Here is a 72,089-nt window from a genome sequence, read left to right as displayed (position 1 = left end):
CATGAATTTATTGTAGGTCTTGTTGCCACAGTGACATTAAACTAGGTACTCTTTCGTATCTCAGACTAAGGATTCTGAACAGAGTTGGTGGAAGTTTCCCACATTAAGGAATCTGGAAGGAAATTCTGTGATCAAGAAATAAGTAATGAAGAAATCTGAAAGTAACTGAAGGGATCCTTCATCAGGGTTTCAAATTTAGATTAACTGGAAGTCGTGTAAAGATGAAGGGTATAATATTCAATAGTCATATTTAGGTGGTGGCTTGTCACAAATCTAGTTTCTTTCTTACAATTTCTTTCAGAAAGCAGCCACCAGGGCTGAAAACTGAGCTATCGCCCAAAAACTGCAGTTCCTCGAATGGCCACTTGATGCTGGCTCAGAAAGCTAGTAAGAGACACCATGGCAGAATGCCCAGCTTTACAGCAGAAACAAACATGTTTACAGCTTGGTTTTAGTTTCAAAAGCTAATCAAATTCATGCGAGAAATGTGAGGTGAAATTCACTTCTCTTTATGAGTTAACATGGATAGCTTGTTAGCATTAGGTAGCTTGGCTTGTTTAACTTGCTGGGCTCACTGCAGCTCCACCCACGCCCTACCTCTTTTCCTGCTTTTGAATAGCCAGGAGTTGCCACCCACTTTGAGATTTGGTTCAGAAGTACAATACATGTGGGAAAGTCAGTAAAAGCTAGTGAATAGTAGCCAACTGACTGCCTGTCTCAATGACGCCTGTCCAGACTCTCCATTTGCTTCTGTTTTCTGTATCACATCGAGCACATGTATGCATCATTTCATTGAGTCTTGAATCCCTGCGAGGGCAAGCAATATGAATCCCACATGGTGCACAGAGACAATTGGAGAATGCACATTGAACATCTATAACCAAATAAATGACAGCCATACACACATGGTGTCGAAGATGATATAATGGAAATCTTAATCATATGACTGGGGTGTGGGGGGAAGAGCACGGAGGCCTGCCCAGTGGAAGCATCAACATCTGGACTCAAGGAATAATTAAATATGGAACCTGCAATAAATCTGAAACTTTATGTCGCATTCCCCTCATATCCTTGAATCCAGTTCAGAGCAAAAGCCATTTTCTATCACAGGAGTCAGTTCCTTTTATGACTGACTGCAGTTTGCTTTCAGGCCCGTTACTCTACTTAATCTGCAAAAGCTGTCTATTGATTTCTATGGCAACCTGCTCGCTCACGTCAACCATTGACAACACACAGGACAATGTCATTCATCATGAGGTCAAGGAGTTAATGTGTTTATGTGTGAGAAATAGAAAGCCACAGGGAGGAAGCGGGGATTAGGGAGCATCTTCCCCCCTATGTACTATATGTACACATACTATACGCCCAAGTGATTTCTATGCGTGAGCGTGTGTGTACGTCTGTTTCCAAGCAGCGGAAAAGCGTAGCAGAGGCTGACGTCAAGCAGCTGACCTTGGGTCTAGATGTGTTTACTGCTGTGTGAAGTGTCTCTTCTGGCGAATGCAGCCAATGAGTCTGGAAAACGCTGCCGCGTGTGTGCCAGGCCGCGCCGACATGCCGGGCGAGTGGGGAGCACACACACACACACACACACCGCCACCAGCCTTCTATGGGTGTTACAGTGACGCCTGAATACGAGCGGACGGAAATAGAAAGCGCACAAAGCTACCTACGCACACACACTTTCATATTTCACACTTTGAGCTGAAGTGCTAGACACACAGCCATAAACTTCCAATTACCAACAGGGCTTTGTTTATATGCTGATTGTCAGGGGAGAGAATTCGTACGCCGCTGCTGAAACTCTCCACAGCGTTGCATTATTGATGACCGACTGGGTGTTGGAGCAGGCCGGCGGGGGTTTTTCCAACTTTATTTTGTTGATATTCACTACTGTCACACTGTAGATCACATCTCCCACTCTCGTCGCCTGTTTAGCTCCTCCAGGTGACATCACCGGAGAGATTGCAAAATGCATCAGCTGTCAAGTTACAGAAGCAGACAGCTCTTTTTTTCTCTGCTGATCTTCGGGGGGGTAAACAAAACAACAGAAACACTTGAAATTGCAATACAGTATCCCTGCAGCAAATACCAAGCTGTCGACTTGGGTAAACTTGTGACATCGAAGACTTTCGCAGGCGCTAATTCAACTTGATGGCCATTTCTGAGTCCGCAGGTTGCACTGAGAGGTAGATAGAGGGTGCATCTGTGGCCACCGTTCCTCTCTGTCAGTAGTGTTTTTGTGGTGTTTGCCATGTGTTGTCATGATTTCCTCCCTCCTCCTTGTTATATAACCTTCACATCTAGTGAAAGGAGTACATCTGTCAATGCGAGCATCACAAGAAAAATAGCCTTGTTTTAAACTTGGAGACAAGGTCCGATTTGAGGGACTCGAAGTACATTTCGAACCAATGAAGGAGCATGAAACATGTTGACAAAAACACCAGCATAAAACATGGGGATGATTTTCACCAGGCCGTGATAATTTTCTGTTATAATTTCAGACAAATGGATGGAACAATTACCATCAAGGGTTTTTTACGGGTGGGCACTCCGTTTTACATGGTGAATAATCGTTTCTTTTTTTTGGCGGTGGTGTAGCATTACTGCATTTGAGTATGGCCATATTAGTAGGGGAGACCAGGGACAGTTGTAACAGGGGGCAACGTCACAAACTTCAGGAAGCAGAAACGACACAGAGCCAATGACATTTTTTTTCGTCTACAGTTATTTTCTTACACTGTGTAAAGCTTCACTGTCCATGAATTAGAATCCGTCTAGTTCTGATGACCATTCTGTTGTCTAACATTTGATATCTTTGTCAATTGCAGCATTGTGTTACAACTGACCCTTTGTTATGAAAATAAAATAGAGGATTTATGTAGATAATTGTGTTTTTTTTCTGTAATAATTCCAGAAAAGGGTTTTGTGTTTTGTTTAAATGCCTATGTATGTTTTTCTATCATGTATCTAGAGTCATAGTCCAGTGATGAATTATTTTGCCTCTCGATGTACAGCAGGGGGTTCAATTTCCACCAAGAGCAAATTTTTCCTGCCCCTGCATATGCAGGTAGATGTAATGTTTGACTCGTCGTGTTTCAATCAATATTTTGATTCTAACATTGACTGTATAAACATTAGATGACTGTAGAATTTGGACATTTCCTCCATAAAAAATTAAACTAGCCAGTTGAATTGGTTTCTGATTAATGACACCAAAATCCGAAATAGTTACAATTGTCCCCAGTCTCCCCTACATAATATATCACGCATATATTAGCGGTTCTTTATGCCTTTCATAGGCAGCTACCAGATCTTAAACAAGTGAAAGCCTTATTAAGGTTGACCAATCCTTTAATATGCATGTGTTAACTAGTACTTACAAGGACTTTCACAGAAAAGTCAGTCTTTTTACCACAAAATTACAAAAAAGGATGAATGAAATGGAGGTAATATAAGATATAAGTTATAGAAGTAACGTGGTAATTTTAACCTAAATTGCAATGTTTACCTGAGACTTATTAAATACGCTGAACAAAAATATAAAAAACGCAACACTTTTGTTTTTGCTCCCATTTTTCATGAGCTTTATTGGGGGGGTCTGAAAACCAGTCAGTATCTGGTGTGACCACAATTTGCCTCACATCTCCTTGGCATAGAGTTGATCAGGTTGTTGATTGTGGCCTGTGGAATGTTGGTCCACTCCTCTTCAATGGCTGTGTGAAGTTTCTGGATATTGGCAGGAACTGGAACACGCTGTCTTATACATATCGTATACGTGTCGTATCCAGAGCATCCCAAACATGCTCAATGGGTGACATGTCCGGTAAGTATGCTGGCAATGCAAGAACTGGGACAAGAACTTGCAACATGGGGCCGTGCATTATCATGCTGCAACATGAGGTGATGGTCGTAGATGAATGGCGCAACGATGGGCCTCAGGGTCTCGTCACGGTGTCTCATACGCCTGCCCATACCATAACCCCACCGCCACCATGTTGCGTTCAGCAAACCGCTCACCCACACGACTCCACACACGCTGTCTGCCATCTGCCCTGAATAGTGAAAACCAGGATTCATCCATGAAGAGAACACCTCTCCAACGTGCCAGACGCCAAATGTGCCAAATGTGAGCATTTGCCCACTCAAGTCGGTTACGACAACAAACTGCAGTCAGGTCGAGACCCCGATGGGGACGACGAGCACGCAGATGAGCTTCCCTGAGGGTTTCTGACAGTTTGTGCAGAAATTCTTTGGTTATGCAAACCGATTGCTGCAGAAGCTGTCCGGGTGGCTGGTCTCAGACGATCTTGGAGGTGAACACGCTGGATGTGGAGGTCCTGGGCTGGTGTGGTTAGACGTTGTGAGGCTGGTTGGACGTACTGCGAAATTGTCTGAAACGCCTTTGGTGACGGCTTATGGTAGAGAAATTATCATTCAATTCGCGGGCAACAGCTCTGGTGGACATTCCTGCAGTCAGCATGCCAATTGCACGCTCCCTCAAAACCTGTGACATCTGTGGCATTGTGCTGTGTGATAAAACTGCCCATTTCAAAGTGGCCTTTTATTTATTATCATGCCGTTTAATCAGCATCTAAAGGAGAACTGCTTACTAACGCAGATTTAGACAGATTGGTGAACAACATTTAAGAGAAATGGATCTTTTGTGTATATAGAAAAAGTTTTAGATCTTTGAGTTCAGCTCATGAAAAATGGGAGCAAAAACAAGTGTTGCGTTTATAGTTCTGTTCAGTGTAGATTTCTTTGTGAAATCTAACCAAATTGTAAACATACAATGAAGGTCCAGTACCTGTGTTGTTGACACTGTGGCATGATGCTTTGGAAGACGCTGACAATGGGCCTCTCGTCATGTAGGTATGAGGTTGTGTTGCTTGAAAAGCTGTCCATTATTGTCCAAGATTCTCGTCCTCTCTGTCTCTCTTACAAAAAAATGATGAGCTTTTTATTCACAGTCATGGAAAAGCGAGAGAGTGAGAAAGTTTGCTCAACTACTACAGCTCTCTGGAGTCTTTTAAAAGGAGGTTTGGGGTTTGCTGTGCCAGTTTTCTGGTCATATGAAAGCGGTTTTACTGAATCCATATAGAGCTGAAAGGATACTGAACTCTATGGCCTTTCTAATTTTATACATGTTTCAGCCGGCACGCAGTAAACGCATCACTTCCAAAAGCTCCTCCATGTGAGAAACACTGTAATTCGTACACAGCTTAGGTCTTGGCTTTTTGTCTTACTACAGCCTTTTTATGGTTGTTTGTTCAGTTTTGGGAGCCTTCGAGCCGTGTGTAATAGTTTGGCTTTTGACACTGAAAAATTCCACCCTTTGATAGATCTGTGATGTTCGATTCAAGTGCCATTACATAGTCTCTGCACGGATCTAGAAGTGCCTTTTAAAAATGATTTTAATTGCAGTATATCGTCAGATCCTTGAGTTCGCTCGTTTTCTGTATGTTTCCATCAACCTTCCACGTCGTTTTCTAGATAACAGTAACACTCTTAATAAAAGAGTAAACAAAGACAAAATAAGGGAAAAGTTTTAAGTCGGATTTCCTATGAAGGGAAATTCAGTGGTTGACAACCAATAGGATTAAAGTGATCATTCAGATTGATGTGGGGTTGTATGAGGTACCTACCCCTAGTCAGTTGTCGTAGCTACATTTGATGCACGTCAGCTCTTCCCCTGTGTGGAGAAGCAGCACAATCGAGCATTAATCAAGTCCAACATAAGGAAATATTAACCAGTTGAGTGTTCGCCAACTTTGAACATTTCTGGTGCTTGACGCTGCCTTCAAGTAGCCTCTTTCTTTGGCACTACAGTCCCTCAACCAACTTCCATATTCCTACGCGTAACCTCAGCTGTACCTACAGCCAACCACACACGTGAGGTGCTAATGAATGCGAAAGTCTGTCTTATTGTAGGTGGCTAAAATACGTCTCGCCGCAGGTCTGGTTTACAGCAGTACAGTGCCCTGCTTCCTGCCGGCACTACTCTTCTCCACACAGACGTTCTTCTGCTGCAGGTAATACACTGACGAGGGATGAGCACCTCATACAACCCAATAACGATATTAGTGTGTCCCTGATAGTGTTTGTGGCCACTTTTTGACATGAAATTAATTTTGTCGAACAATTTCACAGCGTTGTGTCTAAGGCAGCAGTCGTTGAGGTATTTACTGTCAGGAATGTTTAGACAGAAATATGTTCAGACTTTGCTTTATTTCTTTCCTTCCTTTTCATTCCCTTTCTCAGTCTGTCCAGGGTACGGCGTGTCTTTTTCTGTTCACCATCAGTCACCATTAAGAACCAACTTCTGCTGAGTCACATCCTCAGAGTGGGTAAATGGTTACAGGGCAAATGTAGCCAACTGCTAAAATTCACCAGTGAGTCATAAGCGATTCCTACTTCACGCTCCGCACATTGCTCAGACTAAACACACAGCCGGACAGTTTGGAGAGCATGAGGAATCCTGGGAAACTGTCTCCCTGTTGACTGGCCTTGTGCCCAGTGGGGTTTCCGTGTTTCTGTGAAGGCTGATGAACAAGCTCTGTAGACACATGAGGACTGTATGGTCCACACCTGGACATTTTTGGTAGGACTTCACCTAAACTCCGAACATTGAGCTTTCTAGATGCTGCTGTATTTCTGGGTAATATATCTGTGACAGCCGTGTGGTGTTCAATAGAACAGTTCCTGCTGAAGGGAGAGCAGGTCGCTCGCTGTTCAACACAATTCAGATGAGATTGTGATCCTCACTAGAACTCCTCAGAATTGATTTAGTCCAACTCAGATAAGTAAAACAAATTAGGGCATCATTTAGCCAAGGATTTCAGGATTCCGCTCATAAAAAAAAGTCCCTTTTTGCAGCTTGAGAAATAAATTATAAATGAGGTCGATTGAGCAATTGGCTTTGAATCACAAAGATTTATCTGGTAAGTGATGACTTCCAGGTTTGTTGCTAAGGGTTTGGCTATTTGGTCCAAACTTTGGACTGGCTACAGCACCGCCAAGTCGGATGAGTCTGCTCTGTGGAACAGTCATCAGTCCTGTAGCTGGATTCTTAATGATGAGGCCTTTAGAGCCCAGAGTTGCTAATGGGTCACACGCTTACCATCACCTCATCACTCAGCTTCTGGGAAAGCACGGTTAAAAGAAAAAAAAAAAAGTTTTAATTCTCCACTTTACATGAAGTGAGAGAAGTCAACATGTGCTTGTGATGAACTGTATGCCACAGTGAGGTTGCCCCCATCTGCTCGCCCCCCAGGGACTTCAAATCTTCATCTTCTTTTCGATCTGGAGCATCACAAACTGTTGTTTCCTTTTCCGCCCAAGGCTCAACTGTATTCCTACTGTAGTTTCTGATTACGCCATCAGCTCTGGTAAACCAATCATTGCCGGTTGACATAAAACACATCACTGTTTCTTTAGCGTGCCAGAGTGGGAATGACGCCACCGACACCAGATTTAAAAGCTCCGCTGCAGCTGCTGACCACTGCAGTTTTTCAAGTGATGCAGTCCACTTGAAGCTCCATTTGCTCTATTCCCATTAACACCCCTTCTGTTTTATTTCATCCTATTGATTCCCCTGCATAAATCATTCAGGTCTTACTCTATGCAATCTAAGTATGGAATATAGCTGTAAGACTTAAAACTCCACAGTCATTCCAGGGGCTCTGTGAGGCTGTACTCAGTGGAGCTTTGAGCTCATTGCTAACATGCCCAAAATTACAATGGAAACTGCTTTAGCAGATATCATTTTTATGATAATTAGTTTGCACAAACACCTATTAGTTCTGGTCAGAGGATTGTTGTAATAGTTGAAGGGAAACTCTCGCCAAAATGCAACCTAGGCTTATTTTGTGAATGAGTCAAACCTTTGTGTAAAAGCATAATTACGACGAAAAAGGCACTTTTAAGATTTACCGTAGTTTCGTTTTCGGGCAAGCTAAATTTCGATGGAGTGCGGCGGCACTCGTACGCTAGCATCAAAATGGCTTTTTTTAAAACACTAAGAAGGCTCGACACAACATTTGCTCGTAGTATCACCAGGGTCTCTACACGTGAACACAAGTATTGACAACATTGTTTGTGTACGCAGAGTTTACTAAAAAGAAGGTTTTTGAACAACTCACGTTAGCAGTAGCATCTCCGGCGCACTGCTGTCATGGTAGACGAAAAGTGTCGATCCCCGAGTGCGACCTAACAGGCAGGAGAGTAATGGTGGACCGCTCCTCAAGCCTATTAAAAATAGTGATTTTGATGCTAGCGTCAGAGTGCCTCCATACTCCACTGAAAATGAGCTTGTCCGAAAACGAAACTACGGTAAATCTTAAAAGTGCCTCTTTCGTTGTACTTGTGCTTTTACATTTGACTCATACGCGTTCACAAATAAAGCCTTGGTTGCTTTTTGGCAAGAGTTTCACTTTAATTATGTGGGTAACATGGAATACTGTACCAAATTTAATGACCAGTAAGACGTTAACACAAAACCAACATTTTCAGTAAACGTCAAGTGATCCCATTAATATTCAATAGGTTTCATCCTATGGTGACCACAACACCTGTCTGTATATCTATCATAATCATTGCTGCTGACTGTTGATATTTCAGTCTTAATCAATGTCAATAAATCCAAAATGTGCACTCATTGACATTGATCCACACGGTGCAGGTAGCTACAAGTCTGACTAGGTCATCTCTACTACTGAACGAGAGTGAGTACCTGCTCAAGCCAGCATAACTTTATCATAACAATAATACAAAAAAATGTATATTAACCAGTGCTAACACACTTGTTGGCTATAGTTTTGATAGCCATATGTCATCATGCTTTAATATTCAAATGTCTTGTACTTTTTCTATTTTCTACTGCTACTTCATACTTCAACTCCACTACATTTTTGCAGGCAAATATAGTACTTCTTACTCCACTACATTTAATTGATAACTTTAGCAACAAGTGACTTTGCAGATTACATGTTGCGTCAGAGCCAAAGCAGTGGACTATTAGATTAATTTATTTTATAGACAGTTGGATTTAAAAAACAATTCCGATAAAGAAAAATGCTGTATATTGGACCTGATAATCAGTCATAGTATACAGTAAATGCACACATTTAAATGTATGTATAACTTACAGTTCTATTCCTATAGGTGACTTTCATTTTTTCCAAAGTATGACAACTTGGTACTTTTTACAACACTGCATTCGGTGCACTGGATAGGCTGTAATTTTTAAATTCCCAGTAAAGCTCAACGATTCAGTGGTCCCACTTCATTTCATTTTGGACGGTAAAGTGTATTGTTGAACTGCCAGATATTCTGTCTCCAATAAATTTGTATCTTTTTTTCTAAGGGAACCCAAATTTGAGGAACAATTGCAAAATTATTGTTATATATTCTGTGTATATTCTGTGTATATAAGAAGATTGGCAAAAATATCAATATGAAATTCCCCAATATGGGTATTGGCCCCAAAAATCCAGATTTGGTCAGGCTCTAGATAGCATACACCCATTCTATTTTTCCTGGAAAGCCACTTGCTCCTCCATTGCCACATCTCTCCCAGAGCACGTCTGCTCTCTCTCACTGTTGCGTGCCAGCTATTTGTCTAATAGCAAATCATTTCTCTTCTTACGAAAAACATTTGATGCTGCTGCCTCTTTCTCTTCTTTGAAAAGAGAACTTATCGAACACATGTTTCACATGTTGCCAACCATGACTCTTTGCAGTTATGGGCTCAGTATATCCACTAAAACACATAAACTCTAAAGCTGAAAATGCTGAAAATGTCATATGTCAACCACAGTTTTCAGTTCTGGCAAATGTGGCTCTGTGTCTTCATTTATAATGTGTGAAACAAAACAGGCACGGAATAAAAAAAGAGGACTAATCAGCTAATTTCAATTTGGACTGAATTTGTTATTGCCTGCACGGCAAATTAATGGAGAGAACTTTCACATAACACCTTCTGACAGTAAACGCAGTGAACTTTCACAACAACAATGCATATGGCACAGGGAGCAGGTCGCTAAATAAGTGTAAAGACATCAAACCAGACGATGTGACCTCTGCACGATCAATGAGGCTCCGCACAGTTTGACTCTCTGCCTTGTCTCTACATGCCGCATAGCTAACCCCGTGTATTTACTGCGTGATGGAAAAGAGTCTCATTCCCCCAGTTTTCTTCCTTCTGCTTTTAAAATGCAGACAGACAGCTGCACTTCAGCACCTCGGGGTTTAAGCTTAAGTGGAAGTATGGCCCTTTTTAACCCCCTGAGTGCTCCCTTCCTTTAAAAATTGACACCACTATCCTTATCTCGCAAAGAAGTCTAATCCCTCGCCATGAAAACAGGTTTGAGTTAAAGGGTCACTGAGGGACTTCCATGCAAGCTGCAACTGACTCATTCTAAGGCAAACAGCGTCAGGTGCTGCTTTCACGAAGATTTATATTTTCTGCGCTGGAAATATGCAAGTTTTGTGCCTGAAGTTATGTTTTGGACGACCCCATGTTTCGTGATGTACCAAAACCGAGTGCATTAAAGCTTTTCCTTCAGCATCCCAGTCGAGCTGCGTCAGTCGAGGACCTCCGGCCAGAATAACCTTCCTCATCCATCTTGCTTTCTGGCAATAGCCACTTGGAAGTCTATGGACGCGGTTTGTTCTCCCCGATCTCAGGGAGGGACTCCTGTGAGCTCCCATTCATGTTGCTGTTTTCCTGGTGTACACAGGCACCTCGCTAATTCGATCATGTCAGCTAATCCATGCGATTACGCCGCGAAAGAAAGGACATTATTCATCCTGTAGCGTGTTTAGTCTTAGTGCTGCTACTGTGAGGAGTCATGTCATTATCAAAATAATGAAAGTTCACGCTAGGTCTACAAGGAGTTGTAGTGATCAGAGGAAACTAGCGGCGTAGGTCGGACGTCAAAATGGGAGAGGGAGTTTTTCACTAATCTGCTATGTTTACACAACTCAAATAAACTGTGTACATCTGTCTTCTTTCACTTCTACTTGCCGTCCTGTCCGTCCCATTCCCATATTTTCCTCAACCTTTAAAGACCCAGACAGCCAAAAACCTTTTGCTTCAGTGACCTCTGTTATGATTCAATAACATTTGTTTTTACTCACGGAACTTTTGGTCAGTAAATGAAATATAGGATTACATCGCTGAGAATGATATAATAATAATAAATGGCCTTAACTTGGTCAGATGTAGACAAAAGTATATAAATAAAAAAAAAAAATTAAAAAAAAAAAAAAACTTCCTGAAGTGCTGTCTGAGTAAAACAAGTAAATTCACCCATTGTTGCAGAAAGCACACGTAAAGCTGGGACTTTATGACGTATGGCATTTGGTGCTGACTGCTGGAATTTTACAGTATTTCTCCTGAAATCTCCACACATCATCCACCGCTGGAATACATTGTGCGTGCCTTTTTTCATACATACTTATCAGATTAATATGGGGAGGCAGTAGATCTGTTCAATATACCTGTCATTTCAGTCTAAAATATATATACAGTGTGTTTTGATTGCCAATTATGATATCAAATATTTGTTCCAGAGCCAAGACGGACAGGTATCCACTTGAACAGTGGTGTGGTGTATCGTCTGTGAGCTGGTTGCATATGTGTGTCTGAGTGCATTCATGTGCATACACATCGGCGATACCATACAGTATACAGCTGCATGTGTGTGTGGAGAGGAATCATCACAGTGATTCTTGTATGATAACAACCTTAAGAACACACGCACACACACGCACACAGAGGCATATCTAACCCATGGCCCTACACCACCTAGGTACAGTATATTAATCATTTGAAAATATGATATATAAGATATGTATATCAGTTTTTTTTATAAATATATAGGAAAAACAAAGTGCATTCGCTGATATTTATTCTTATCAGCTAGTTCATTCGTTCAAGCAGAAATAACCCTACAATCCTTTTACCTAATCCTTTTTATATTTACAACTAGAGACATGGCAGCTTGTTTTAAAAGCCCTTTATAATAATGAAAAGGTGCTACATGTAAGAACTGGCCACCTGTGGAATTGATACACCATTCAAATAGGGAACAATATCAGTCGGCATCCACTTCCAGAGGCCTGGGGCTAGCTGGTAAGCACGCTTCAGTTAATATCTCTGCAACACAATTTTGACAAGCAAAACTTATTTTACATTCTGTTGATGATTGAAGTTATTTTTTAAAATGTTTTAAACTAACAACTGTACGTATTGCACCTTTAAGGTATATAACCACAGACATGATGGCTCATCATAAAGTGAAAGCCCCTTGAGTTAATGGTTTACTAGCAAACACACTGCCATGTTATTACTTTATCATTTTATTTAAAATAGCTCACAGTTGCAGGTGAATCTTTTAAAGCAGTATTCTTAACCTAATTTAATTTCATTCATTTTTGGCAACTTCGGGTGTCAAGTCATAAACACAACATCGACGTGGACTGTGAAGCAATCTCGGCACAGTGGCCGGTAAGGGTATGGCGACTTGATACAAACTGGTCCAAAAGTCCTTTTCCCAGACACACTCACTGGAAGAATAATGGCTATAAAATGGTGAAGTCATTACTCTGAGCATCACAGCCCCCCCATGAAATAGATTTGATCCGTTTTGACCAGTAACATTTGGGAAGTCCGGAAGAGCAGAATAATTAATTTATTTTATCGTTTTCATGTGTGTGGGGAGCCAACAGGAAGTCAGCCGGAATTCTCAGGCACGCATGCTCTCAAGCAGCTGGACTGGGACTCCATGTTCTATGGGCCCAAAAGTGTGGAAGCATAAGGAAAGGCTTCCATTTCTGGCGGCAGTACAGTGCATAGTTCTCCAGAGATATGTTTGTTTCATTTTTTCATGTTGTTGTGTCACCATCAGGCTTTAGAGCATCTAAAAAAACCTCTCCAGAGTCAACGTACACTCTAATGTTCAGCCATGCAGCATGAATAGGACAGAGCATCATTTTCCTACAGACAGATGCCTCGGCAGACTAGAGCACAATTTAAGTGCTCACAGACTAAATAGCACCACTTCTCTAGGGCTCGTTTAAAGCATTCTGGGAAATATCACTGACTGAAGAGATGATACAAAGTGAGAAAAATGTGGAGGCAACAAACAAAGTAAATTGCGACCACGAATCCCAAAGAGAGGGTGAAGAAACAAAGAAGATGGATCACAGTGACTGAAGTCTGAATGCTTTCAGGATGCCGTCGGTGTGAATTTGTGTCATTTTCGAGGGCAAAGGAGTGGTTGGCTTTCCCATAAAGCCCAACTCCCTGCAGCTGGGAGCTGGAGCCCTCTGATATTTTCAGTTCCATTTCAAAGCTTCTGTTTTTGCGCCAGGAGTTTCGTTACACAATCTTACAGACTGGAAGTACCTGACGAGGAACCAAGAAGCTGTCTTGATAGGCTGAATGTGAGCAATAATGTTCTCCGAATTGGAAGTCCTGCTGGCTGGGTCTCAACGTCGGATCCGCCTGGCCCTTGGGGTCCAAAGTGTTGTATGCGTATAAACCCAGACCCTACATAGCATCAGCCAATACCCATGTTTTTTGTTACGTCTCCATGGGCCCATCTGCAAAGCCGCTGCCATGTTTAACAAAATTCGATCTATGAGGCTAAAGGTTTGTGATCGGAGCCAGAGAATCTGTATTGGTTGGCTAATTGTAGGTGATGGTGTTTCCTGTTGTGGGAAGGGACATGCTGACTCGATCACTGTGCGGGGTTGCTGCGGTCATGCCTAATAAGAAGCAGAATTAGATTCCTCACATGTCTGGGAGCCGAGCACACGAAGGAGTCATAGAGCGGAGGGAAGAGGAGGACGGAGCGAGGGAAGGGTAAAGTAAAACAGGTCAGTGCAAATATTGGCACGAGGCGAGAGGAGAAGAAAAGCGAGGCATTGATCCCTTTATTGTTTCAGCTGAGGAGCGTCCGCAGCCAGGAAGCCTTAGACAAAAGCAATGCGGTGGGGCTAAGTGTCTACAATTATAGCGCTACATCATAAAAGAGGCAAGAATTGCATGCGCGGTTACACATGTCAGGAGAGATGAATACAGTGTAGCACCCATCCTCTGTATGTTTTATGTGCCTGCGGTTATTGCAGGTATTATCACTGCACTTGGAGGCAGTCAGTCGACGCCTGTTCTCACCCCATAGTGGTTAGAGGAGAGGCACCGGTGTCCAGCAGCACTGTTTCAAAATACATATGAGGTGAGGAGGTAAACTCCAGGCATTGTACAGCCAAGATGAAGAAAGTCTATTCCAAAGAAAAGCCTACAGCCTAATATCTCCAGAGGCCAACATATTGTCTTTTGTCCTCACTTTTCTGCTCTGTGGCTCACATTCGGTTAACATCAGAGTTTACATTGAAACCATTCTCAGAGCCGTGGCTTTTTATTCTGTGTCTACTTAAATCTCTGGGCCTGTTAGCCAGTAGATGCTCCATATGCCGTAACCCTCTTCACAGGCAGAGTCATGCGCTGATTTATGAGGCAGAAACTCACAACACCAGACTAAAACCGAACCCCAGAAACTGATAAAACGCTTATTTAGCTCTTGGCATTGCAACCACCACCGGACAAGATTTAGACACTGATGGCTCTCTCTCTCTCTGCTCCCTCCATGTAGAGTCCTCTGTAATCTCTCCCTCCCTCCCACTCCCCATGTTTTGCTTTCCAGATTTTTGTCTGGAGTTGTCAACATTTGAGCAGTCGAGGACCAGCGCGGCTGGATCCCAGAACAACAGCAACAGTCACATGAGGGCCTCAGCGTGAACTGGACCGGCCCATGACCTGGAGTGGGACTGTAACTCAGATACAATGACCTCATGAAGCACAGGGGAGAAGGCCTGTACTGAGGCAAAACTAACCACTTACAGCACTTGGCAGAGTGCATCATCTGAAAGTAGTTTTAAATGTGTTAAACCTGGAGGTATAATTGACACATTGGTTTCTTGCTATGCTGTTGTTTTGTAGTATAAATAAAATTAAACTTCTGATTGTATTGAGGCTGTGGGATTTATGGGATCATGGGAAACATTTTCTGCCTGTTAGCAGGTCTTGAAGGAATAGTTTGACCTATTCAAGTCATACGAGAAGATTGAAACCACTCTAATGTACAAAACTGGAGCCAGCAGGCTAGATTAGCTTTTAGCATGCAGACTGGAATTTGCACGTTTGTAATAATGCAAATAAGACAAAAAATTGCAATGATGTTATGAGGGTTTTTTTGTATGCTTACTAATTAATTGTTGTTAAACTTTAAGTTCACGATGTTAATTAAGTGAATGCCAGTTGGTCTAGGAATGTGAAACATAACCCTGGGAATACCCACAGCTTAATTGTTCCATAAAGATATAAGAAAGAAATGCTAAATGATTGCAGTGAGTTATGGAAGCTAGTGCTAATGGAACAGAGGCTAGTTTGAATGCTCTCCATAGAGCTCTCGAATTAAAATGTGTTATCTCATCTGTTCATAATTTATGCTGACAGAACTGTTAAAAAAAAACAGAGTCGGGCTCGCTGGTCCTCCTGCGTTCAGTTTTTAAAGGTGAAAATATAAGAATTTTGGTTTAAATCATGAAGGAGTAAACTGAAACTGAAACAGAATGATGAGAAATAATTTGTGTTGCTGTTGATTGATGTTAAAGAAGTCTATGTATTCTGTTGCAGAAGTATCAACTGAAGTTAGTGTGCTAACCAGCTAGCCCTGGCACATCCTTTCTCAGAGCAACGCTCCAAGTCCACACCTCTAGCTGCATGGCTAAATTAGCGAGCTAGCTAACAGCAGCAACAGTCAGCAGCAGTTAGCGGTTACTCGGGTGATATGTTGACTTCCATTTGTCTGGAGTATAAATTCCAGTTCTTACATAGTCCTTTAGCACCTTTTAAGCTAAGCTAAGCTAAATAATGCCTAGATCTGGCTCCATACTTTGCTACTATGTACAACTATATCAATCTAACTCTTCATGAGAAAGTGAATATTTTCCAAAATTCCCAAATGCCTATTATTTATTACATGTTGATTCACTTTTAAAATTTTGCTCCACCTAAATTCTACAACTCCTGGAAGGTCTCCCAGTACTATGAATCTTGGTCTTGGAAGCATCTGTCATTTGAGTTGCACTGCAGGAGGGTTGTACTTACCTGTGCCGGGGCAGGTGTGCGCAGTGTGATAGGGATTCCGCTAGCACAGGTATGACGATGGAAAAACTGATAATTACTGTCATCTTTATCCCAGGTAAGTATAGCTGTGGGCCACCAGTTTTAGATCTGGTCTTGCTCCATAGCCCGAGCATGGAGGCTTGTCCAGGGGAAAAAGGAATGGCTTCCAGGAGCTGCGCTTTCACCATCAAGCTTCTGCGATACGGTGGTTTATAAGCCTTTAACTGGTGTAATTTTAGCTTTAATGAGCATTTGAGGAGAGAGGTATGTTGAAAATTGGTACTCTGCGCCAATAAAACATTAAAAACGAAGCTCCTGGCAGCCCTTATCTTTAAAAGTCTCCGTCATTGCTCCACTTGTAGGCTTCTCAAGTGTAATTCCTTCAATGTGGCGGCTGCAAATGTACAGAATGACACATTTGCTTCTACGCCCCAAAACATGCTTGTCGTTTAGCACCGAAAGAGCATTGTGTTAGACTGGAAAACCCCGAGTTCATTACTCTTCATAACAGTGTCAAGAGGAACAGAGGTTACGGTCTGGCTGTAAAAGATTTGAGATTGAGGTTAGAAACAGTACAAATAATATGTTCTCTTTTGTCTTTGCCTTGTACTGCCTGTCACTCATTTTTCAAGTTGCTTTTGTAATGTTTGCATTGTATACCCCTCACATAACACTGCTGAATTGACAAATACATTAAAAGTTAAGAAAGAACCATTTTCAATTGATCTGACAACGTAAAAGTAGAAGCTTTAACAGTTCAAAAACACAGAAGTACTTGCACTGTTGGCTCAAAATCTGGCGCCTCCAATAAATGAGCATTTCTGTTGCTAAGATAAACAGCAGCTTTTAATGCAACTTTGTGTTGATCCAGTGCATCAGATCAGTGTTTCACAAGGCTGAGAGGCCAGAGAATTTGCTCGACCCACTGAGAACAACTAATCCCTCAGCTGCATTGAAACCATGAAAATCACCTAAGTTGGTTTTATGAGCTTTTTTTATACACAATCGGTGATAAACACTGCGCTGTAATGTAGAGAGGTTTTCATCGCTTCAACTCCGGCTGATGTTGCCGCACCATCTGGGGAAAAACACCCCGGGGCTCCCCCTGATGACCTCTCCAGGCGGTCCAGTTAAACATCCCCTCTGCAAATCAAGGGCAGTGATGGCGTCCAAGCCGAGCCGGAGCTGTGTTACAGGCTACCCTCCGGAGAGGTTTGGGTCATCCAGACAGGAAATGAAAGGGAAAATGGTTGTAAAACGGGTTCTGCTCATGACTCATCGAGAGGCCTAACACTCGGAGCGGAGCAGCCTGGAGCTCGTCCCTCAGCTTGTTTAGACCAGAACTGTTTTGTCCTGTGGACGCTCTAATCCAGCCACATGTTAAAAGACATTTGTTGTGTGAAATGTCAGAGGGGTGTTTTTAATAAGGTTCAAATGAATGGTCTTGTCCTTTTGAGTATTAACATGAGGATATTTCATTTAATGCTTTAATAACAGTCAAGTTGCGTTATTAGAGTGCACTGCTGCCCATTCTTATTGACTTTCATGCACTAAGGGTGGAATTATGGTTGTCTGAAGGTACAGGTAAATGTCTTTTGCAGGTAGAGAGGAGGTTTAGGGGTAACCCCAGGTTGGAGAGTAAAGCAAACCCCTCCCGAATCTCACCGATCAGCTCTGAACGGCCACCGTGCAAGTTCGCTTCCATGCAGCAGAGAGGAGCATGCTCCAGCCTCAATGCAGATTCCTGCCTCTTTACTTGACCTATAGGAAATTGTTCATGACGGAGCCATCAGAGCATTTGGCAGTGTCGTAACTCTTTACTACCGTATATAAAGTCTGCCATGTTTATTACAGGCTGTGTTCCCCTAGTTTATGTCAGTGTGTCAAGTTGCCAGAGAATTCTAAACCAGTGTCAACTTTGCATTCAAAAGTAACATTTAAGGCACTTTTATGACCTGCGTCTCAAACACTGCTAACCTCAATTCATGTTTATATCTTTACCACACAGTCAATTTGGCAGTGAAGATGGCAAGCTGTGGCCACTACTTTTGTTTAAACTGAAATATCTCAACAACTACTGGATTGATCGCCGTTATATTTTGTGCAGACATTCGTGATCCCCAGAGGATGATTCCCATGACCTTGGTTAGTCCCTGACTAGGGATGGGCAGATCGATCCAAATATCGATAGTATCAATACCAAGGCAAGTATTGGTATTGGATCGATACTAGCGTGATGAGATCGATATTTTTGTTGTAGTTTCTTTTCTATAAATTCGGAAAATCACTTGTATTTTTTCACAGAGTTTGTGTGAGCGCTGTGTCTCTCTCAGTTCTTAAGCGCAGCGCTCCTCTCCACCTCTCTCACTCCGCTCACTCAGGTTTACTGTAACTGTAACACAAAAATATATACTTATATTTAGATTTATAGCCTACCTCAAGAATAAAATAACCCTTTTGTGTATCTGTTGAAGGAACATTAGTATTCCTATTTAGGCTACATGCAGATAGGTTATAGATTTAATTATGTTAAATATAATTTTTATTATTTGGCTAAAATCTTTGTCCTGTGTTTTATTGTAATTATAATCATGGTCAACTAATTAAAGGCAAAAGTACAAAACCATTCATTGATAAAGTAAAAAATATCAGTATCGGTATCGGCAATACTGGCCCTGTATTTACTTGGTATCGGATCGATACCAAAATTTGCAGTATCGCCCACCCCTACCCCTGACTATTCACCTAGCACCACCTGGAGGCTGTTCTTGTTTTGGATAGCAGTGTTAATATTGGCAGCTATTTTTGAATCAGTCACATTTTAGTCATTTATTAGTCTGGTTTTAGTCGACAAAAACTCACAACATATTTGGTCAATGAAAAGTCTTACATTGTTTTCACGATGTTTTCTCTCTTTAAACTCATTAAGTTAAGCTATTAAGCCTCTGCTTAATCAACAGCAGCTTAATGTTTGCAGATTTTTTCTCAAACATGTCAGACATTTTGATCAGGCTGTTGAGGTTGTACTTACCAATTCTTACAATGCCTACCTGGCCTTTCCAAATCACGCACAGATATCTTCCAAATAAGTTGCTGTGTCACTTTAGACACAACACGTTGACTATAGTAACTCCTACTTATGTTCAGAGCCACCATTAAGCTTTTTTTAATTACAAGCAACCAAACAATTAAGCTTACAGGCAACAAAACAAACTGTTTTTCAGGATAGTTTATGATAAAACATTTCTCTTGTCTTGTCTGTTTATTGTCAAGCCCTGCATATTTTTCACGCACAAGCTTTGCTAGCTAACTGACATTAGCTAACGCGTTAACCTGGCCAACATTAGCTTGGAAGCTAGGTTCATTCATCTATTATTTTGTTTCTGCAAAGTGAAAACTTTTTTTTTTGTACAGAACCCGTCTTCCAGTCAGCGTGGCTTGTTAGCAAATATTCCACAAGTTTACACAGCCTAACCTCCAATTTCCCCCGGGCCCTTCAAGGCTATAATACAAGCGAGCCGATCACGTACCTTCTAGATAATGCTCCTGCTTCCACCAACAGCATCACATCACGTTTCAGCAGCATCCAAGAAGCAGCTCTCCGCTATTCTCCACAGAGAATGACAGGGTAATTTTTGACGGAAGTGTATCATACGTCAGCAAACATATTTGCTTAGTCAACATTAGGACTTTAGGTTAACATTAGAACAGTTAAGTTAGCTAACTTACCGGGAAAACAACAGCAGGGTGTATGCCTCTAGCTATCTCTTGTCTTAAAAAAATTATAATTTGATCTTTACTTTGAGTTGCAATTTTGTTTCCTTTTTGCTAACATGGAGGGACAGGTGTCATGGTGTTTATTGATATTTATGTAATGATCTATACTGCAGCCAACCAATAGGGGTGTTTGAGACATTTTGGCTTCACTTTTGGGGAGCTTCCATTTTTAGCACAGGTAATGGCTAACATTATGTGCTTGCCGATGAGTGGGTCAGACCGAGATAACTTTTTTGCGTCTCAGTATCTTTCATCTTGAAAAAAGAAAACGTCTTCGCCTCTCAGCATCGAAAGCGTAGGTAGCATAAGCGACTGTTCTGGATATGATATTGTATCCAGCCTGCTGCAGTTTTCCTCCGTGAATCGTTCCATGTACTGAGAGAATGGAGCCGGTGTTTGTGAAGATGTCCAAAAAAGCTGTCTAAACAAACAAAATCCATGCACACATAATCAAATTATAAGGTTAATTTAATTATAAGCCCATTGGAGTTTGGTTTTATGTATTTTGGACATGGAACAGGTGGATACAAACTAACTCGAGGAGACGTGTGATGCTCTAGTGGTGCTATTTGCTGGCGGATGTGTCAGCACTGGGCTCATGGCCTTTTTTGTGTGTGTGTGTGTGTGTGTGTGTGTGTGTGTGTGTGTGTGTGTGTGTGCGCAGGAAAACCTCCAGCTGGCCCTGTGTGTGGAATTACACCCCAGGATCCAAGCAGGGCAGGCTCACAGAAAAGAAAACAGCTGTCAGACAATGAATTACTGTTCTGTGACCAGACAAGTGCCTTTCTGAGGAGTGGATGAGGAAGCTGGGAGCGTGTCAAGAATCACACACACACGCGCTTATACACACGCTGTATACACACATATTGTATGCATACTTGTGCATATTCAGAAGCTCTTCACACACACATAAAGAGGCAACCTTAACGACAACTTGAACCAATTATCCTATTTGAACTGAACCAGTAAAACCTGCGATAATTTACACATCACAGGGTCAAATACTTTACACTTACTGCACCGAGCCAACACAACATAAACACAACAGAGTTCCCCCACACTGCATATACACATCCATGTGTTCAGTGCCACCTTAAGGTCCTGAGGGGAAATAAAAAATCTCAGACTTTCCAAAAATGCTTTTCTTTTTCTAGTGAGGGCTCTAAAAGGTCTCTACGGCTCACTTTGGCAGCGGCGTGGCTTCGCAATGCAAACAGCGCACATCCTCAGACTGACCCTTGTGAACCGAGCCGGCAGCTTTCACACAACTACCCCTGAGCCTGCAGACCTCAATGCTGCCTCAGTCTCACACATGACTGTGAGCCGGGACCGAGGCTCAACGGTCTCACGGCACAGAGGAGGCTCTTAGAGGAGCTCGCTTGAAGGGCTCAGTGTGTAATGCATGTGTGCGTGTTGGAGTCGAACAGGTTGTCTAGAATGTGGGCCAGATCTGGTTGTCATGCACTTTGAGGGTTACATGTGTAGAAGAGGGGGGGAAGCTTTTTTTAGAGGCAAGAGGAGAAAAACACTGAATTCTTGGCAGGTATTTTTTATTTTTTTATACTTCCCTGTATTTGGATGTATCTTGGCTTTGATAGGAAGTGGATGGAAATCAGTAGGTCATTTTCACAGCAGACATTTTGACTTGTCAGGAAAAGCCCAAGTGTTACTGAAGCGAGTCAGGTCACGTTTAGCCCAGGCTTAAACAAAGCTAGGCTCAAGCAGGAGGAAACTAGCCAGCTTGTCTGCATCCGTAGTCTCTTTATGCCATCATTAGTTTTCATTACACCACATCCTAATAGTGGCGTGTTCTTTCCAATTCAGTCTCTTTAACATTATTTTGCCTTTCATCCTGGCGAACTGAACACTTTGGCAGCAGGCCAAACATGCTACGTGCTGTAGTCTACGTAGTGAGTAGATAGTGTGTGCTGCCTGTGAAACCACAATTTTTACATTTCAGTTTAGGTACAGGTGAATCAAACAAGATACCTTGTGTAAATACCAGAGTTTCACGCTGCCCTGACCATGTGTCCTGGAAGATTTCAGTGTCCCAGAACACATGGGAGAAATTGCGGTCACATATTATCTGTGTTTATTGCACTTGATAACATTTCACAGAGACTGCTGATGCCGTGCATCACCGATCCAAAGCCTCCGTGTTAGACACAGGGAATGAGACTCACCATTTGACCACCTTTCCCGGAATAACTTAATATTCAATAAGATAAGACTTTATTGATTCCTCACAAGGGGGGGAATTCATCTGTTACAGCTGCTCAAGGGTGGTAAGCAGACGGTAACACAGTGATTCATTGACCGATAGATTTACAACAATTAAACAAGTTTGACCAATGTTTCCCAGTAAGACGATATGATTAGCAAATAGAAACCGAAGAGTTGTTGGTTTGTTAAACTTACTGGAGCTAGACTAACTGTTCACAGGCTTTATTCCAAGGCAGACTAAACACATCCAGACTCATGTGGTGCACGTAGTGCACACACAAACTCGAATGTGAACACACATGAACATATGAGAAGGTCAATCGTCTTGTCTCAGTCTTGAAAAAGAAAGTGGTTTCATTCAGTATCTGGGCTTTACCAAAGCAATATTAACAGACAGCATAAGCCTCCCCTTTTTGTGTGTTCTTGCAAAATATGACAGTATGATTGAAAGTAAAATGACTTTTTCTCTCAATAAATAATAGGTTTAGTGGTATTTGTGTATTAGTGACACTGCCAAACACCTGGATATAAAGCATCTGTCTTGTGTGTTCTAGTAATTCTGTGTGCCTGCCTGTGAGAATTGCATTTAACAGTAATAATCAGATCAGCGCTCGATCTCGGCCAACCTCATCTAGTAGCATTGTGCGGGTTTCAAAAGAAAATCAATCTCTCCAGCCAGGGGGCTCTCTGCATTTTTTCCTCGCCTGCAAGACTCCTCTACCAATCAGATTTAATTGGAAAGTAATGAAATTTCTTTTTAAGGAAATTATACAAGTTTACGAGGATCGTCTCGTCGGGGAGACATAGGATAGCCTTATCTCGGTTCGGATTTACACGAGGGTAGAGTCTCAACCAATTCAAAACGAGAAGTGTCTGGCTCTTTCACAATGCCCCCGTATGAAATTACCTGGCTTTTATATCAGCTCCGCCATCTGGGTCCTATTACCCCAGCAACTGATGAGCCAACTAAAATGGTTTCATTTGTCTCTGAGAGGAATACTGCAGTTTACCCAGAAAATGTTTCTTATATGGGACTGGCTAAAAGGCCCTCTTGGATCCCACACACAAACACGCACACACAAATATATATAAATATATATATACAGTATGCTATGGTGCTAATCCGATAAGGTAATAGACTATGCTGCTTTGGTGCATTAAATGTCTTCCAAATCCCCAATGTGGTTTGCTCCAGAGAATATGGTGTATTTGTCAAAATTTGTGAATTAGCACTTGCGTATATAAAAAAGCAGTTTTAAGGCTACTATTAGTGGTCCGAAGAATGCATATTCATATAAAGCAGCTGGTATATTTTAAGCAGTGGCTTGCGTCAGGGCCAAGGATGTCATCTGTTTTGAGGGGAAAGACAGTTACAAAGAAGGGTCAAAGAGCCACAACTCGAAGCCGATACATGACAGCCAGTCAGACGGGCTTTTTCTAGGGCTGACGCAAAGTGCCCACAGGAACCACGGCAGTATGATGCCAATAAAATGGGATAAAATAACTGGAGAGATACACATCAAATATCTCAGCTCTGCCATCTTCGTCTGAATCATGGACAGCATTGAAGAGTTATTTCAGGTCAAGCTGAAGGCTTTGAATGACGTTTATAGCCACGTTAGTGTTATGGTTATACTGAAGGCAATGCAGATCTGTCAGCCCACTTTGGTACAGAGTGAAATATTTAAACACTTATTGGCTAGATTATCATGACCTTTTGTAGAGATATTCAAATATCCTGTGCTGTGGCTCAGGGGTAGAGCCAGTGTCTTGTTATCAGAAGGTCGATAGTACGACTCCCCTGGTCTGCATGTGTAAGTGTCCTTGGGAAAGATACTGAACTACAAAACTCAGCACCTTGCATGGATGCCACCACCATCAGTGTATGTATGTATGTATATATGAATTACTGTAAGTCGCTTACAGTGCTTTAAGTGAACCCCTTATCTCTCTGTGACAAGACAATACCAGCTGAACCACTGTACACACAACACTAAAGCGTCTGCTAAATGCCCTAAATGTAAATTTACTAATTAGCAATTGTTGGCTTGCGAGTTAAAGGTGGACTTGCATGTTAGCATTGTCACAGTGGCCATGTCAGCATACTGAGTTTAGCAACGAGCTCCAAGCACTGCTGTGGCTAAACACAGCCCGACAGAGCTGCTCTCTTTCTCACTATTGTTTTCACTACTATTAACAGGGAGTTGTCTGTGCCCACTGCGGGGGACTTCACACTATTTTTAATGAACCCGCCATTCAAGAATCTTCATGACATAAGCAGCTCTTATTCCTGCAAACAAAGACAGTCAGTCAGCTCCCTGCCAGCAGCACATCCTCTCAAACCACAAATCACAATGCAGGATCCCACCGCAACAGTTTTGTTTTAGCACGCCAGTGACTTACTCCAGCGACTGACGTCAAAGTAGCGATGTGAAACTCCGACAATCAGAGGGAGAAATTACAGTCATACTGGGTTGCACATTCATCAGATATCCGAGAAGGCTTCGTGTTTTTTAATGTCACACCAACACCTGATTCTGGTTTCCAGCACTCCACCCACCCCCTTTTCTCTCTCTCCCTTATTATCTTTCACACAAACACACAAACATCCCATGCGCAGATGCACACCCATCCATGCATAACCACTATGTATTGTGCTGATATGGGTGTAATGTTGTTTACTCTGGCCGTGTGACAGGGAGTCATTTATAGTCACAGTGGTTAACATAGGCGGCCCCACGCATGCAGGCGTCACATGACAGACCTGTGTGGTGGCAAACTTCCCGCTCTCAACACGCAGCACCACAACACACAAAACACGCTGGCAACATGTGGTCTGAACACACATTAACAACACACAACAAGCACCGCTAGGATAGAAAACAGAAGTCCCTGTTAAACCAGACGTTTTTTTCATCACAAGACTTTAATGTTTTTTGTTAAAAAACAGTTGAAAGAATGTCTTGTACGACTCAATTTGTTCCAGAAGTGTTTTTCCCGATATTAAATATTTCCAGAACTTCACAGAAAAGTGACATTTGAATGACTTTGCAGATTTGGCAGGATTGTGTATTTGCTCATGGTTTCTGTACAGTCCTAAAGTGTTTACAGCAATGACGCGTCATGTTATACAATTTTCATATTTAATCAGTAGTTTGATGGATCGCCAATTTCTCTTCTTTCTCCACAAGAAATCCTCACAATCATACCGTCGTGTTGAGTTGTTATTTGTCAGGCTATAACAATTGTCTCTACACAAGGCAAGCGATAGCAACACTCGTATTCTTTCTATTCTGTAACTGAAATGACTGAAACTAGCAAAATGAAAACAAAGTTATTACACACTGAATGTTTTGCTTAAAGCTTCAAATCTCTAGAGGCCACAGATCACAAATTCGAACTGACAATATTAACACTCTTGACATGTGGTCGGGCTCATGCAACCAACGATTTTAGCACAGCAGTCACTGTGTAGAGCTCTTCTTAAAAATGGGTGTCAATAGCATCTTTTTCAAATCACTTTAGGAACTAAAGCCATTGTGTCTACTTTCATTTTTGGGTTAACTATACCTTAATGATTCTTTTTTAGAATATGTTATACTATATCAACATAGCGTATATATCCATACAGTTGGTCACATATTACATTTCTCAAAGCGTGCTTCTCTTAATGATGAAATAAAAAAAATGAAAGTTCGCAACAACCAAAAAAACTGTGAAGAAAAAACACTTTTGACACCAACACTCCAACTTCCAGGTCAGGTTCTGCTCGTTGGACCTATTTATTTGGAGTATATTGGAGGTAATTTAAGGTAAAAAAATTAAAAAAAATAAAAATCTCTGTGTATTTACAATATTGACATGTCTAGTGTGCTAATGTTTGATACTGTTTAATGCAATATATGTATGTCATATTGTATGGTTTGGCTGCATGGAGTGCAAGTGGCACTGGGGAGTTGCATTTAATAATTGAATGTTTATCAGGTGAACCTATTTTCTCATATCGGATCCTCCCAGACATGTGACACTGCTGAATACAATTTGCATATGAACAGCATTTTCTGAGAAAACAATTGCAGCTGAGGTGTGAAAAATGTATTTGTCAAATGTACACTGATCATTTTTTGGCCACATGGTTTATTGAGGTGGACGGCGGACTCTATCTCTGTGTGCCACAGCTGCTGATGACGCTCGTCTGTCCTGCAGGTTCTGAGACTTATGCAAGATAAACCTGTTCACTTCAATGACACTAATCTGCGAGAGAGGATCAGCTTCCCTCCCTGCACCCTCTCACCTCTCCGTCTCTCTCTTCACATATATACACCTATTCTACGACCCACTACTCTTTGTGTTTTTACTAACTCCGATTCTTTTCCTTTTTCTACCTCCGTTCCTCCCACCCCGCCTACAACCTCATCCAGGATCCATGAATCACTCAGCTCCAGTCAGCCGTTTCAGCTCAGTATTTCCTCTCTGCTGATACTGTCCGCTGAGGTGTACTTTTATAGGAGTAGATAAATCTTCAAACATCAGCAGCGGCAGCCATCAGCTCCCTGTCAGTCCCACTGACACCTGCTGTTGACCTCTTTTTTTTTCTCTGTGTCGATTCCAGTGTCTGGTTTCCTTGTTGTTTTCCCATAAGAAGCTGAAAACGGGTCAAGACTAAACTAATGTCACACCGAGACAACAAAAGTTGTCTCGCATTACCATTTGTTTGAAACTGCATCTCTTGTCACAAAATTGTTCCCAGCTTATTTGCCCTAAATCATTTGCAAAACATTTAGCAACCTGTCACCACAACAGATATGAAAAATTACAGCAGAGCACATGTCTGCAGATGATGCGATCCAAGTTATTGTTCCCTGCTTTTAAGTAACTTAACATTTGCCTTGGAACTGTACTCAAGCGTCTTTTTATTGCGGCCTTCTTATGACCTTTTGGACATTTTAAAAGGAATGAATATTACTGTTGCTCCGATAAGTTATATTGTCAGTCATATTGATACAAAGCACAACTCTCTTAAAGCGATGGAAACTCGACATCCGAAAAGATGTTTGCAGCGAGCGTCTAGTGTGCACTGTCTTTGTCATTTCTAAGTTCTCAATTCAACACAACTTTATATATCCCTGTAGGGGCAATTGAGTCAAGTTTTACGCTTAAACAAAATATTGACATATCCCCTTATAAAGATGCTATGGCTAACGTGTGGCAAATTTCAAATGTGCATATCTAATCTACACAGAGGAACAATAAAATTCATCCGGATTCATGTTTCTAGCCATCTGACAATCGTAGCGACATCCAATATTCATTCTCCTTTTGGCGTTCTTTTGGCCATCTCCCGAGAAATTATTTGGCTCTTTAGCTGCTCTACTATGTTCACCAGCTAGCGGCTAGCTTTGCTATCTTTGGTGCTGGGCAGGCAGTGTACCTACCAAAACACTGTAGCCATGACCCAAAGATGAAACAATAATCTGAAGATAACACTGGTCTGGCTCACCTAATGTAGACTGTTGGTGTAGGTCTGCCATTTGCCAACCATTTCAGTCTCCTTCCTAGAAAAATCATTATCTCTCCATGAAACAATAACCACGAGCTAGCAACCTAAACACTGAAAATGGCAAATTACCAACTTGGTCACTAACGGTAGATCCCTAGACAAGCTAGCTGCTCTTACGGTTTCCTTTGCAAAGATTAAGCCATTTTAATGCCAGGGCTCGCATCCCAGCATGCAAATGTTCCACCAAAACATGTCCCCTCAACACCCTAACCCTAACCCAGCACCCATAGGTGCTGTTTGATTTAGAGAGATAAAACTAAGCCACAGCATTTTTTTCCCCCAATAGAGTGCTGTAGCAATGACGTATTTCTGCAGGCTGCAGGTTAGCAACACCCTGGTTCCCTCATCAAAATGCCTATTGGGATTTCAGATTTTCTTGGATTTTGGAATATTGTCAAAAAATGTAACTCTGTATGATACATGTTTTGTTCAGCACAGATGAACACCACTTTTCGAAGCGTAAAATTAAATTGCTAGAAGTAAAAAGCTAATGTAAGGTACTAAACAGACTGCACTGTGGTCGCATATTGAGTTTGAACAGTTTGCAACTAAAGTCAACCTGTAAGGACGGATGAATGTTGACAACCTATGTAGTCTCGTTTAGCCACTTGATGGCAACCAATGTTTTAAACACACATAGCGCTTTATAATTAAATTATGGGACATTTAATGATGTAGTTTATGCCGTAGAACAAAATGTGTAAATATCTTAAGTCTGTGGCAACCACAGACTGTATTTCAGGCCTTTAACTGAAAGCAAATTTAAAAAATCTCATACTGAGGCAAGGGAACCAGATGTGCAAGAATGCTAACCAATTTCCAGATTTGAAGACTACAAACTACACAGTTTTATATAATGGGCGCAGCCACCGGTCTGGCTGCTTTAGGCTAGAAAGATGCTAAAAAAAAAAAGCTCTGTTCAGCTGAAAAGAAATGTTTATCTGTGTGTTTCTCATTACTAATGGCACCTTCATATTAAAAACATTATATATTAAGGTTAATCAGGACATTATAGACAGTGGTTGTAGCTGTTTGACTTCACAGCCCGGGGAAGATGGTCAAGCAGGTGAAGACTACAGTAAGTGAACTGGAGGATGAAAGAAGGCAGGTGTTGATATGAGTTAATGAAGGCCAGTCATTTCAACTGGCATGTGCTGTTTTTTTATTTGACCGTTTGAAGCTCATGAGAAAATTCTCACCTGGAGGGAAAACAGCAGTTATATCACAGGGAACAGGCCGAGAGTCTACTGATACCCACACATACTCATACAGTCTGGTATGGTGCATGGCGTATTCTTGTTAACACAGGGCGAATATCTCCCAGCCAGTCATTCAGACAAATACATCGGCCTGAAGAGCCTGAGAGGAATGTGATGGACCTGCCGATGAAAGTGAGTTAAACGTTTGAGCCAGGTTGTTGTTTTGAGGTGTGATGAGAGCAGGGGGCCCGGACCGATTCAGAGCGACCTTGTTTGACTAAGAACAGTAGTGTGTTGTAGGTCCTGCTGTCTGTGACCTGCAGCTGACTCTTTATCTTCCTCATGGCTGTTAACATGCATGATGAATGTTTCCTCGCTGTTTATACAAACTCACCCCTCTGGAATTTGTTTACTAGCCCAGCTTGATGTCGGGGGGGGGGGGGGGCTCCGCTTTCATGCAGTCTGCTCACTGTTATCCCACACTCTTGAAAATAAAATGTTGAAATGTTCTAGTTGCTTCGATTTGGAGACAAAGCCACATTGTAAATCAAAACATGAGTTAGCTTGGCCACGGTCGCCGCTCCTCACCAGCAGACTGGACTCCAAACCGAGCCGATGCGGCAGTCAGTTCGGCGAAGCCACTCTCCAAATGGTTCCCGCTTTTTCCATAAAAACTTTCATCTGGAAAAAATTCCTCACAGCAACAGAGAGGAAAAAAAGGAGAGAGATCCCATGAAGCCGGCCATTCTCCAATCCGTGTGGTGGAAAAGCCATTAGAGAGCAGCTGAGGGACGGGGGAACTGGAGGATGACTGACAAGTGTCTTAACCTTTACTCAAAAGGTAAACAGGTTAGCTGAAAGACATTCACTGGCACATTATTGCATGAATTCACTCTGAAACTGACTTAAAATATCCCCCTCTGCCAGCTAGCGGCTGCGGTGGGAGTCTTTCACAACTCACCCTTTAAACTTTAAATCAAAGCTCCCTTAAATTAAAAGAGCTATTTCATTTGATGCTGCATCTCAAATTAAGGACCTGTGATTTAGGCCCCTTGGCGCCGTTGTTACATCAATCTGACTTCTTTAGAGCAAACCACAACTGAGAAGGGTTCTTCACAAGGGATTAAGTAAAATCATGCCTGAAACTGAGACAGACTAGAAGCACCAGCAGGTATGAGACAATAGTAGTTAGCGGGTAAGTATTCCCGCTCGCTGCTGGTGAAGATGATGGCTGATGTTGCAACATCTTTTATGTTAGTTTTTGTAATTTTAGGCTATATGACATCCAGCACCTGGCCCCCATGCACAAATGCCAGAGTCTAGCACTGATCATTCCACTAGATACTGCATGGAGGTAGCACATGGGTACCTGAGAACGGCTAATTCTGGCTTTTAAACTCACCACTTGGGGGCAGTGTAACAAATTATAAACACAGCAATGACTTGATAAAATGAAAATGAGGTGATTTAGCAAAAGTGGCGTGGTCGGGCAGTCACAGAGTAACTTGAGCATTGTATTTTTGGCCACCTGGTGAATATTTACTCTACTTTTAGCTCTGTTTTTGGTCTCAACCAGCTCCTGAAGGGGAAAAAAGGGAGGGCAACTAAATGTTTGACTGTGTTCACCCACTAGCCAATTTTTTTCACAAGTTTTCTTTTGTTTTATTTCCCTTTTTGCTGAAAACAGCTACCTTCTGAGGACTGAACCAGAACAGTTGAGGGCCCCATGAGCAACTACCCAGACATAGAGTTTTGATATAAGGCTGCCATTGGCCCACTATTTCAGTCAACATTCTTCTCCCCTTCTGCTGTCTGCATGATAGCATTTTCATATCGTTTCTACATGAAATAACAACAGCTACCTCCGAGCTACCAAACTAAACACTGAAAAATACAAGTTAGCCTAACCCTAGCTTGCTGGCTAATGGTACGAACACAAACAAGCTAGCAGCTGTTGCCTTTTCAGCTGGCAGGAAACAAGTTGATGAGACTCGTGACACTGAGCTCAAACAGTAAAGTTGGCCATCCTAAAACCAAAACAATGAGCTGAAAGAAGCTAAAAACACCTTGTAGAGTCACTCAATAATTCTTTGCGTATTCATCATGCCGAGCGGCATCCTTCACATCAAACATGGTAACCTGAGCCACTGTTGATGTGAAAATATTGATTATTGCAGCTTTAAAGCGTAGAGTTGAAGAACTGAACAAAAGCAACTCACAGTGATTCAGGGTGAGTTCATATTAAATCCAACGTGGTCCATAAAGTCTTTCTTTATTGCTTTCTAGTTTGCTCAGTGCTGCAGCCACTAATGGCTGGAAGCTGCTGTATAATGTGATGATAATGATGCAGAAAGCATTTTTTAATTTTTTGTTTAATGAGAAAAAGTACTCAGACAATAAAGAATCAAACGGGCGCCTCGCTCGTTTAACCATTCCTGCATCAGGGCTCTGCTGAAGGTAGAGGTTCAGTCATCATGCGGTGAGGTGAAAGGATAGGTTCACATCTGTCCCGCAGTTCTCATCCGGCGCAAAAACACATTTGAAAGGCCAACCCAGGACAATATGGGGCTTCAGATCACGTCAACCAAATTCCCTAACTTCCACTGTACATACAGGCCTGCTCGTATTGTTTCGAAGTAACCTTGAAAAACCTGTGAACCTATCCTTCATGTTCAGACACTTTGAGTTTGATCCTAACCAACAGAACTGTTTCTGCCTGTGTGTGTCTGACTGCTCAGCCTCGACCCGTCAATCATTCCTCCACTGGCTCAGATTAATGAGCTGCAAATGCGCTTAAGTGAAGGAGATAATATCCTTATCATGTCGGCTATTTATAGTGTAGGTATCGTGAGTCATCTCTTATTCATTGTGTGTTTTCTTCTCCATATCCCTCTGTATCTAGGACAGTCTGTCATGTGACCGGTGTCACAGTCAGCTCTGTTGTGCGGAGTTTTATTTCAGCCTGACAACCATGAGACAGTTGGACTCTGGTCTCTGCCGGCCTTAGCGCTGATCGTCATTGCATTGCTGTCCGTGTATGGGGGGTGGGGGGGCTGTTAACGGCGAGAATTTGATGAGCAGGCAAAGATATTCATTGTACAAAAGCGTCGAAGTCTCTTTTTTGGGTGGATGCAAATCCCCTCACATTCAACAACAGCTCTTTCTGGCAGCAGCGGGCCGTTTCTGGACGGGTTTCTGGCTGGGCCTGTTGGGCCCGGCAGGCCATGGCAGGGATTTGCCTCTCTGAGTGAGTGAGCGAGCAGGGAACCCATGTGAAAGCCGCTGAATGGCTAACGTCAGTGAAAAGAGACGCTCCAACTCTCCTTTGAAAAAAAAAAAAAAAAAGAAAGAAATCTGAAGTTAATCGACGAGTGAGCCATTTCTCATGTTTTGGCAGTTGGACGCTGTCTGGACTCACACAGGGCTTTAAACTTGATTTACTCCCACATTAAAAAAACAAAAGAAATCACAAATCTGGTTTTCAAGATTTTTATTGATGAAAACATCTTTAACCTTTTGACCCATTGGACACATAACATAATATAGCAAAAAAGCTATTGAGAACATATCCTCTGAAGCCCGATCACAGATTCAAAAGCACTGCAGCACTGGCAGTGTGTGATACATTTATAAAAATAACAATCATAAAAAATATACATACAAGACGAGGATCTTTTTTCTTTCTTTTCCAAAGTGTGATTTGTAAAAGACTGCATGGACAGAAACGGATACTTGAGACAACGCGTACGAGACAATGCAGTAACCCACAATCTCTAACCGATAGGCACGATCACTAACTGACAGGCAGACTGGAGCTAGCTAGCTAGTCAGCTGTTAGGACTTCACTGAGTATAAAAGGACAATACATTGCCTGCACAATCCAAAGGATACCATCAACATGGACAGTCACTGAGAAGAAGAAGAAGCAAGAGCGAGACCGGGGTCAAGAAAGAAGCTGATGAAGTAAAAGTCGATGCTGGTCTTCTGGGCCTAACCTACCTTTTTTTGTCTGCTTAAAATCATTTCCCTTGTCTATCTGCCGTCAGGAAAGGCTGCGGTGTCGTTAGCGAGGAGTAAGTGAGTTGGCAAAGCCGAAGCGTGTTATCATACATATTACACAGTTCTTACACAAGGAAAAAAAAAAAACGATGTGGAATGAAGCGTAAAAACCATTAATGAGCATCAACGAGCAACCTCACGAACGGAACAAAAAAACAAAACAAAAAACTTAAAGTCTCCTGAGGCCGGTGTGAATGCACGCAGGTTTCTTCAGCTTCCACTCGTCTCGAGCAACAATCAGGTGATTAAAAACGGAGAGCGATGATATCTGAATGTTCGGGTCCCCCTGAATAAGTGGGGGAGAGCCGCAGCACTGTCCTTTAAGCTTCAGTCCGATCTTAACAGAGACAGTTTGTACAGTAAAGTGTGGTAGCCCCGGAGAGATAAAACCCCATCACCAGCTGCACCCATCTCTCCAGGACGACTCACTCTCCCTCATGCCTTCTATTTTTTTTTGTTTAAAAAAAAAAAAAAAGCACTGGATTTTCCTTTCTCCTTTCTCTCCCTGTTCTAACCCCTCCTCCCATATCAGCACCTTTTTTTTTTTCTTTCTTTTTACCTACGTCAACAAATCGCCTCATTCGGACTTCGGGGCTGTCAGAGGAGCCACCAGAAAATGTTTGGCACGACGTCTTCAGGAGCCCTGAACAGAGAGCGCCTGCAGCCCCAACCCCAGCTCAGTTCAAGCTCTTCAGCAGCAGCTGAGGAATTCCCTGCCAGGGTGCTACAGCAAATAGTGTCTCATCATCTGAGGTGTCTCGGTAAATACCCTTCCACTGTAGGAGGAAACACACACCGGCTCTGTGTCGGGCCCCTCTCTCTCTCTCTCTCTCTGTCTTTCCCCCTCTCCGTCTCTTATCTACTTCTTGTTTTACTTTTTTTTTTTTCTCTCTCTCAGGTGAGAGAAAATGAAGCACCACTGTACAGAATATACAGTAAATTTTTGTGTGAGTTAGTTTTTTTTTATTTCTCTGTTGCTGATGATCTAAAGATGCTTGCCCTCCTCTTCATCCTAACAAATAATCAATACCAGCATTCATTTGGATCAAATGTGTTGGCTCCAAAATTTCCCCCTCTCCCCCCGAAAAAAAATGTGAATCTTGCAGCAAAATCATCAATCACACGTTCGACTTGCTGCTTGGCTGCACAATCCACACGGGGCTCTTTATTTTTCCCATCTAAACAAACACCGACTGTGCATGGGTTTATTTTTTTTTCATGTATACATTCACAAGCCTCTAGGGTGCTGTTGTCCTGTGTGTAAACAGAGCGGTGGGGCTGATTCACCCCCTCCCCCCCAAAAAACGTGCATCCTGCTCATACTCGTCTCTGCCTGCTGAGAGGCAATAGGCACTTTTTCTTAAAACACACATTATGTTCACATATACAAATAGACATAGCTTCATATGTTGTTTTTTTTGTTTGTTTTTTTGTTTTACCCCCATCAAAATTGGGTTTTAATGTTAGAAACAATCAAGAAAAAAAAAAATTAATAATATCTTTGGTCTGTAAACAACCATAATTATATCCAAATGCACGGCGGAGAGGCCAGTTTGTTATCCAAGCTGGTTCCACCTCACCTCAAGTTCAGCTGATGTCAGAACAGAGCGCAGGCACGTTCGTGCGTGCGTGTCTGTGTACGCGTGTGTGTGTGTGTGTGGAGTAGCTGTCAACTTCAACTGATGCAGCTGTTTGGTGTGCAGCTGAAACGTGCTGGCTAATCAGTTCTCGACAGGTCGGGTCGGGTTCTGGATGACAGTTCTGCTGCTTGCATTCAGCCTTTTTGGATGATTTCCAAGCTACCAAAAAAATGTGTCTTTTTTTTTTTTTTTTTCCTCCAAAACCTGGCTGACCTGGGGCAGGATCTGAAGAAGACGTTGGCAATTTTTTTTTTTTTTTTAACAAATGTGAGATATTTTCACATTGAAACACATACAAGCCAACCGTTCACACTCGGCGCGTGAACACAAAAACGCAAGCTTTTTTTAAAAAAAAAAGAAAAAAGAAAAAAAAGACTCTTTTTTTTTGTTTTTTCTTCCCGCCGGCTGTCACACACCAGGCAGGTCTGAGGCTCGCTCCCGTTTGCTGAAGCGGACTGTCTCCCTCCTCCTCTCCGCGGTGCCTGGCTCAGTTACAGGGCAGCCAGGTGGAGTACGCGGGCTGCTGGCAGGCGAACACCGGCTGTACCTGCGCTATGTAGTAGTTACTGAAGTTACCGTCTGCCACGTAAGGAGCAGGCTGGTAGTAGCAGGTCACGTTAGCCACGTTGGGGATGACGTTCTGCTCGGCCAGGACTCGCACCGCCAGCATGGCTATGAGCCCCAAGGTCTGCCGCCTCTCGTGTCCCATCAGGCACACCGTACTCTCGTTGACCACCCCGTGCAGGGTCATCAGGTAGTCGTACTTGCGGTCCTCCAGGCCCACGAAGTGGTTCTGCAGGTAGGACTCCAGCTTGCGCTGCTGCTCGCCAATGTCGGGGAAGTCTATGAAGAAGCGGGAACACATGTAGCGCTGCAGGGACTTCATCTCCGACTCAGAGGCGGCCCGGAAGCCCCTCACCAGCAGGTGACAGTACTTGAGCAGGCCCCCGCCCCGGATCTCCTCCGGGTTCCGGGTGCAGATGACCTTGTGGCGCAGGTGGTCCAGGGCCTCGCCGAAGTCCCCGTACACGCTCTCGCCCATGATGGTGGGGTGGAAGGTCTCGGCCATCGGGTTCTCCGAGCACTCGTAGAAGAGCAGCAGGGAGTCCAGCTTGATCTGAAACGAGTCCACGCTGAACTCGAACTGCCTCCGGAGAGAGTCCACGAACTTCAGCTCCACGTTCTTGCCCCTGTTGTTGGAGAGGGAGATGAGGCTCCAGCGGTCCGAGTCGTTACACACCTTCACCATCTTCTGCACATAGGCTTCCTGTTTGTTTGTGTGTGTGTGTGTGAGTGAGAGAGAGGAGGAGGAGAAGAGGAAATATGAAGTAGGCAGCCTTAAAAGAGCAATCAAGACATAGTTACATGCACATCCAGGCCTGATTTTGCATTGTGCAACAAGGTGAACTGTCAATAAACTAAATGTCTCTCTGTGTGTGTCTGTGTTGTGGATCTTGTGTTATTAATTGTGTTGACCCTCATATTAAACACCATAGATGTACTCTGATATGGGATCTGGGTGGCTGAGCTCAATATCCTCTCCAAATTGGTTTAACTCAATCCTCTTAACTACAAAGAAAAAAAAAAACATTTCACTATCACTGAACTAATCTAATTGTTCATTAAGCTTCACATAATGGGTCATAAGCCGAATTGGCACCAATGCAATTAAATCTTGTCTAGAATTAAACAAAAAGAAGCAGCAGGAGGAAAGCAAATTCAAAACAAAGTACCTTTAACGTTAACGGCGTTATTTTCTCTTTATTCACACAGTCGGGTAAAAAGTCCAGCAGACAGTCCAACACTATGTCCTTCACAGTCTGGAAATCACTTTCACCTTTCATGTCTGCGCAAAATATGAGGTCAAGGTCCTTAAAGCCCAGTCCGCTGTCCTCGTGCAGAATGTGGCTGGCCGCGGAGCCGTTTAACCGCACGTCCCGGACGTGGATCTGCTTCTCCTCCATCCGACTCCGCACCACCTTGACGATCTGCCGCGGCTGCATCTCCAGGGTGGGGAAGTTCCCCCGGCCGTGGATCGGGATGGTCTCCGTCAGGATGGCGTCCAGTCGCTGCACTTGCTCCCAGCTGAGGACGCTCACGTTGCTGCCCTCCGCGTCTGACACGCAGCTGGCGGTGGAGCCACTGTCGTCCTCTGACATGGTGACCAAAAAAAAAAGTCCTCAAAAAACGGGAAAAATTAAAAATACAATATAAATACGTTTTTGTTCTTGTTGTTGTTGTTTTCTCAAAGTATGAGCAGGTCGGTGGACGCGTCTTTTACGCGTTCGATATAGTTGGGAGACAAAAACTTCATCCAGATCAGGTTTCTTTGTGTAAAAAAAAAAAAAAAAAAAAGAAAGAAAAGAAAAGAAAAAAAAAGAAAGTGGTCCGAATAGGCTGTAAATAAACAAATAAAATTAAAATATATATATAAAAAAAGACCCCGAAAGCAGAAAAGTGATTTACAGTCACAGTTTTGCGCAATACGCCTGTGGTTGGAGGTCCGGTGGCGCAGCAGTCGAGCTGGTGGTTGTGTGGAGGAAGAAGCGCAAAGCCCGTCAACAGAAGCGTGTAGAAAACGAGTCGGAACTTTCTCCTCTCTTTTCTCTCCCTCCGTCCTTTTAAAACATTCGCCCCGGTGCCGCCGTCAGTGCGTCCGAGCGCTGCGCATCAGTCTTTGAAGGTCGCTGATGATCCAAGAGGGGGTTTGCTTTTCCGGCTGTGACTCCATCGCCCAAAGGCACGCCTATGATTTTATGAATTTGCATGAATAAGCTGCTCCTCGAGTCGCACTCCTTTGGCACCAGTCGACGATCGAAACCCCCCTCAGAGGAATCTTGTGGATTTCTTTACGCACGGCTCCTACATATCTTTTAATTTTTTTCCTCTCGCCTCTCCTCTTGCCAACAAATAATCCCGTTAATACAGTTTGAATGTGCTCAGGAAATCCAGCGCGCTCTCCCCCGACTTTTGTTTAGTTCAACATATTTTCCCCCCACTTGTGCAGAAGTTAACCGTTACCTGCCCACTTGACACGCCGCGTCCTTGTGCACCAGTCAGGACCGGAGTCTGAAGATGTCAGCTGTGCTTCACCCCGCCCCCCTCTGACAGTCTGCTGCTCGGTGAAAAAAAAAAGAAAAAAAAAAAAAAAAAAAACCCTGCTCAACATGCTCAACACTGTAAGACTCTGGTGAAGCAGCTCCCCGGACTGCATTCGTGATATATTCATAATGCTTTTTAATCTGAAGACCTTGGTGCGCTCGTTCCCAAAAAAAAAAAAAAAATCTGCATTAAAACATTTCTGCTCCAGATGATAATCAGTGCGCATGAATTCATTTATAAATTACGACATATTGAAGGTCAGGCCCTCCTACAAATCAATATCATGAGAGGGAAAAGACATGAATGAAATGGAATATGAAAGTTTTCCTCCAGTCTGACTGATTCATCAGCGTATAAAGCTGGCTGGATGTCGCCCTCTGTGGGCCGATTCAGGGACTATTTCCCTTAAAAAAAAAAAAAATAAATGGTCCCAAGAACGAACGGTGATCAACTTTAAACGTGCGCCAAAATAGCCTTCGAGGATGTTGTACTTTTGCTGTTTAAAGCAGACAGGAAACATTGTCTCTGGAATCCGGTAAGCCTGTTACCCCCAGACCACTAACCCCTTCAGGTCAAGCTCTGCAGGCCCTCGCTGATAGGCTACCCTCAGCTTCTAACGCCTGTCCACTCTGAGCTTGGGAAAAAAAAAAAAAACAACACACACACACACACACACACACACACACACACACCTGTCAAGGCATTTTTTACAAGACAATTGTGTCCTTACATTTCAGTTTTTCTATCAAGAAATCAGAAGTCCGCTCCGAGCGCCGGGCAGTCCCTGGTTCAGGCAGCATGTGTTGGGGTCAGTAGGGGGTTAGGGTGGAGGCGTGGGGGTCAAGGTGTGGCAGCTGTCACGGATGCTCCATTAGGCGGCGTAAAGCCCTGCGTCACTGCAGCCACCCAGATCTGTACCTAAACCCTGATTATCCCATTTACTCCATTGCATTACATTAACTCGGAAGGCCCACACAAGGAGCTCTGCCTCTGCACACCGTCACCGGACACACACACACACACACACACACACGGCCTCTGATATGTAGTTGGAATTACACGCTTGCAGCTCTGACAGACAGCAAAATAAATCGCAAATGAAGAGCTCGGGCAGGAAATGGGGAGTCTTGCTGCATGGCGTTGTGATTTAGAGGAATTCACCCTCGGTTCGTTTCTTAAATGTAACTTTTCGTTTCACGCTTTGCTTTGGCGCGTGTCGGACAGGTTGATCGCAGGTCCCTGAAACTGAATCCCACATCTGGAAATATACGTGGAACTATTAGTCAGTTACAATGGAGCGGGAGCGGCCCCCGTCGATGTGTTTCCCAGGTGTGGGGAGAGACGGTAGCCGTGGATTGGACCCGGTCCCTCCGCCGGTCCACGGCGCGAGGCTAAATCAAAAGCAGCTGTCACGGGCCAACAGAAGGTGGATGCATATGGTGCACCTCCAGAATAGAGCTCCGCTGATGAGTTGTTTTGTGTAAATACCACTCGTCACCTCATTACCCGCCGTGACACGGGTTATTCATCGGTTGGTGGGTTGTGAAAGACAGTGAGATGAGGTTGTCAGAGAATTAACCACCACCTCCTCCTCCTCCTCCTCCTCCTGGTGATGGTCATGTCTCAAGAACGGCAGCAGCTTTAATATGGAAAGGAAAAAAAACCCCAATAAACCCAATACAGACCACTATTCCCTCACTTGAGACTCTAATGTATGTGGGAGAGACTCCTTCTCCTGCTCCTCGTAAAGCAGATCTTCACGGCGCTCGTCTCTGGGGCCTACGAAACATTCTCAGGACAGCTCAGTTCCATAAAAAGAGAGAAAACTGAAAAGAGAGATGGACTTGTTTTGTGTTCCTGTGCCATTTATCCGTCTGCGCTAAGTGAGATTTATCTGCCTTGAAGTGCAACATCTCCGCCGCCTTTGAGCTTCCTCCTCGGGGTCAGGACCCTCCGCAGGATGGACCAACAGACCTTGTCTTGTAGCTCTTGATTACACAACACGATCCGGTATCTAACATCGACCGCAGTGATGTTTCACTTTGTGCGTTTCTTTTACGCAATGGCTAGTTCCTCTCAGTTCAACACACTCGACTCACAGGATTTTTAGGGGTCAGAGTTGGTGGTTGTTGCGATGTGTGCTGACTGATCCGTCTCTTCTGTTTGCATGCAATTTGTAGCTGTAAAATTACTTTTCAGAGGTCTGATGTCATCAGCATGGAGTCCTGAAGATGCTCAGTATTTCAGACCCATAAAGGCAACAATGTGAATGAGTAGAGAATAAATGAATGAGTATCTCCTTATATCTGTATTTCTGTAACATGTGACGCCTCTTCACTCTGATCTATCTCTCTGTTGGTGATTATCTCGTGTGGCCTGCCCTCTTCCAGGTCAAAAGGAGGTTGCGTGGCTCGGGCACCGCTCGGCGATGCCTCGTCCTGCTCAGTCGTCTCCTGGATCCACACACTTTACATAATGTTACAAATTGTATCAGACATTCTGCCGATGCAACCTGTAAACTGTGATTTTGACGTTCTTTTCTGCACCGCTGCAGAACTTACGCCCCGGCAAAAAGTGCCGGTCACTGCTCGTTGCCCACTGCCTCGGTGAACAAAACATATAAGCTCAATAAACTTGTGTTTGCCCCATTTTTCTGTGTTTAGCCTGGAAATAAACATCCCCCCCCCCCCCCCGCCCCCTCTCCATGGATGTCAGCCATCAAAATGGGCCTATTTCTGGAACCATAACTCATGTGGTCCGTTCATATTTATACGCGTCTGTAATAGTTGGACAAAAATACCGCCGGTGATTTACCTTTCTTTGAACGGCGAACATTTTTGAGGAGTGAGCCGCGTGGACCAGTTTCAACCGGAATATCTGTCTCGGCAGGAGCAGCAGCAGCAAACGAGGAGGGAACACAGGCGCTTGTTATGTTGTGCCAAAATAAGTAAACAGGCCAATAAGCAGTGATGAGTGACGACGCGATGCACGCAGCGGATGCTAAGAGTCTTCGTTTGAGTCTGTTGAAAACGGACTTAAATGCAGTGATGTGCAAAATACAGAACGTTTTTAACCGTCCACAGACGTGGAAATCCTTTTTCCCTGTTGCCAGTGTGACAGAGAGAAGCGAGGGCGGTGGAAAAAACTCGAGTGTCAATGTCGATAGAAACACTTGACCTCAGAAAACCATGCGGCGTGACGATGGTCTCACATACGGGCGAGCGACGTCTGAGCGAGTAACCGCTCGAGAAAACGTGAGCGATGACACGACCCGAAGAAAAAAAACAAAAAAAAACAAAGAAGCAGTCTTTGTCATCCCCTCTGTGTCTCCTCACTCCTCCTTCCGCGGAGATAACTGGATTTCCAGGAGGCTCATATTAGTTTGTGCCGGCTGTCGGAGAGATATTCCCACTGCTGACGGCAGAGTTAGTCTTGGTGGAGGATCAGAGGCACGACGACAGAAATGGGATTTCCATCCCTTTTTCAGTCAAACTGCCTCTGACCCCCAGTGACAATAAACCTGGAGAAGCGCTCGGCCCTTTAGGAAAAGCAGCGTGGGGTTATGCAGGGTTGTGGAGAGAGGAGGCCGCAGCAGGCTCTCCAGTAAACAGGATCCCTTTATTTCAGCTCCTTTTGATCCCAGAGGGATGGTGTGTGTGGCGAGTCTGGTTTCAAATGATCCTGGCAGATAAATGCTGATGGTTACAGAGGGGGTCTTGTTTCACGGGGAGATCGAGAGGCCCCTCTCACCTTATCACAGGGTCTTTGTGATCGCGCAGTCTGCAGGTTCGGGGGTTGGTAAAGAGGCTGAGCGCTGCTGCTGAAGCACTTGAGACGCTAATAGATGCCACAGACGTGCTGTGATCTTGGTGCTGTACAGTGCGTGCTGTCTTTGGCCAACTTTCATTCGGCGCATTCACCATAATGATACGACAGCCTCTCCCCCACCTGGACGCTCTAACCATCATGAAGGCGTGCTGGAAGGCATCCACATCAAACAGCCACACCTTTAACTGGAGGGCTTTTAAGCATGGTTTTCTAATCTGTGTCATTGTAACCGCGCGCTTAATTGCAGCCTGCATCCTGGACGGGTGTGTCCATTTGCGCTAACAACGTGTCTTAGCAGTCATTCGAGACGGGGGGATAAAGCTAAAGACGGGAGGATTCCTTCCAAGAGTCTTTGAAAAACATTTCACCTGTCTTTATTTGCTGGAGGGGGGAAAAAAAAGTCGACAGCAAAAATGAGGCTGCAGGCTGCAGGCACTCAGCTCAACTTAGCAATAAAAACAGAGAGCAGGGAAGCAGCTGGCCCGACTCAATCCAAAAGGTGACAAAAATGACAATTTGTGGTCAGGGGGTTTATGTGCGGGACTGTTCCTCGGCCAGCTTCTTGGTCGTCACTGTGAGGTTACTGGCGAACAAATACTTCGTAAAGCACAAATCCGTTTAAACCCATAAACAAGGTGTGTTATTGAGTGAGCCTTTGAATGTTCCACGCATAAACCCACATGATTTGTTGATTTCTTTTTTTGTTACCTTAGGACGGAGCCAGGCTAGTTTTTCCCCAATGTTTACAGTCTTTATGCCAAGCTAAGCTAGCTGGCTGAATCGTCCTCTCTCTGAGAAGACATGAGGAACGTTACTGAGGCGCTCATCTGGTGAGAAAGCAAACGATCATATTTCCCCCAAATGTTTATTCATTACTTGAGAGGAAGGAGACGGACAAGGATGAAACAAAGCGACCCTGCGTGCAAATGTATGTACATATGACCCAACAGTAAAAAAAAAAAACAATGCATGCAAGAGAAAAGTGGAAGTTACGATGGTGATGATGATGAAAGCACCAGAAAAACTCAGCAAATATCAACGGCCGATCGACTCACGGTCTCAAACCACTGTCATCACATCCACTGGTTTGGCACATGCTTTGTGACAAAAGCCCTGAAGACGTCACAGGACCGCGCTTCTCTGCCAGGAGACACGTGGCCTCCCGAGGCTGTCACACTGACAGCAGGAGGAAGGCCAGCAGGACGTGAGCTGAATGACAGCAAAGATAGCAGGAAGGCCGGCACGTTCTGGCCACACTCTCGGAGTGAAACACGTCCTGAGATCCTAATGGTCTTTGTGACGCTGCCAGCAGAGTGACGGCCGTGGAGAGAGGTCGGATAATCCCTGGGCTAACTGGCTCCATGTCCACTAAATAGGATTTAAAGAGCTAGTCGGACCTTTGCCCCGTCCGACTGGTCAGCGTTCCAGCAAAGACGAGTACAAATAACTCTTAAGTAACTCTGAAGGGTATTACAGAGGACCGGCCATGCATCCGTCAGGCTCCTCAACAACCTCATGTTCAGAGTCTCCACTGCTAAAAATGCATCTTTAATAAAAATTATATTTTAGAAGAATTTTTTTTAGTAGTTAATAGAGCTGGATGATCTTACAGCAATACTTGACATATATTTCTTCATCCTGCGTTACACATGGTTACTCAACTGAGTTTGGTATCGACGTCTTCAAATTGCCAAACAGAATCCGCGCAACTGTTCAGGTTGATATTAAACTTAACTGACAGTGTGTCACATTCTCCCTTTGTAGGTCCCTTAGTTTGGACACTGTGGGTGGTATTTTCTCCATATGAAAACTTTTAATTGATGCTAGAATAACTTTTAGCAACCAGGAAGGCCGCATGTGTCATGATGCAACATGTTTACAGCCTGAAAATATGTTCGCCCTCGGCGCTGGTCGTCGCTCGCTGTCTTGATGTGCGAACACAGATAGCTTGTTAGCCTTGGCTAGCTCGTTAACAAACCAGGCCCGCTCCAGCTCCACCCACACTGCACCTCAAAGCCCAGTTTTTTATTAGCTGGGAGATAGGTGGAGTCGGGTCCTGCCAAGATGGCAACGGCAGCCGGTACCACCCACCTCAAGCTCCATTCTGGCTCTTCAGAAAATCTACTGGTGACGTCACGGCAGCTCTGAGCGCCGTGTTTACAGTCGGCTGGTGCACGGGTATCTAGGGGCGGATGACAGCTGACCATTTATGTTGACAGCTCTGTACTCTACCTTTCAGATCGGACGGCATCCGTTTAGTAGCATTATGGAAGATGACCATCGAAAAGCTTTGCAACTGGAACACCGTGATCCACTGAGTAAAAGGAGCACGAGAGTCAGAACTTTCTGTTGAATGGTTTCCTTAAGGTGGCTGGTGAGTTGTTGTGCTACATCGCTTTCAGTGACTCGCGACACAGTGGGTATTGTGCTAACTGGCCCGTAACAGCAGACCGCCGAGGGACCAATATATTAATGTTGTAAAAGTTAAATTCTGTTTAATGCTACAGTTTACCTTCACCCCTATAGTGTGTAATTATACGCTTCTGATCCCAGTCATACTGGACTGATACACTTAGCATGAGGGAAGTTGAGAACTACTTAAGAGTCATTTACAATCATTATACCTTAACCAATGACACCGACAAGCAGCCGGATGGGTAATGAAATGAGACTGGATAAATGGGGAATCTGACCTGTGCTCATATATGCTCTCGCGCTCTCCAGTCAGAGGAGGATGGGAACGTAGGAGGTATTCCATGGAGTGTCTAGAACGTCCCTTTTCCTCCATAAACAAATGAATCCTGAAGTTATCCTCACCGTCTGGAGGACGGCTCTATGACTTTTCCATCTGCCTGGCAGGAAGGCTCGATGGCCGCGGCCTATCCTCCACCATCTCTCCACAGGAAGAGAGCACCTTGTTCAAATATGCTCCACTGCTCCGTCACGCCCTTCTCTGCAAAACTATGCGCTCTGCAGCAGCGGTTACCAGACAGGGGTGCTTGAACCCCAGGCTCTGCAGGTACAAGGGAGTAAACGGAAAGAATGTGGAGTAGTTTAACTATTTGTAAAGTAAGTAAGGAAGTGAAATGAATGGTTAAAGCAGTGGAACTTGGCACCGTCGTCACATCTTGAAGATCCACACTATGTTCAGCTTCGAAAGCTTCACAACCTGTTCTAACCGAAAGCTCGTTTTTAAACGCCTGCACGGCGACGATCCCCGCTCAATGAATTTGCTACAAGTCACCTGTTCCCCAGCCGGGTCAGCACACAGGTGTTAATAAACAGTGACTATCACGCCGTAACGCACAAAACCTCATTTGGAAAGTCAGTCACCACGTCTTCCCTGTTAAAAGGAGCTTAACTGTCTTAACAACCAGTTTTAAGTGTAACATGAATTCAATGATAAACTTTGGCTGAAAGGTAAAACATTGTTCCCGCACTTAAAACACCTGCATAGGAGAGGACGGGTCATGAGTTTTAAATATTAGAACATGAATACATACCTGGGTAGCGTGGCCTCTTCCACTTAAGTCCAGTATAAGCCTGTGCCACTCCATATAGCATCCTTACAGCAATGGATCCGTGCCCATCCCTACTGCATAGACACATTTATATTTTTATCAATAGTATTAAATTGGATTCTGTTTATGTCTTTCTTTTCTTCCTCTACTTTAACTTTTTTTTTTTTTTTTTTTTTTTAACCTCTTGTGGACAGGGGTTGTAAATCTGTGTCTCACTAGAAACACTTGGTTTGGTGCGTCCGGTACTTGAACATGGTTGCATGTTACGGCACCAATGTTGATATCAATGGCAAATGAATAAAAAAGAAAGACTTAAAGACAAACAAACAAACAAAAAAAAACTTACATCGGTTATAAATAGTTGACAGAGATACCCGAGGGTAATAGATACATGGTTGAAATAGTTAGCGAGAAGAAATGGATGGCATCAAATAGTTCAAGCCTGTGGTCCGTGCCCCGGGTGGTAATTCTAATGTAAACAAACATTGCACTCTAATTCTACACAATCTGAATATTACAGAAATATCCATTTTGCGTCATCATTGGTCAAATTATTTCCAGTTAAAACAGAAATGCTTGTAAACACACTTGGAATGCTGATGAAGGGCTATCTGAGTTTATCTGACAGCGTTGCGAGGACAGATGTGGGAACCGCTGCTCTACAGCTACACCTTAAGCTTAGTATAACAAACAAGGGTGAGTTTATGTGTGCTTGGATGTGCACTAGTAGACTATTAATCATGTTTTTTTGGAGCGTCTCTTGTGTATGTAAACATCATATGCTATAAGGCGAGTTGCTTTTCAGAACCTGGGAAAGCTCTTATCCTTGTTTTTGAGAGACATGAATAGCATACCAGCCGTGCTCTAATAGAAACCAGAGTACTGTGGCATGTTAAAAGATAAGTTCACCCAAAAATGAAAAAAAAAAAAATCCAGTCATTATCTCTTTGTACAGTGCAGAGTGAGTGACGCGCGGAGAAGTCAAATGCACACAGATGATTAGAAACACGGACTGTTAGTCATGTTAACAGGCATGTGTTGAACCAGGTTCCTCTCGATCCATGCAAATAAGATTAAAACCAGTAAAAGGCCCAAGAGGAGTGCACATGCTCAACTGTATTATGCAGGCTACGTTCTCATGCCACAAGGTCTAATTTTAAAACATGTACTGCGGCACTCCACCTGCAAAAACACTACATTTTCATTCAGAGCACAAGCGCAAGTCCTTCTGAAAATTCCACATGGGTCTCCAGGCCCGTGTACATTGTGGAGTGATGTAAAGCGGCAGAGTTTAATTCACGCGTCATCCCCGCACCGTCTAATAGATCCTAATCTGTAATTAATATTTCCCTGAACGAGCCGCCTCTCCCTGACTTCCGATGTGATGCTCTACCTGTAATTACAGCCAATAAAATCCCTAAATCGCCACACTCGCTGTTCAGATCAGGGTCATCACAGTTAATCACAGGCTGAGACTTGATAATGGTCTTTTGCTCATGCAGGGCGAGTAAAGTGTCAGAAGACGGGGAGATTAAATGTTATCTTTATTAAGATGCAGTGAGAGCCACATTTCTCGGTAGAGCACCAAGTCTCCGCTGTTAAGAAAGAAAAAAAAAAAAAGGGGGGGGGGGATTAATTGAGAAAATTTAATTTGTCTCTCCTTTCAATCGTTCCACTGCAATATAAACTGAAATGGAGACAGGAGGCAGGGTCATTGCACAGCTGAGATCATTTATTACATGCCACTTTCTCTTCATATGCTTACATCTCACACACACACAAATGGCATCTGAAGATGAGAGAACATGGTCCAGATCTGCAGTACCTCCCTAACTTACATTGGCTCCAGCAAAAAAAGCTGAAAATAAAACAACTTGGCGTTGAAGAAAGAAAAAGCTGAAGAGAGAGGAAAAAAAAAAAAAAAAGATATTTTAGCTGCTGTATCAGTGTGTAAGTCGTAATCACCGATAAAGGCACACCCCCTCCTCTAGATCACCGTAGCGATAACTTCAAAGGCTGGAACGCCAGTTGAACACAGTCAACCCTACTGAGTGTTCACCATTCGCTTTAACTGCATCAAATAACAGATTTTAAATAAGAAACACATTTTATTCATATTCAAAACACACATTTTCTGATTCCAGCAAGGTTACCAAGTCACTGCAAATCAACTGAAGTAATCAGCCAAAGCTGCAAGTATCCTGAAGAAAAATAAGAGCACAAAAAGAAACTAAACACACTGCCTTGGTTAAGAGCTTACTTTACTTTGCTGATGCTCTGCCACGGTTGATAATTGGCACTCTTACTTTCTTAATCACATTGAGATTCCACTGATTGAACACACGCGCACGCCCTCGAGTTGCTGTACTTTGGACCCATTTTGTGGCGTGAACATTTTTCATTTCTTTACATGTCTTTGGCAGATTTAACTTCACATAAGTAACAATTATTTGGGAACGTTGCTAACTTTTCTGAATTACTGGTTTGCCGAGTAGAGACATAAATCCTACCAGGATGTAAAGAAAGATCAAAGTAATCCAGGACCACATTCAGTTATGAAAAGCACTCACTCTCTTTCACACATACACAACAGAAATTTCGAGCAGCAATAACAAAACTTAAAGTAACACTGCAGAGACAAGTTTAGATCTGCATCAGAACTTTCCCACAAAGGGCAGGGCGAGTCAGAGGTGCATCTCATCTTGGACTGATGGATCTGATGATGTTTCGGGGACGCTGCCAACAATGTGGAGTGACAACTGTGGGGGATGTTCTCACTTTGATGGTATGTACCAGCTGTGCTGTTTAATATCAATGTTTGTTCCACGTCGGAGCTGCCATAGGACCTCTGGAAGACCTCTCTACAACTATCAGCTCATCTGGGTTGTCACGTGCCTTATAATGGATGAGGAGGTCTTGGATTGCCCGTTCTTCAATCTACAAAGACAGAGACAAAAAAAAGGAGATTGAGGAAGGGTTATTGCGGGCGACTAAACCACGCTTCATTTGAGGGTAATAGAGAAAACGCTGACACTGAGAGCTTAAAGATGATATAAGTGTTTTACATAATGGCAACCAGAAAGCCACAAGAGGGAAAAAAAGCTGTTCTGTGAAGGCGCTGACAGAATCCTGGCAACAGCAGGAGGAAGAGCACAGAGGGCTGTCAAAGGACAAACTTCGTTTCTAACAGGAATGTGATATTCATTCAAAAAATGTCTTCCAGATAGTTACACATGCTGCGGCCATACCAACCCTGATATTTTCCACTTGTACGCTGCAAACACAAGCTATACATTCAGTCATGGCAGGAGTGTGTATGTGCGGGTGAGTGTGTGAGTACTAACGCGCACAGACAAGTTGCGTTACCTGGATGAGCGCCAGCGGCTTCTCTCGGCTGCGGATCAGCGCAGCTTCCTGCTGCTTCTCCTCCTCAACGATGGAGGCAAAGGTCACCAAGGAGGAGGAGAGGGGAGGGCTGCCCACTGCACCCAGCACCCAGGGCCTGAGGGGGAGAGACGGGTGATGCAGAGAGAAAGAGGAGAGGTATCAGTGCCTGCGCTGGGAAAGCAACACGAGTCGAAGTGCGTGGACAAAGGTTGAGTCAACTACTACTGACAAGCTCCTGTGTGAACTGCCGCCTGTCCACCTGGCTTTCACAAATCTCCTATACGATTACAAAACAGCACTGAAGTTAAAGTCTTTATTACACAATACTGAGACGGTTCTCAGTCAAGTTTCAGATGCAGACAAGATTTTGATCGTTGTTCTTCTCGACCCCTAGTGAACAGAAGAATCAAATCAGAAGATTGTGTAATACGAAGAGGACCAGTCATAAAAACTCTTTGGTCCCTATTGAAGAGTTCAGGTCTAAAGTATACGAGACTTCGGACGGGGTTCCACAGGGTCTGAATCTTGGTGCCATTATATTTAATTTCTACATGCATCGCTTCCCTTCAGAATGGATGCCCCCCAAAAAACCCACACCTGACATCTTTGGATTTACACCTACAACTCTGTTTTAACAGCAGCTGATGAGCTACAAATGGAGGAAGCTTGTCGTTAAGCGTGTAGCATAGTCTATCCAGTGTGGTACCGAATGACATTGCCACAACTGGGTGCACATACAACTTACAAGCTTGTACAAAACAGCATACAGACCTACATTAAGTAAGAGAGGTTGCATCACAATCAGTGGCAGAGGGGTGTAATACCAGAGAACCTCTCTGTTTCTCGGCAGAGCAGGTGTATGTCAGTAGATGAGAGTGGTGGAGCACAGCAGATTGTCTATTAGTTAAATCGATCACAGATGGCATCGTTCTCTCAGACAGATGAGCAAAATAAAAGTAAAACATTTCAAAAATTGAGCCGCCCATGTAAATACTATGTGTGGGAAACACTGATATGCTCCCAGTCATTCATAAGTCATAATATTTCTGAATTGTTTTTCCTGTTATAATTATGCTTTCACTTCCATCATAATTAAAAAAGAAAAAAAGATACAGAGCATTGACCAGATTAATCACTTTATAAGTTTTATGTTTCATGTTCTATTTCTTTTCATGTACAGCACTTTGTTCCAGCTATGGCTGCTTAAAGCGCTTTATAAATAAAGTTGAGTTGAGTTGAGTTAATGTCCCACAACAACTCCAACTCAATTGGGACAGAAGTACATGTTAACACAGGTGCTGTTCCTAACCAATTTTTTTTTTTAGGTTTTTAATTGACAACATGTATTTCAGTAGAAGAATGCTGCAATGCTGCTTTGCCTAGAAGCTAAGCATTGGGGTGATGAGATAATGATTTTTCATTTGTCAGCCAGCAGTTGCCTATTTACACATCAAACTTCCTGCTGTTTGCAGAGAAATTAAACAACCCTATGAGTGGTTAGAGGAAACCAAAACAGTTCAAAACAGTTACAGGCTGGAAAACTTGATCCGTAGGAAGTTTAAAAGATTTGTAGAGCTGAGGGGAGCTGCAGAATTGTTGATAATCGTGTGTAGATTCAATAAGATAGTCTGTTTTCACCTGTCACATCATCATTACAGGCATTGTTATTTTTAAAATACTGATTACAGGCATTTTAAAAACATAACTAGAACACTAGCCTTATTTATCTGTATCTTAGGTTACTGTAATAATCTGGGTCCTGATTTATGCCCAAAAGACCTTGTACATAAAGATGAAGACAAAATCTTACAGCATGTACATAAAAAAAAAAAAAGTGCTTTGCCCCAAAATATAATGTTGAGCCGCTTGTACAATATCAAACAGCCAGACCTCTTAGATCCTCTGCAAAATATCTCAGATAGTTGGTGAACAAAGTGTGAAACAAATCAAGAGCATCTGGCATTTTTCTAGAGCCTTCCAACATTTTTTCTTTTAAACCTATATATTTTCATTCCTATTTCCAGATAAATAAAAAATATTTTTGTTTCTTTTCGAGCTTAAATGTTTGAACAGCAATCTGAAGATGCCTTGTTTATGACTTGTGCTATATAAATAAATGTCCCTTTAAATACAATAAACGTACTTCCCAACAAAAACAGACTACCGATCGACAGTCGTAGAATATAAATATTCAGAAAGGAAATATTTCAAAGTACACAACCTGTCTTGCTTTTCCCTTTTCCACTGGGATCCTGAACATCTATTTGAAATGACATGTGAAATATGACATGTCACACAGATGACATGAACTCCCTGCAGTCTGATTTGTGTGCGCATGAAGTTATTTCCTACTTCATAGTTGCTACATGAGGGCTGGAGATGCACTGTAGTCATATTTTTGTTATAAATACTGCCAAAAGCATTACTAATCACTCACCATGATGAATGTGAGTCATATGGAAAATGGAATCTGTTTTAATCTGGCCAAGAGACACCTCTGACTTGTTTTTCCCCCTCCTTATGTCCTTCCATGAACATTTCCACATTTCCAGACATTTAATAAAAGTATGAATGCTTCTGTATTAATTCAGACTTGGGATATGGAAACAGTGTCCCAGAAAGCACACATGAGAATATGCAAGGCTGCCGCCTCTTCCCGAGCCTTGATCTCATCCGCCTCTCTGCTCATCCAAATACCGAGAGGAACCTGAAACCTGCTCCCTGTTCTGTATGATCCGTTGTGACATGAGACCTGCCCTTATCAATACTGATTAACATCACCGGTTTCACTAGAGTGACTCACACAGCTGTTTAATATCTACAAGTCTGCTCTGAAGACTGCAGCATGAAGCGCAGGGAAACCAACAGCAGCGGAACCATGATATCAGATACAAGAAATGCACCAAAAAAGATTATGTCCACTTCTCAGAGGCCTCCATCAGATATAAATACCAAAATAATCTGCCTTCATGGACAGTTGTTGCACGCAACTCAAATAGAAATGAGGATTTACGGACCGGAGCTCATGCTGCCGTGTGTGTGTTCCGTGTTTGTCCAGCTGTCTGCGGACGTTGTAAAGGTCAGGCTGACTCAGTGTCTGCGGGCAGGTCAACCCAGCTGTACTGGGTCATTTCGAGCTGTTCACCTCACTCGGACCAGAGCATCACAACAACCTCCATCAGTCTCACTTGAGGAGATCCAGTCAGTCAGCACTGACATTCGACAAACTGACCGATCAGACTCAGAACTCCACATTTCATAATGTTTTGCTCCTTGTAACTTCCCTTTTCAGGTTTCCCTTTTTTATTCAAAGCCAGTGTATGTTTGCATCAGATCAGGTTGCTCCACAAAATTAAAAAAGTCAAATGTGGTTCTGCATTTTCTCAATCTGATTATAAAGGAGCAACGCATGAGGGTAGATATAGATTAGGTATTGTAATGAGGTTAGTCAGAATTGAGAAGTTAATATGGTATGTTTTCTTTTGTCTATATAGTGTGTGTGGGCTGCTGATTTCAACCTGAAAGCAGTTGTATGAAGACACCTCAACAGTGCCACCTAGTGGAATACAGATAAACAGAACAGAAGTAAGTCAAACAAGTGACTGGATACTGACCCGGTGGGTCTCTCCGGCTCGCTGCTTTCAGCACACTTGAACGTGACCCTCCTGGTCACAGGTGTAGCAGTGACGGGGGACCCCTGGGCACTTTGGCCCCTCTGGACACCAGTTTGTGCCACTCCGATCAAGCGGTTCTCCTCCTCCTCCAGCAGAGCTCGGAATGAGCACGAGGAGGGCGGGGACTGCACTGCTGTTGCCCTGCAGAGGAAACAAATAACAGTAAGAAAGAGAATGTATAACATATTAATTCACATTAACAGTATAAGATCATTGCACTTGCTACTCCTAGCCTTTTTTTCACTGTATGCCTAAAAAGCTTAAGTACACTAATGTAAATGTATCTTCGTATAAAACGCTGTTAATTCTACAACATAAAGAAGGTGAGTGTGTAGGGAGGATTTATTGTCAGAGAACAACCATTATTTTATAGCCAGAAGCTTTTGTTTCCTGCAGAAGTGATCATGTTTTATAACTCGAGTAAATGTGCTGATTTATCTCACAACACAATGACTACTTGGAACATACAGAACTTTGTCACTTATATAACCATTATAGACAGACTTTGGAATCTGATCTGATCACTTTTGGAGGTGCTGATCAGTTTACATTCTACACTCTGAAAGATGTTTTTTTATGCACAAAAATGAACTCTGCAACCCAGTCCGACTATCACGATAACAAAGTAATGTAACTTGATTTTGTTACTTTTGGATAACTTCAATACCAAATATTCAAAATGAAGACAAGAGTAAAAAAAAAAACTAAAAAAACTAAATAAATCCCAACTAAGGAAAGCGGGGTCATGAAAGCATGAAGATAAATTGGCAGTTTCAAGATTAACTGTGGTTTCACTTGAGACCAGAGTGGTGATTGTCACTGTGCATGGTGATGTATTGTTCTTCATGATAAAATGTATTATAAGCAGGACCTATAACTTTTCAATTTAGTTTAGAGTGATGATTTGATGGCAGTAAAGTTGTTGCATTTCATCAGCAGGCATTCTGTGGCATTACTCGCTGCAGGGGCTAGAGTCATTATAATCATATCAAATCAATAATGCCATCAATGATTAATACGTTTCGTTGATCTGCATACCTGCCAAGCTCCAGATTTCATAACCTAAATCAGAGGAATCATGAGACGGTTTTAGGGCAGCAGAGAGCATCATGGTAACCATAGTAACTGACTGTCAGTCCTGTCTGCACTGTGGTCCACAGGACAGGGAGAGACTGCTGCCAGAAAAGCCGCCGACTCTTGTCAGTGTCCTCTTTTTGAGTCCTTGTCAGTTATGAATTTGTTTTTTGGCGTGAGAGCATGTGAAAAGTGTTAATTGGGTGAGTCTCATGGTCAATGCTAAGAGTTGGCAGCCCTATTAAAAACTGCAATACTGATATGATACTGAAAAAATGTATAAGTAATTTGATTAATTATTTTTTTCTCAATATGTTTGTGGAATTAGAGTTACCCTTCTGTATCCTAATTATGCAATGCTGTTTCATGTATTGTTTCTACTGCTCCAAATATAACACCCCTGATTTTAGCTACTTTAACCGTAATTGTCATATTCATTGAGAGTTACCAAAAAGATTTTTGTCAACATCTGTGAGTAGTGGACTTCAAATTTGGGCTCACTCACCAGGCCTTCCCACTGCTTTTGGATGGGGTGCCTGTGGGGGTTGGTTTGGATGCACTGGACTCCACACTGGCCTCCTTGTTGGCCATGGCCAACATCTTCCTCTGCTTCTGGGACAGTTTAGCAGGAACAGGGGAGTGCTTAATGCTGGTGTTGACACTGCAGGCAGGAGGAAAAATATCTGTTAGCTGAAGTATACAACAGTGAAGACATAAGGTTGTGTTGTGTGGCGAAACAGCTTTCCTTCAGACTTGGACAAAATAAAGCTTCTCGCTATAAATTTGGCAATGGCAGAAATTTAATTTTACAACAATCAGTGATTAATTGATCACCATCGCAAAGTATTCAATGTAAATAATCTGTTTGTACAATACCTTTTCAGATAGAAGAAATACAGGACATCACATACCTTCCAGGGCTTTTAGGAGTCGCTCTGGGGGTCTGCACAGAGTTGGCCTCCATGTCCATGATGGTTCTCAGATCCAAGACTGGGGGAGGACGGGCAGGACTGCAAATTGTAATAACACAGTCACAAATACAGATCTGTTTCTAATTCCAATTTACTAATGGAGATGAAAACATTTCCTCCTTTCTCTCAACCCCCACATCAAAATAAAGTGGGAGGACATAAGGTCTGTTGTTAAAGTCAGGTTAACCCATATCAAATGTCAAACCTGCCTTTCAAAAAATCTAAAACCTCTAATTTCCTCCTCCTGAATGTTCCAGCCAAAGTATTTTCAAAAGACGGAGAAACAACTAGGCAAAAATGAAGCCGTTTTAAAATAAAGAATCATTAAGTATTTTTTTTTTACCAGGGAAGAACCTTGGGGATGGTTTGTGGAGCAGAGTTGGGGGGAGTTGGGAGGCAGTCCCTCAGGGAAGTCGGGGTGCTGGGTGGGGTCTTTAGCCTCTGACTGAAAGCCTTTTCATCCTGCAAATAATAAAAAGACAATTTTTCTTGTGATCTGTAATATCATATCCATCGATCCATGTAAATCCCAAAGAATCACAATAAACACAAGTTAAATATTTGTTTGCTGATTTTTTTAATGATGCACTGACAGCAGCCAGTATGCATGTCTGTTTCATTAAATTTAAGATATTAACCTCAGCTCTGTCATGAAAGATGGGTGATTGAATGTCTCTGGGACTGCCCACTCCCATGTAGCTGCCCTCAGAATCAGATGTGAGCAGCTCCTGCAGAGACTCTGTAGAGTTCGCCTTGCTTGACTTCACCAGGGGCAGTGAGACCACTGAGAGGAAAGACAGTGTGATTATAGCATATTACTCACCAACAACCTGAAGCTGACGTATTTCAAAACCATATAACCTGTGTCTGTGTTTGAAGTCTACCTGCAGCAGGGGGGCTTTGAATGATATCAGAGAGAGTGTAGCCCCCTGAGCTGTCAGAGCGTCGCCTTGGTTTCTTTTTAGCCTTCATCTTGGCCTTCTTTAACAGGATTTCCCTGGAGGGATAATGCGGTACCATCATTAGCACATATCTATCTGGGGCACTAGATTTAAGAAGTTTAAAGTACTTGAAGAAAGCAAGCTTTTCTACAGATAAAATAAAAATACAAAACTCTGCATTGCAGTATAATCAAACATAAGCGACAATAAGAAAATACAGGACATTTCTGTTTGTGTACCTGCAGGAGTGATCCAGTTCTGCTTCTGGTTTAGGGCTGAACGGCGAGTCCAAATCCTCATCCTCATACACACTAAGGTCTGGGGCGCCAGGATACGGAGTGATCACCCTCTTTTGCATGGCTGGGATCTGAAATGAAAAATAAAGCAATTGAAAAATCCAAACAGTCATTGCAAGAAGCTCATCTGCTGACTGAAGCATTTCCAGCTGCCATCTGTCACCAGAATGTGAAAACATTTAGAGCAACATATGAGAACCAAGACTTTAAAAAGAAATGATGGATTCAGTTCCATCAACTGTGCAAAAAGAGAAAGAAAGGAAAAGAATCCACACAGATATTTGAGCATTTATAGATGGACACATCCAGCTTACTTCCTGTTCTCAAGCAGGAAGCTGCACCGAATGTAGCAACCACTGAATAAAAAAAATAACCCTGGTTATCTTAAAATTCATAAAAAGAGTAAATCAGAATTGTGCACTAAGTGTAATGTCAAGGTAGGGAGTTTTATTCATTGTGTCTGGACTTGTAGATACATTGACAAATACTAGCAAGATGTAGAAAATCGACTACAGTTCATTTTTGACATTAAACCTAAAAAAAATCTGGTGTGTCTACTGTTTGGACTGGCGGACACACAACTTAAAAGTGCACATTCCAAAAGACTCTTCTCTATTCTCACTTTTTGTGCAAGGAAGAACATATTGCTGAAATGGATAGACTGTAAACCCCCCACAATAGCTGGATGGCATAAGGTTATTTTTGACATGTTGCCCATGGAATACTTAACATACAGGTCCAGATGTATGACTGAGGTATTCTATCGAATCTGGTCCCCATTCCTGACTTATATTGGTTCAAGAATAGCTACCATTGTGTTGAAGGGCATGGTAGACCATAAGTGACAAAATACAGCATGGATCAACATATAGTGGGCTACCTGAATTACTTTGCACTCGATGTTAATGATGCTGCTGTGGTGGAATGTTAAAACTGGATGCTGTCTCTGGGGGGATTCCCCCCATTCTTATTTTTGTATATCATATATGATTCTTCTGTTTATGAATGATATGGCCCCATCCCCTCATGTTCTTGTTGTTATGGTTCTTTTTGTCTAAGACAGCACTGTTTGTTTGTCTCTGTGGCTGTCTATGGTGGTTTGTGTATATGTATATTCGGCTACTCATAATGACATGTTGTGTATGTGAAGGAGCTGAAACTTTTTTATATCTGTCACACATGGCATAAGCTTCCATTCATGTCTTTCCAGTCTGTTGCCCTATACTTGTATGCTGTTTTTGTCTAATAAAATGTAAAAGCCAAAAAAATAAATAAATAAATAAAAAAAATTCATAAAAAGGAAATTCAGAGAATTTTTTCAGTACACATTATAAATGTTGGAAACTGATTGGTGAAAACAAGTGAAAGGACTTATTACAATATAATGCTGAATTGTGTTGTCGGACAGTTAACGGTTTTTTCACCATTTGTGCTCAACATTTCTGGGCAGGCCTAAAATCGCGGCTTGATGATGCACACACTCAGCATAACCCCTTACACTGTAGCCTTATAAAAACGAGAAGCATCATTAGCATAGTCGGTTCTCGGGTTACATAATTATTACTTTTATATTTCAGATATTTTCTTATGTAATTTGCCTTCAGGCATTCTGTGAGCTCATGCTGCAGTGACCGCACTGTGGACTTTTTGGCCCTGAATTTCACATCTCAGCCTGAGATGAGCCTGCAGTTATCTACAAAAACAGACTATGCACTCATTCTAAGCAGGATTTGAGTCTGTGTGCTTTTCACATTGGAAAATGTGTTACTGTGTCTGAAACTGCTCAAATTTTGATTTGTGGTGTTGACGTACAGCATTCTCAAAATCTAAAATTAAAAGAAGACCTGTGGGATCCTATTGACAGACAAAAACAAAAGTCAGGTTATTATTCAGCGTCTCTCATCAAAATGTAGCCGTCTGTCACCGAGCTGAGCTACCTCTCCTTCAGTGAACACAATTGAATGTCAGAAAAGTAAGAGTCCGGAGAGCCTTTACTCTGTAAAATGAAAGATTGACATTAAAACATTTATGTCATGGAAAGGAGGATGCATATTAGGATGTTTCTAAGGGCGGGGTGAGGCGGGGTGACTCACCATCCTCTTGTAGGCTGCAGAGAGCTCCACTAGCACTTCATCGCTAAGAATATCCAGCGCTCTGAGGGCAACGGAGAAAAGAAAGGGGAAGGCAGACAAACGCATACAGATGAGAAACATATTTTAGTTCTCTCCTGCTGGAAAAAGGATTTCTCCTGCTGTATATCAGAATCTCCATGTCCACATCTTTACTGACTACATACTTAAGATACTCGGTTAGGCTGATGTATTTAGTTATAATGGACACTTTTAATTCATTGAGGCATTGTGTTCACAGTGTTCTATAGGTCTGCCAACCTTTGTAGCTATGAATAAAGACAGCCAAAAACTGAGTCTGAAATACTCTGAATCAATTTGTTTAACATCCATTCAAATGCACATTGGATTGGTTATTCTGATCCTCACTTTGACTCCAGCAGGGCAGCCATGTTGAGCACAATAAACTGGAGACAGGAAAGTTTCAGCTGCTCTGCATTGTACATGGCGGCAAACTCCAGCAACTCTGCAGCATTCTTCAGCGTCACTGTGAAGAGCAAAGCAAGCAGATTTAATTCAAAAATTGCATCTAATAATAGTTTCCATAACTTGTATTTGTAAAATTGTAAAAAGTAAAATAAGATATTCGTGAGAACACCAGAAATCTCAAGAAACTGACAAACGTGAAAAAAACAGCAGCCTGCGAGCAACCTCTCCCAAGCAATTATTATATGTTTGTTAAGTATGTTGTGCTTTCATACATAATTTTTTCTTTCTCCAGTTTTAATTCATTTCAGTCAACTCACAGCAATATTAAAAGAAAATGAGAGCCCTTAAGTGTCTGGAGATTCACAGCACAACAACACTGCATTTAGCATTCTCCTGAACAACTGAAATAGCTCAACGCTAGCTTCAAAAAGTAAAAAATCCCCTTTAAATGTGCAGTTGAGCTTATACACTCACCTTCAGACAGGGTGTTTACTGACACTTTTAGCCTTGTAGCTATAGTGAAGATTGTGGCCAAAAATTAGGAAATAACATCTTTTAAAATAAATCTGGGATCGCCTCCTGAGCCTTGGATTATAATGGTGAAGCTGCAAGGAGCGCTTTCATGTTTTTTTCTCAGTTGTTTCTTCTAAGATTCAGAAATTTTTTGTAAACTATGAAACTTCTATCACCTATGGATGTGAGTAGATAATGACATTTCCCATTTTTGGTGAACTTTTACTTGAAATAATTCTGCATTCTCGTCATATGAAATTAGAAATGAATGAGTTTGAAAGGAAAAGAAACATGAAAGGATAAAGGCAAAAACACAACATACAGTTCTCAGTGATGACGACCTCGCACATCTCCTTCAGGCGGGTGATCAGCAGTTGGTCGGCCACAACCAATACATTGCACACAAACTCCACGTTCAGAGACTCTGTCGGACATAAACAAGAGACCGATAAGCGCTAGTAATGTCTGCCTTTTTACCGTTTACTGCAAATTCAGCAAAAAATACATAAAATAATATGTTGCAAGTCAATATAAAACTTGAGAAGTCACCTTTAATAGTAGGAGACTCATCTGTGTAAATATACTCGAGGATGACCTGCAGGATCTCAGAACTAGTGGGCAGCTCCAGTGCAGTGCAGGATGTGGCCTGTGGGGGGCACAAGACAATATCACTATCAGTACCAGCAGTGATGATTTATTGCGAGCATCCAGACCAGTTACACAGCGGATAATAATAAGGTGGTGTTAGATAAAAAGCTGGTATACCTCAATCCAGGGGTTTCCAAGCATACTATTAAAGTATTCTGCAGAAAAGATGGAAACATTCAGAACATTTTGTCAACACATTTTCTGTATTTTCAAAACAGCCATTCAATTTCAAAAAGCATATCAATGCAAAGTAACTTTTTTTCTCTACCATTAAGAACGAATGAGAACATCTGTGCATTTGCCGCTTTGTTGAACTTACCGAGTCTTGCACAGAGGACACATTTGTGACATGGAAACTCTTTGCCATCTTCAGATTTCAGAGTCACATCACAAAGATAGGAGCTGTACAGACAAAAAGTATCACAGATATCAGAAAACCTTACATTTAAAAATGTGTCATTTGCAATCTTGTCGCACGATACGCACCATTTTTTCTGGTAGAATTTGGGTTTGTTGCCAGTTTTCTTGTTTACGACATTGATCTTTCCATTTTCATATTTGACTCCGTCCAGTCTGTGATGAAGCACAGAAAGCATGATTAATTAGACGTGACAACAAAACTGATCTCGCCTCAGGGTTTGGAGCACACTGTGTCTCACCGTGCAGACAGGCTTCCCAGGCCCAGCTTTTTTGCAACACCCTGAAAGATTTTCACGGGGTTGGCTCCTCCATCGTTGGCCCCAGTTTTGTCACCTTTGCCTCCTTTCCCCTTCTTGCCAGGCTTGGCGCACTTGCTCTTGGCCTTGTCACCATCTCCTTTGGCTGCAGTGGGAAGGGAGCGGTACACCTCCAGGGCTGAACGACCTCTCAGGCCCAAGTCCTGCAGGCTGCTGATAAGCCTCTCCTGCTCAGAGTCCTGGCCAGGATAGAACGGGACAATGGAACACAATATTTGTTAAATAACTGCAACTATTCAAGTCTAATGCAATTTTTTGGATAGATTAAACAATAGTTTTACCCACCTGGTTTTGTCCCATCAGTGCCCCCGACACTCTCGGCCGGGCACCATGCTCCAGAAGCTCACAGGAGTCTGTGTAGATGAAGTGCAGGGCGTATTCCAACATGTCTGCCGGGATCTTCTCCAAAATGATTAAATCACAGCCCACGGCATCTTCGCTCTTCCTCACTTCTGCATCAAGCTCCTCGTCGTCCCCGCAATGCTCAGAAATGAACTGTTTTCGGAAGAACTCTGACCTCATGGACAGGATGTACTTGTGGGCCGGGAAGGTGCGATCACCGGCCTGCAGTGTCACATCGTGAATGCTGTCCATTTCGTCTGCCTCGTCCAGGAGGCGTCGAAAGTGTTGGGTGAAGGAGGATGGAGAAATGATGGGAATCTCATACAAGCTGGGTTAAAGACAAAAAGAAATTATTAAACATTAATTATGAATTACCATTTAGAAAACATACATCAAGAACACAAGCACAAAGATCATCATCTGTGACAACTGAGGTAATACATCTTTAAAAGACCAGGTGCATATTTGCATAAATAAATGTAAATAGAGAGCACATGTTTTTAGCATCAATCAATTTAGCATAAGACAGCAAATGCAGAAGTTGCTATATGTCATCAAAAGAGAGGGGCTCATGCTGTGACAACAGTTCCAATAAAGCACTGTGTTTTATCAGAGGGGAAATGTAAACTAAAATCTAAAAATAAACACAATTAGACACAGCCAGATAAGATAAATAGCCCACAATGTGCATTATTCCAACCAGCTAAAAGTGCCAACATAACATTACTGAAGCCCTGGGGAGATAATGCTTTTTAAGTCAATCAGTTTTTGCTTCTTATATCTTGAGAAGATGGGTTTCAACCTCTAGATGGCAGCGTTATGTGCTTTAAATGTAAGATAGGACTATGTTTCATCTACTTCATCTCTTCTCTGACTTTGGACTAACATGCAGTAGTTAGTCACAAGGACACCAAGGCTAGCATTCCTCGCCAGCCTAATAAAAAGCCTGCTTTAATGGCATTATGACTTCGCTAAAAATAACTACATGGGTAATGAAACATTATAATTAATAACAGAGTCGAACAAAGAGGACGGTTAAGAAGAAACAAACATCACAGAGGATCCTCCATTCGGGATTAGTTAGCCTCCTCTATCCACTGATTGGATTTCATACCCGACGCCTGTTCCCTAAAAACATCCAATGATGATTTCAGAAATGTATTTCTCCTAGTTTAATTATAACTCAAATGTCACTTGTCATAGTTTTACCATTGTTTACATAGGCTGTATTTCGGATTGGTTTTAATTAGAATTTGCCTGCTTAAAGTTTTATCAATGCAGCTGTCTACACTGGCTGCAAAACAGCTTGCACTTAGTAGTACTCGCACTTCACATGTGGAACTGGTCCCAAAGCATCTTTTTAAGCTTTTTAGACTTCCGACACAAGTGCACCATTTCGTGCAGCATTTTCTATGGTTCAAGGGAGATTTCCCACCTTGTTTTGGGGTCAGACTGAAGCACTCCAAAGTTTCTGCCTTTAGAGTCCATAGTGACGCTGACAGCTCTATGGACATAGGGAAGTTTCTCCAGGCGAATTCGCTCGTACACTGTCCCCGCATCTGAAGGGCCACAAACCTCCACACTGACCTCTGTAAGATTACAAGAAGCAGACTTTTAGAAACTTGCTTTAATGATGCCCTTCGGCCAATGCCTTTTACTTGACTGTTGTGTTTGTTGTCTTTTCTTATGCATTTTCAAGTTTATTAGAGATGAAACGGCAGCATATAAAAGCCTGTTTCAAATATGCCAGCACAAGTTTACGGTTTAGTATCCGATCAAATTAAACAGCTGTCACTGAAATCACTTGTAACAACAACTAACATATGCACAACATTAGCCAAGTTTATAATTCAGTTTAAAGTGCAACTAGATTGCTCACCTTTCTTCTCCCCATACTTCTTATATTCTCCAGCCCACACGCCACTGAAGCCCTCCCCCTCCTGAGTCACAAACATTATGTCGTTCTTGCTGAGAGCTATGTCCGACATGAAAACCTGACGCCCATACGCCCACCGGCACTGTCTCACTGAGCTGCCGCAGGAGCGCCAGCAAAACACCTGACAGATAGAGGGAAACAGGAGGGAGAAAATGTACGGAAAGTTACAACAACATAAGTGTTAGTCACCATTTTCATCTATAGGACCCCATACAGGCTGGCTGGATTTGGGATTGTATAACAGTAACTGTACCCTTGGTTAGATAACAAGAGAGGAAGTGAAGCAATGTTAAAAATAACAATGTTATATGTTCTCTCACTGACGCAGGAGTGAGAGAAGTTTTATGGTCACACTATTAAAGTAGTGCTTTTCCCCAGTTGGGGCCTTATTAACAGAATAAAAAGCATTTTTAAAATTGCGCTTACCCTCCCAGCCTCATCTAATGCCAGGATCGACACCTTTTCTCCTCCTCCCTCGTTTAGGATCTGCGGAACCACACGGTGGTCCAGACTACCACCGCTGACCAGAACCTTCTTGATGTTCAGCTGCCTGAAAGACGCCAATCAAAACCATAAAATATAAAAGTGTCATATTTAAAACACAAGTGTAACATGCAAATTAATGCATTTGCCATCAGTGGATGAAGATCTACATTTTTTGGTGTAGGAGGCGTATTCAATCATCACTGCTGATTTCTTGAACATCAGCATTCAGGTAAATCCATTGTTATGTTATTGCTATTTAACATACACTTAGCCCAACTACCCTTTCCAACAAAAACATATTCACAGCACTATACTATGCTAATAAAAAGAACCAGATAAGACAACTGTGTCCCATTCACTCTCTACTGCCATTCAAAGTAGGACTGATTAGAATACCAAAGGTGATGCAGAACTGACAGTTGTGCTTTAAAGGGTGCACATGTCAATCGAATCTAAAAGCATGGAAAAAAATCGAGAACAACCTTTAATTCTTTCCAGAGATTATATCTACATTAATCTGACATCACCAGATGCAGTCTTTTGTTAGTTAGGAATAAGTATTGGACATTAACAAGAGACTTCCTCACTGCTTGTGCCAAGGTACGCTTTACTATCACAGACAGTGAAATAATTAACTGTTAAAAGTCTTTTATTGGCACTGAATCGTCGTCATATTTGTTCACTAAAGAGAAGTTAGTTGCCTCATTACAGTGTTTTGCCTTGTAGTGAGTTTTAGCATCACATTCACCTTGAAGCCATTTTCTTGCACTGGTAGTCAGCCAACAAGTAGACGTCCCCCTTCTCCGTCACGACTACTGTTGCTCCATCACTAGCTGCAACCATAGCTATGGTAACATCCTTGTGGTGCAGGGCCGATACCTGTCGAGGGGCTGTCACACACTTCTCTCCATTCGGATCCAGCAAATAACCTGGAGAGAAACACACAATATATTGTACATGAGCATATCAGTGAGTACCAGCAATTTGTTTGAAATAAAAAAAAAACAAATATTAATCTCCACTTTGATGAATAGAGGAAAAAAAAACACATTTAGCTAAGCTTGGCCTTTTTTTAATATACAAGTTTATCATAACACAAGTCTGACATCAGAGAGGAAATTATAAGTATACATGGACACTGTCAGCGCAAAATATTAAAGTAGCGTTAGATTTAGTACGTCCCACAACAGACAGAATCAAATTTCAACAAATCTCTTCAGTTATTAGGGGAGTCAGGAACATCAACAAGGTCGACATCTTATCATTCCCTCCAGACAAAACCTGCTTGTCCAAGTATGGCAAGTGTGAAGGACAGTAACGAGATCAGCTCTTGCCAATACACAAACTACATTTCTTTATATCCATACATTTTGACCAAAAGAGTCTTTTGTGTCATCTCATGTCCGCCCCAACCACCATACCCCTCTCCTACAGATGTAAATTAACATTTGTACTGCTCTACCATTGCTACAAAATGAATATTCAAACTAGTGGACTATATTGGTAAAATGTTTTACCACTTTACATACACATCTACCACAACAGCTCATTTACATTAAGGATCTCTTGTGATCCTAGCTTTGCTGCCATTACAATGATAAGACTTACCCAGCTGGCCTCCATTGAGTCCCATTGTGTAGACGGCCTCCCTGGTCCAAAGCACTGTGTGGAACCTTCCAGCAGCAACTCCGATCACCGTCCTGCCTTTTAGCGTCTTGGAGAATACCTACATACACAGCATATAAGACAGAGACTGAAACTAAACATTAAAGATAATTCTCAGCGTACATGTTGTAGAAACTACTAATCAATCTCAAATAAATACTTTATATACAATTTGATTTTTTTTTTTTAAATGGACAGCTGCCTGAAGAAGTCTGTACAGTGTCATTTCATTCTGAACTAGCAAATTTCCTTTAGCACACGGACAACAGTTGTTACATGCACTGCAAAATGTCATCAGTCCCTTTCCATTAACCTCCCTGCTACCTCCTACCTGTTTAGGGACATGTGCTGCGGCGGGAGGAGGAGCCAGACCGAGCTGGTGAAAGGTGTTGAGGCCAAAAGTGTAAACGTAGCCTTCTTCTGTCAGCACCACCGTGTGGTCTTTAGCTGCCGCCACCTGGGAGCAGTGGTGGGACATGAGACCCTCCACCATCCGAGGCACCTGTAAAGAGAAGTCGATGAAAACATAGAATGAAAAAAAAAAAAAAAAAACAAGGTCACGTTTCAGCCTTTAGTGGATTGATAAAAAGGTTTTGAAGACAGACATCATGCTATGTTTGAATTTTAATGGGTAGGGTAATATCCTGTGCATTATACCGTCTTATTTATAACCATTTTCAGACAGTCGCTTTAAATGGCACCGTCACAGCAGGAGTCCTGTTGTTTTCTGTTACGTGCATTTCTTTTGCTGCAGCTAATGTAAAAGGACAGGTCTGGTCAGTTTATTTTTAAGAAATTGTAAACAAAACCCATGATATACTAAAACAGACAATGAAATGATCTTACTAACAAGTTCTCATTGGGTATCCATATTTTACCTTTACAAAAGTAATAAATTGACAATGTAATAAGAACTGTGCCAAGTCAACTAAATGTTTATTATTCAGGCAGTAGTTTGTGATGGTGTTATACTAGACGACATTTTACTCTAGTGTGTTTCTAATATTTTTTATCCGTGATGTTTGTAAATGGGACGGTCAAAACAATAAAAACGCCCCTCAAGATGATGTAGTGTACTTCAACACCGCAGCGAACTACAACCTCAGTATCTTTGTAATGGACTACATGAGATTTTACAGGGGTACCTAATAAAGTTTTTAATAGTGGAGACACTTCCGAAATGGCATTTAATCACTGAATCTGAAGAAGTAAGTCTCCCGGCTGAGGGAGGAACCTCCATTTTTATCAGTGGTGTACAACACATGACTGCCTGCAATTGATTAATATTTCTATCAGGCCTTTAAACATGATGGGTAAGTAAAAACAGCTTTCAGCATCAACAAAGCAATGTGCGCAAGTGTTATAATCACATCGCAGGATGTGCAATGTCAAGTAAGGCCAATTAACTCAAACATGTCATGCTTCAACTTTTTTGCTGGTTGATATGAAAGCAAAACGTACACAGTGCTTATTTTCCATGTCTACAAGGGAAGTCTTTATATTATATAATTTAGTGCAATTCAAGCGTTCTTGGATACATGGCAGTTTTTTTACTCGTTACTGTTATGCTGGCTCTACATTGCACGGCAAACTACAATCATTCTTGATCCATTTATCAACCAAAGGAGGGCCCATTTTAGTTGCTTGATGAAATGCTGAAATTGCCCTCATTATTCTAGAGTTATAGTATTCTTTACAGATAAAACCATGCAAGTTATCTGGTGAAAGTTCCTGTATTTTTTCATATCACAATGTCAGTTCTTTTCCAATATTGTGCAGGTCTAGCTCTTTATTCAGACAGAATCATTAACTAAGGTGTAACCTGAGACCTCTTTCATGGTCTTTAAATCTAAAAACATTCAAGACAAATACAAAAAAAACTTAATATGTGGTTAATATGCTTCTTTATGACAAGCTGGTCATTAAATCAGCTTAAAAGTAGAGCAAAGATTGATCAATAGTAAATTAAATGCCAACTATTGTGTTCATTTTTTACCTGATCTCTTTACCACTCTGAAAGTAAACTGAATACTGTTGCATACAAAACAGGAAATGTGACAAAATCACCTAAGGGCTTTCTGAAACACTAAAACACATTATTTTAAGAGCCTACAACTAATTGATTGTTCAGGATCGTCAGTTGCACCCCTCTTAAAACAGTGATCATGAATTTTTGATTTGTTAAGATTCATTGCTCATAACCATTCTAAGAAAACTGAAAATATTTTGTTCATCCTGATTCACCAAAATAATGGCCAATAACAAGTCACACCAGATAAGTTTGTTCATCTCCGTGGCCAAGTCGCCCTCCTTGTCCATGTCCACAGGTGAACACCTGGCCTTTCTGAGACAGGAACACGGAATGGAACTTACACAGGACCACCTGCAGGGAGAAAAGGCCATTAAACAGTGCTACATCCAACTGCTTTTGCTTTTAGTTATATTATAATACTATTATATATTATTCTAAAGGGAAAAAAGTGTGTCTGAAGTTTGTGCTGATTAAAGCTCTTGTCATTATAAGTTTGACCTCATAGCAGAGGCTGCGATGCATCTCTTTCCATGTCCCCCGGCCAAGCCCTCTCGTAGTGATAGTAAAACGCTATGCCAATAAAAGGCCAAGGCACAAGTGGAAAAGCAAACATCATTACTAATACATTGCTCCTCCTCAAGCTTTCAATAGAGCCGGAGATGTTTCCCAAAGTATCGCATTGATGTGGACATTCACACACATGCATACACACCAGTGTAGTTCATTTAATTACAAACATGTCATTGTGGAATTAATATTTAACCTCTGGCACCTGCTGGATTGGGCCAGGAAGACAAAGACCATAGGCAGTGCCACTGGGTCATTGTGTGGTCATGAAATGAGATCCATCTGTCCCCCACAAGGCTTTATGAAATTACTCTGCATGACAAGCCCTGCTTGGCACAAAAACACCTCAAACAGAGGGTTTCCTCTTTAAAACGGCAATAATACGGTGACACAAAGCCCCGACTGATCATTTCTTAAGCACACAAACCACATACAAACACAAAGTCTGAAGAAAAGATGAAAATGACAGCATGATTACCACGGTCGTTCTGCATTACTTAATCTACTATAACTAGCACCTGGTGTGTACACACTTCACTGGGGGGTGGTTGCACTGGTGCCAGGAGCTATATTAATCACACTAAGAGCACCCACTTGAATACATGAAACTGTAGCCAGGCGGGTAGCATGGTTAAACCATGCACAGACAAGCTCTACAAAGTCACAAATTAAGATTAAACAGGAGCAGACAAAGCTAATCAGTCCTGGCCTCACACACAAACTATGCCCTCAGTTTGACTCCAAGTTACTGATGCTTTCTTTTTTCCCCCTGATACCCTCACCTCCTAAATCGAGTCAACCATGAACAATGCCAATGGGCCCAAAATATGCCTAAGAGAATCATTGTATATGTGTATACAAGCATCAAATCCATTTATCAAAAAGGACAATTTGAAACTCCGAAGCATAACCAATATTTCTACATCTCTGCTTTCACTTTGAGAATGTATGAGTCAGTATGAACCATGCTTTAAGGAAAAAAATGTTTTTCAAATGCTGATTTACCCTGAAGAGAAGGTTGTGTAATACAAGACGTTAGGGAGGGAGTGTTTTGCTGGTTTACCCAGGTGGTGTGTCTTATCCTGGGTACCCATGTGCATTGGCTGTCTTTTTTCTTTTTTTTCTAAATGTAACACATGTTGGCACAGAGACCAATACTGGTATGACACATGCAAGCAGGGTTTTCGGAGTAGGGAAGCCTTGTATTGTATGTAGAAACACACTTACTCCCTGAAGAGCTGAGACATCAGCAGTGTGCCATTAGCCTACCTGCTTGATGTAAACTCCAGTCCTGGCAAACACATCCACGAGCTCGGGGTGTTGTCGGCTCTCCTGATTACCATGCCCGAGACTGAAATTAGTGTTGTTTCCCCAAGTGTACACTTCTGTTGGGTCTGTAATGAAGAAGAAAACACAATTATAAACACAGCAACACTGCTTTCACCTGAAGTGTGATGTAACCACTGATCTTCCATCAAAAGAAGGCCGTTCATAACAAATTTCAACCACAAGGCAATTCAAGGTGTTTCACCTAAAAAATTAAAGTCATTGAGAGGCGAAGTCCGAAACCTTCTGCTGCACCCCATGATGTGTTTTTTTTTCAGAAAGAGTCGAAGGTGGGAGACAAATACATGTTTTATTCTATTTGAACTTTGCCATGAATTACACATATGGCATTTGTCATGCTAAAAGATCATTTTGTACGTAAAGTTTGTGGTAAAGATATTAAAATCACTGTTAGATTTGTGTAAAACAGCTCCGCGAACTACATGGTTTTGAACAATATACACATATCAGCAACCTCTGCAAAGAAAATGTTTCAAAAAGTAGGTAAACATCATAAGAAATCTGGCTATATTGACAGCTGCAGTTATGTAAAATGAAAGTTAGTCAGCTGTGTGAGCTAGCTGATACTCAGGACCGGCTCTACAAGGGTTAGGCTATCGGTTTCGGAGAGTATTTAAAGAGACAACGTCAAATAAACAGCTGTTGGCTGTGCAGTCTTGCTAAATTACACGGTCCAATACTTGACTACTTTTATGATTTCTAGTTTCAAATGAATTGCACAACACACACTTTCTACAAAGTTATTTTCTACATAATGTAAAAAGCACAAATCATAACGGTAAGAAAGACACGCGATATAGGACGTGGACATTCAAATCCCCTGCATGTACAAGTGTGACATGCAGCATCAAACAGACAATTTATGATACTAATAATAAGCCTTGCAACAAAAGGAATATGGATATGCAACAAAAAAAAAAAAAAAAAACACAAAATGTTTGTATTGATGAAGGACACAAGTCCAAAAATGCTGGTCTCTGGTTGGAAATAATGCTTGGTAGTTGAAGTACAGCTAGAAGTCCCTGCTCACTTAAAGCACATAAGTCATCAGCTTTTCTTACCTGTGTTTCTGAACACAACATGAGATGGTCGGTCCTTCATTGTAATGTCCAAGACGGATAGACCCTCCCTGTCCTGGGTGGAAAGGAGTCCGGCATGCTGGGAAAAAAAAAAAGTACAAGATTAGGTCAAATTCTTCAAAATAGCCATGGAATGATCTTTATTTTCTTCTTTTATGGCAATACTTTTTTTACTGCTAAAATCATTCTACCAATTTGTTAAATGGGACCATTTAAATTGGAACACCTTGAACAATATGACAACATATTTTTGGAAATCTGCGTTAAATTCATACCTTGACCAGCGATATGAGACAGTGGATCTGTCCGTAGAACGCGCTACGATGCAGAGCTGTCCAGCCCGACTCCTTATCCTTTACCATCAGGTCAGCACTCTTACTCTCCAGCAGCCACTCCAGTATGGCCTTCTTTCCGAGGGAAGCTGCCATGTGCAGGGCGTTGCGACCAAACTCATCCCGCACAGTAGCTGCATTGTAGCAGTATGAATTCAAAAATGACCGCAGCTTCCCCTCAGAGCCACGCGTCAGTGCCGCTACCACCTGGTCTGCATGCTCAGATGAGCGGCATTTGGGGGTACAGCACGGCGATGCCAGACTCATCCTGACTTTCACCAAAACTTAAAAGTGAACCTTTCTCCCTTTACAATTACAAAGTCCTTAAACAGGCCACCACCCACAATTGCAAACTAGCTAAAAAAACAATCTGATGTGAAATAACACACCAAAAACACAGTCCCTAAACTTGTACTATAACAGAGCTGCTCTCCAATAAGAAAAAAAAGGGTTGAAATGGTTTGGAGTGCTAGAATTGTGCTTGTGTTGAGGTTCCACCGCACCCTAGCAACCCCAGAGGCCCTCTGACTTGTTTCAGTCCACCATTTCAACCAAGAATTGAACACAAACTAAGGTGCTGGTAGCATACAATGGCATCAAGAACTCAATATATACAAAACACTTGTGTGCACTTCATACAAAATCGTACATGGTAATGTTAGCAAAAATAGTTTCTCCTCTATATACTCTTGAATAATTTACAAAAGGCAGCAGTTCCAACAACCCTCCGACCGTCTCGTCCAGCAGTCCAACCATCAAACTTGAGGGGAAAGGCCCCCTTTCCCCCCAAAATGCTCACTTTGCTTTTCAAAACTCCATAATTGTAGAGTGCACCTGAGGGAGGAAAAATGAGAGTTATTGCTCAGACTTTGATTAGTTGGTAAACGCAAAATACAAGTATATATATGTACTTTGTGTGCAGGAAGCAGTAGTAAGATAAGACCAAAATACTGCAAGCACAAAGGTCTGAGCAAGTTTGGCCCAACTACAGTCCTAAGAGGCAGCGAGATCAGCTGAGTTGGCAGGTTTGCTGCACAGATATGCGACAGTGCTGTGCAAATAAAAGGCTTTAAACTTTGCATATAATGTTAGTTTGCACAAGGATAATTTTTATGAGGAAGTGCATTTACGGTAATGAGAGAGATTTTAAATGTTGCCTGATGTTAAAAAGCAGGGTTATGTAACAGGCTAAGTTAGCCGAATGACATAAACTTATTAGTTTTCTGTGTTTCATGCACACCATTCAACCCATTGTATTTTCAGTAAGAAAACCGGGGTGTTGAAAACATTATAAACTTAATTCTTTATTAGAAGAAGCTTTACAGACCATATTTCCCCAAATATGTGACTTGCTTGCTAGCAAGCTGTGCATTAGCACGAGCTAACTGCTATTTCAAGTGGGTATTAGCTCATAGTGGCTAAGCAGGATAACATTAACGTTACACGCCAAGCAACATCACCATGTGCTTTACATTTCCAAATCTGGCAGCAAACACTGAACATTTTGGAAAGCAACTATAATAGCAAGGTTTGAATAGTCTTGTTAGCTGGCGTTAGCTAATTCTAACTTGGCAGCTAGCTCGACTGACACATCATCGACAGCTAACAGTGGAGCTTTGCTGCAGGGAAATTAACGTCGCATCGTTTCTTACCTTCCGCTAGATAAAGAGAAAAGAGGACATGGAGAAAGTTGCATCAACGACGTACATCCAATGTGTCATAACTACAAATAAGAGAAGCTAGCGGTTTATTTTCGCTGGTGCAATTTTTGACAGGACTAGACGCCTGAAACCCCTGCAGGTTATAAGTAAAAAGCGTTGCCAGTGTCGAGACTTCCGATTGGTCGAGGCGTCAGTATCACAATCTTCGATTGGTCCATTTTTGTGGGTGTTCGCTGTGCTCAGAGTGTGCTGTTGCTGTATCTATGATGTCATTGGAAATTTGGTTTATTTATTTTATTTTCCGCACACTTATACAATAAAATAATACAAATCAAACAACGTGAAAAATAACTTGTAAGTTTAAAATGTATACATAATTATATAAAAATGCCAAATGCCCTGTGAATTTATCTGTAATGATACAACAAGGTTAATTTACAAGTGTTACATTTTCACCTTATGTGAGCCAGAACAGTATCACCTTATTCTTCAAAATAGCTCAACGGTTTTGTTAATGCTATTTACTCTTTAACGGACAAACATTTATTATATGACAAAACTGGCCTATATTTGCAGTTATCTGATTAAGAGCAAGAGGAGCAGAGAAAATGATCAAGAGTAAAATGTTTTTTGCACATGTAAGGTTTAGTCCTTTAATAGAGAATGCAAATAACTTGATGCACCACCCAAACTTTATCATTTGAGCATGCCACACCTACAGCAGTGTGGACATCGC

At 42.2% G+C, this 72,089-nt stretch overlaps 2 protein-coding genes across 2 annotated transcripts; both read right to left on the bottom strand.

Annotated features, from left to right (window-relative positions):
* Nucleotides 1–32,432: 32,432 nt before the first annotated feature.
* Nucleotides 32,433–37,731, bottom strand: tent5aa (terminal nucleotidyltransferase 5Aa). The gene is made up of 2 exons (XM_030395089.1): nt 36,390–37,731; nt 32,433–35,923 (listed from the first exon to the last, which is right to left on the bottom strand). Exons 1-2 carry the CDS (start codon nt 36,813–36,815, stop codon nt 35,144–35,146), a joined length of 1,206 nt encoding a protein of 401 aa, XP_030250949.1. The 5' UTR covers nt 36,816–37,731; the 3' UTR covers nt 32,433–35,143.
* Nucleotides 37,732–46,818: 9,087 nt separating this feature from the next.
* On the bottom strand, nt 46,819–71,594 carry ibtk (inhibitor of Bruton agammaglobulinemia tyrosine kinase). Its single transcript, XM_030393943.1, has 29 exons — nt 71,345–71,594; nt 69,636–70,526; nt 69,343–69,439; nt 68,204–68,328; nt 66,608–66,718; nt 64,667–64,837; nt 64,279–64,396; nt 63,419–63,599; nt 62,611–62,734; nt 62,128–62,305; nt 61,684–61,837; nt 60,192–60,576; nt 59,829–60,085; nt 59,656–59,742; nt 59,489–59,571; nt 59,287–59,324; nt 59,071–59,167; nt 58,844–58,945; nt 57,949–58,066; nt 57,544–57,604; nt 55,394–55,521; nt 55,098–55,210; nt 54,852–54,997; nt 54,557–54,675; nt 54,154–54,252; nt 53,748–53,903; nt 52,109–52,309; nt 48,474–48,609; nt 46,819–48,044 (listed from the first exon to the last, which is right to left on the bottom strand). Exons 2-29 carry the CDS (start codon nt 69,957–69,959, stop codon nt 47,919–47,921), a joined length of 4,035 nt encoding a protein of 1,344 aa, XP_030249803.1. The 5' UTR covers nt 69,960–70,526; nt 71,345–71,594; the 3' UTR covers nt 46,819–47,918.
* Between the last annotated feature and the right edge of the window lie 495 nt (nt 71,595–72,089).

This window comes from Sparus aurata, chromosome 17 (genome assembly GCF_900880675.1).
Source record: "Sparus aurata chromosome 17, fSpaAur1.1, whole genome shotgun sequence".
In the NCBI taxonomy this organism is placed as follows: Eukaryota; Metazoa; Chordata; class Actinopteri; order Spariformes; family Sparidae; genus Sparus; species Sparus aurata.
This window is presented reverse-complemented; position numbering and strand designations above follow the sequence as displayed.

What these genes read in the sequence shown, in the direction of transcription:
- tent5aa (XM_030395089.1), bottom strand. Translation starts at nt 36,815, where the DNA reads ATGTCAGAGGACGACAGTGGCTCCACCGCCAGCTGCGTGTCAGACGCG. An exon ending in TAACGCCGTTAACGTTAAAG is followed by an intron (nt 35,924 to 36,389) that starts GTACTTTGTTTT and finishes ACAAACAAACAG; the next exon opens with GAAGCCTATGTGCAGAAGAT.
- ibtk (XM_030393943.1), bottom strand. Translation starts at nt 69,959, where the DNA reads ATGAGTCTGGCATCGCCGTGCTGTACCCCCAAATGCCGCTCATCTGAG. An exon ending in TGTTGTGTTCAGAAACACAG is followed by an intron (nt 68,329 to 69,342) that starts GTAAGAAAAGCT and finishes TCTTCATTACAG; the next exon opens with ACCCAACAGAAGTGTACACT. An exon ending in GGTCGTCATCACTGAGAACT is followed by an intron (nt 58,067 to 58,843) that starts GTATGTTGTGTT and finishes TGCTCTTCACAG; the next exon opens with TGACGCTGAAGAATGCTGCA.